At 42.9% G+C, this 72089-nt stretch overlaps 1 protein-coding gene across 2 annotated transcripts; it reads right to left on the reverse strand.

Moving 5' to 3' along the window:
- Positions 1-5042: 5042 nt before the first annotated feature.
- Positions 5043-44574, reverse strand: C6H6orf120 (chromosome 6 C6orf120 homolog). 2 transcript variants are annotated; one of them, XM_085611964.1, is made up of 2 exons: positions 44448-44574; positions 5043-6114 (listed from the first exon to the last, which is right to left on the reverse strand). In XM_085611964.1, exon 2 carries the CDS (start codon positions 6108-6110, stop codon positions 5496-5498), a length of 615 nt encoding a protein of 204 aa, XP_085468090.1. In that variant the 5' UTR covers positions 6111-6114; positions 44448-44574; the 3' UTR covers positions 5043-5495. The 2 variants fall into 2 exon arrangements, with proteins under 2 accessions (XP_085468090.1, XP_085468089.1); XM_085611963.1 differs by lacking the exon at positions 44448-44574 and adding an exon at positions 44264-44402.
- Between the last annotated feature and the right edge of the window lie 27515 nt (positions 44575-72089).

Consider the following 72089-nt stretch of genomic DNA (forward strand, 5'->3'; position numbering starts at 1 on the left):
ACGGCATTGTGTGCTGGTAGAGGCAGACACCAAAGTGTAGTGTCCTAACCAATAAAGACAAAGGCAAAACAAGACTGAAACACCAAATCCCCATAGTGGTGCTCAATTGGCATCGCTATGCCCAAGGCACAATGTAATGGCGCCCCAGGCCTACTCCAGGCCCAAAGGGGCACGGGCGTCTAGGTAGACAGCAACCTCCAATAGTCATTGCACGCCGTGGAGAGCCGTCAAAAAAGAGGCACTCACCACCAACAGGTCAGAACGCTCACAACCCCGAAACCAACAGGGTCAGTTTCAGGGGAAGCTCACGGTCCGCCTGAGAAAGGCCGGCCCCCGTTCCAACAACACACCCCACGTAGTGCCACACAACCAAAACCACACATAGCGTAACGCTACCTTACCCATGAGTGGCTGCCCAAGTGCAATTGATTGACCCAGGCACGTTAATGTGGCAGACAAGGCTGTCACCCCTTGACTAGAGTGGTTTGCTCCCAGGGATAGGTTACAAAATGCCATGGCGGTCTCGGAGACAGGAGGTTGCCCCGACACCATCCAAGTGCAGAGTGCCACAGGTGGGCTATGCGCGCTCGAAAATACTCACAGTTCTGAACTACAGGACCTTCCGTATCCCTACCCCTGCTCTCTACCAGACCAGGTCGCTCCGTATCCATCGGGGCTCTGGTGTTTATATCCTGTCGTAGAGAGCAAAGGGGCGTAGTACTTCCGGAACTCCTGGAAGCTGTTGGTAGTGCGGGCTAGAGCGCTAACCCTGTTAATGGTCTCCATGTTAGGTTTCCCCTGGGAAGATCATGGCGAGGAGTATTGGTTCCCTAGTCCAGTCAAGCCTCTGTCACTACGAGTTGTGTGAGGTAAGGATAAACATGTGTTAATGACCATGAAGGAATTGATCATATAGTTTGTCAGTTCCCTACCGGTGGTGTATTGGTAGTAATGTGCTTGATGTGGGGAGACACTATCTGGTCAAAACTACTGCTGAATGGGCCCATGTCTCCTTATGGTGGCTTATCTGCGGTAGCATGGTTGCAGGAAATAGGCCCAAACGGAGCGTGGGTAATGTTATGGAAGTAAAGATGGTATTTAAAGCCCATGGGTAAGTTACTCATAGGTGTCTGGGGAGCTAGATTAGGCGTGCCACTGGCATGAGATAAACCAACAGACCTGTGTCGATGGACACAAAGTGGGTGGGCTGGGTGTTCGAGTGGTGCGTTATTGCTCTGGTCTTAATGGTAGAGATCTGTGGTCGGGCATAGAGTATCAGATCAGTAAATTGTACTGATTATGTTAGGAGGCTCCAGGGTATATCCTCATTGAGTCCACCCTTATCAGTTGACAATTACAGGACCCATCGTTGCTCTAGGCGTAACAGCGCCTTCTTAGGCATGCCCGGGTGTGCTTCAAGTACACCCCATTTGAATGAGTCGTAGGCATGGTGGTGTTCATGATAGTGTGCAGTCATCCTGGTATTGGTTTTGTGGCATCTGAAATTGCTTTTGTGTTCCCATCATGCGCACCTTAACCTGTCTCGTCGTCATTCCTACGTATAGGAGACCACACGGGCATATCAATATGTAGATGCAGTTGGATGATTTGCAGTTTGTGAGTGTCATGATTTCCCAAGTTACCCCATTTGGGAAGGTCAGTTCTTTTGTGATATTAGTTTGGGGGCATACTGAGCACGAGCCACAGGGGTAGTGGCCCTTGACAGGGGGAAGATCCCAAAGAGTTCTTTGTGCGTTAGTGTTTTGCTTTCTGGGTCTCGTATGTATGAGTAAATCTTTCAGGTTGCTAGTCCTCTTGAAAGCAAACCCTGGAGTAGGTAAGGACAGCGTGCCTGTGTTCAAGATGTCCCAATGTTTTCGGATGATGTACCTAATCCGGTTAGAATCGGGAGTGAAAGTGGTGACACATGTGATTGCGTTGTCTGGCTCTCTGGTCACGTTTTCAAGCAGACTTTCACGATTATTAGGTCTTGCTCATTTCCGAGCCAAAGCAACTACTTGTCTCGGGTACTCACGTTTGATCAGATCTCTCATTAAAGTGCCCGACTCCCTCTGGTAGTCTGCCACTGTGCTGCAATTTCTTCTGATGCAAAGGAATTGCCCAAAGGGCAAATTTTGTCGTAAGGCCATAGGGTGGTGGCTGCTGAATAGTAAAAGGCTATTCTTATCGGTTGGTTTTCGGTACAGAGTGGTTGTGACTTGATCTCCATCCAGTCTGATCAGCAAATCAAGGAATGGGATTTCTGTTGCCGAGATAGTGTGGGTAAATCGCAAGAAAGGATTAAGTGTATTGATCCACGTGCAGAACTCTTCACACTTAGTGCGGTCGTCTTTTCAAAGGATCAGAATGTCGTCTATGAACCTTCGCAAAGAGCAGCACGTTCGCCCGGTAGATCATGCGTGGGTTGCATCTGCCAAGGCATGGTGATGCTTCCGCTGCACACCGACCCCCCCCCCCCGACATCCTTCGTGGGACAGCTCGTATGTGGCTCCTGGTCGTCCTCAACATCGCCTGGTCCCCACAGCTGCAGTCAAGATCACGGACACCCATCCTGAAGCACTAGACATCGGTGGGCATTTGTCTGCTGAGCCCCTGGTCACTGCTAAGTGACCCAGACTCTATCCCCTCTGCTTTCAGGTACTCTTCATCAAGAATTCACGTTTGGATTCCCACAGACACTTTATCCTCTTCCAGCAGCGGCACTTGCCTTTGGGTTCAACAGTGGTTTCTGACACCACTTCACCCTTATGCACCCAGTTTCCCTGGTGTAGGTAACTTGGCTACTAGGGTATCCACGGGTGGGGTGTCTCTCCAACCTTCTGTCTTCCATAGGGTTTCTTCAGGGTCCACTGGGAAGGGTCCTTAATCTTTAAAAATCCAACCGCGACTTACCCGTATCGTTGTACAGAGCCCACGGTCGTGTTCTCATATTGCACGCGTCCTGCTTGGGGTCCTGGTCTACTTACCTTGGTTGGTTCCACAGCGATTCTACAGCCTCTCGACATTGTCCTGACTCAAGTCGAGGTACTTATACCACTTTCTCAGTATATGGTTTGGTCCTCCCCTGGGGCCCACTGTGTATTAGTTCTATTTACTGTGATTTCTTGGCTATAGTATTGTGTGCTTTGTGTATATCTCTGTGTGGGAGATACTGTAACATACTACAAAGTATTCTATAATAAATACATATTTTATATAAATACGTTGTGTGGTTCTCTTTCATTTAAACTATACTATAAAATTGCATTCTGGTAAAACAAGCTGCTTTACACACCTTCAAGACTAAGCCTGCTCTCCACAGCTACTATTAAGAAAGCTTTCTGTGGTTGTTGAAGACCTCTTCAATCACCATAAGGGTTGTCTGGACTGGTGCAAGGTGCCCACTTACATTAGTGGACAGCATATACAAGGCCAGCTCCTCATAGCAGGGTTGCAAACCTTATTTGTGCATTATTAACAATGTGCAGAACATTGACTTACTTTTGAATATACATGTATACACTGACCTGGTGATATTGCATTTGAAACAAACTTGCTATGACTTGTTAATGTGCCTTTTTCTGACTTAAGCTAAATAAGCCTTAGTTACGTCTTAATATCATCTTGTTCAAAATGGATGTCTCCTTCTGCATGTTCACAGTACATTATTTCTGCAGCACAAGGAAAGCAGATTCAGGTTTGTTTATTTCTATTGCTGCTGTTCTTGCTGTTTTCGAAGAAACTTTCTTACATGGGTGAAGTAAAGTTGTAGTTTCCCAAGGCCATTCTGCTAGCTCACTGCACTGCACTAATTCACAACAGTTTGCTGTTTTTGTAACTGGTTTGCCCTGCCATCTCCAGATGGCATTAACAGAGAGTGGGCAGAATCAATATTCATGTAGGGGGATACTGCTTAGATGGTAAGGCACCATACCGTTTAATAGAATCGTGCTCTGATTTGTTAAAAGTATAATTCTTTTGCTCGCACCATCATGACTTAGCACTTTTAAATGTTTTTCCATGAGAATATTTCCTCTCAAATTTGGGGGTGAGCCAGAATACTCCACTGATTCTCGTGGGTGCTATTAGGAATGCTGCCTGGTTTCTTAGTGATGATTTTGCTGCTCATTTGGGGCATGTAATGTTTCTGATTTTGCACCTTATCCTGTATTGCTCTATTTGCTGACAGCCTTTATTCCATTTGCATTTACAATGTCTGTACTGCACCCTTTTTTTTAATGATTCTAATAAATCTTTATAAATTTCTATTCCTGATCTCATACAGCTCTTGGCTCGGGGTGATGCTGCTGGTGCGGAAAAGTCTTTTTTTGCTCCTTTTGGAGATGCCTTCCTCTTGGTTTTCCGGATTTGCTGGTGGTAGGGGCACTGGGCGTATTTGAGTACTTCCTTCCGATCCTTCTTGGCTTGCTTTCCACCTCTGTTCGTTGCTTGCTGTTCAGTTTATCAACTATAGGTGACTTGGCTCAGTGTACTTTTTATATGCAAAGTAGTTCCTCGAGCATCACAATGCAAGAGCTCAAGTGGAATTGGAAAAGTACGCCCTAACATTCAACAGCATTAGGTGAGAGAAAATCTACCTCTGGGATGAGTCAAGACATGGTTGATGAGGTCTCAAGCCAATGGCTGAAAGAGGATAGTCCAGAAAGGCCAACGGCTGAAATGGATGATCTCAAAGTCCACTGTGTGCATATTGTAAGCAAGAGGTCTGTTAGACATTTTAATTGTCAACTCAAACCTAAAAATGTCATTCCAGATAGACTAGACATCAAAAGAAAAATGCACTGTTCATGAAGTCGCAATTGCCAGAGAAGCACTGCATGTGGCAGGATAGGCACTAAAAAAAAAAAAACTGGTGGTGGAGAACGCAGGTGAGAAACAATATTGGACTACCTTATGCAATTACCAACCAGGAAAATGTAAGTGACAACATTAAGCTAGAGCCAAAAGCCAATTCTTTCAGCAAAGGTTAAGGCTGGTGAGGAAATCTATATTGGGATTTTTATGTGTAAACAATAGACACATTTTAAGTAGAATTTAAACTTTAATAGATTTCATGATATAAAATATTGTTTGATATTCATACAGAATCCAGTCTGTATTTGATTCATATCATTAGGTATTGTTCATAAAATATATATTTTGAAATACCAAAGTAGATTTATCTGCTAACCAATTCGAAAAAAATATCCAAAATTCTATTTTTAAGTGTGCATTCCATATTTTGCTACACCAACCTAATTTTGTATAAGCAAATCTTGTGGAAAACTCCTGTGCTCACAGATCAAGTATAATTTGATTAACAGTTTGATAAAAAACTAAATATGGCTTTTCTCTTCCCATTAATACCCCCCACTAGAAAATGGTACTATGAACTCTCCATTAAACATATAAAATATGTACCAATTCTCACAGCAAACTTTTACTGTCCACAGGACTTGGAGGTTTGGTGTAACATTACATGTTCGAGATATTTGTTAAAATAGAATCTCCAATACCAGTTTCAAAATCCCTATTAGTATAGTCCACAGGATAGACTCTTCCTCCTGTGCAGCATCCTGAGGTGCATGCCGTTTCTTTTGATTCGCTTGTGTCTCTTCTGGATCGTATGATTCTTCAGAAAACGGATCCTCCTGAACTGTACGATCATGGTATACTTTTATTTCAAATTCACTCTCTATATGAGATGGATGACCATATATTCCAATCCCCACTGGCCGCTGGAAATAGGATGGCACAACAATGACATCTCGGCCACATGTCGTAGACTGTAATTCATACTCGTCAAAGCTGGGGTGAAGGGTGGCATCTGACACATACAGGTCTGCATCCCCTTTTGGGCTTTCCATTTCAAGAATTATCTTTCCTTCATGATTCAGTCTTAGGTAGCTGTAGTTTCCAGCACCAATCTGGCCGCCAACTACATGCAGTAGCATCCATTCCTCTGGAACTTCATCCGCATCAAAGCAATGCACCACAAATAGGTTACCAGAGACTATAAACAGCAGCAAAGCTTTCCTCCATAGGGGACACATAGCACCTGATGTCACATTCGACAAAATTGTGTTTTTCCACAATAGATTATGGACCATTATCCTGTAGAAATCAAAACAAAAAAAGTCACTAAAAGTTCAAGAAGCACCCTAAATATTTATTCATTATACAACAAGGGATTCAGATCTTACTACCCATGTTGTGCTGGTCACCAAACACTACAAGGTGAAATGTAGATTAACTCAAGGTAGCTTTTCAAGAGGATGCAAGTGCAATTATGATGCCAAATCAGTTTCTGATATCCGTTATCCTATTAACAGCATATTATATACAGTACAACACAATAAAATTCATAAACATGAGTTAAAGCTCTGGGGAAAATTCATCATAACGTGAGTAGGGTGCTCTTAACATAGGAAATTACGAAAAACCAAGGAATTATACTTTTTGTGAAGAGAGATGTGGCAATGCGTTTAAGGGAATAAAATACCCTGTACTGTACCTGAAAACAACATGGCAAGTTAACTCTGACTTCCACGACCTTGCCCTATGGCCTTGTTTCTCTATATGGATAAGGAACTCCTTGACGACTTACAATATCCTTAAAAGGTATGGCAGGTGGTACTTTATCACAATTATTACACAGGCAGGGATAGCACCCGCTTAGCTATGACTAGGACACTTTTACTATTGTAAAGCCCGTTTTTATTTTCTTATTAACATTCATGTGGTCTTCCTATCTAGTTTTGTGCAAGCCTGTCAGGGGTGGGGTAGGGGGTTGATGTTTGAGAAATTAGCCTTGCAGTGGTTTTTTTGTAGGCCTCACACCGAGCCAAGCAGTCAATCAAGTTATAGATTTCTGGTTCGTCAATCAAAGAATCTGGGTATGTGGACCCAAATTTGAAAGCAAATCTCAAATCCTATTGGATGAGGGAGTTTTTTCTCCCATTTTGTGTCCCACAACTGGGTTGCCCGACACAAACTAATTGGCTGGCTGCAAGTGCCATAAGATCCAAGTTATAGCTCAATTGCAAGGCTGAAACTGGTCTGCGGTTGTGCTCCTTTCTGAAGGGGATTTTGCCGGGCATTTTGAGATAGATGGTTTAAATAAGGAACGGGTAATTTCCAATTTGCATAAGGTAGGTCCCTGCCTTGAGTGGTAAAGTGGGTGAAAGTAATGAGCTGGAATGCTAACCAGAGGGCTGCATGTGTTTTTCACGAATATCCAACCTAAAGAAACTGTTTCTAAATGTTTTCAGCAAACCAATGTTAACTTTTTTTTTTAAATCATGAATGGATTTGACCAGGTTGATTAAACCAACCTAGTGAACCCCATTCTTAATGAAAAATCTTATTTTTCCAAGATGTTTTTGTACTTTTTATGGGTATGTTCCCTCTTAACCCTCTGCATTTTTTCTTCTTTTTTAAAAATGAGGCTTCCAGGCTTTCCGATCCACTCACCCTCCTCTCCCTGCCATAGCCTATCCCCATTGGCAGCAGACTCTTTTTGCCACTATTCGCCTACTCTTCTACCATCAGCCTTTCCTTCATGCTTACTCCCTACCTTCTGTTTGTGGATAGAAGGTGATGCTTCCATCTTGTGGGAATATGTTCAATTCTTACAGGCCCAAATTATTTCCTTTAGGCACAGATGACGCACAATCCCATCTTTTAACCCTAGTCTGTTTTTTTTTTTTTCATTACGTTTATTTTCTCCACAAAAACATAATATTTTTATGAAAGGGGTAGTATTGAGATATATTGACCTTTCTATAAATTATGATTTAGTCATCCTGTTTCTGAGCGATTACCACCCTTTAGGGACTGCCAGTGGTTTAGACTATCTTAAAGCATTCGTCCCATCTCCCTCTGTGTTAAAAGTAATCATTGAGATCGTCTATAACGTTGTCCTCTCTGTAGGGGGAGCTGCAAAAAACACTGCCATTTGCTTAGCATGGTCAGCTAAGGTCAGGCATGCCAATTTACGTGCATGGAAAAAAGATAAACAGGGCGGGGGTAGGGAAGAACTTTCCCATTTTATGTTTTGTATGAAATTTCACCAGCGCCTACAGCAAAAGAAAGCTACACTGATTTACGACAAACGTAGCATGAAAGTAGAACTTCACTCATAAAGCACTCTTTCTTGGTTTGGAGTAAATCCGTACACTGGTTCTGGAGACATAAGTGTTCATAAAAGTTGCTTGATGTGTTTAAAGGCTATAGCGCTGCCTGCGTGGACCACGCCATAGCACTTTCTAAAATGTTTCTAACTCATTTTGCATAGCACCCTGCTCTGCTGTGCAACATGTTTAAAAACCATTAACAAAGCGAAATAGTTTGTGCAGAGATTAATCTTATAAACGTTGTTTGCTTTTTTTTGGAGGAGAACAATTTGATTGGATTATTTTCGTTTAAAAAGGCTAAAGCTCACTGATGGGGGGATGGGGGGGGGGGGGTGAATATGGAAGAGAGACCATAGTGCTTAAGTGAATCTCTTGACAAAAAAAAAAAAAGAGCACTGAAATTACTGAATTTGGTGTCTAAAAGCGAGAACTTAACGTCTAGGTACACTTACATTGCTAAAATGTTCTCATTCTGGTGATTTAACATCATACCCGAGAAATTATTTTAAGCTATGTCCAAAAAGCACCTGTGCCGAGGAATTTAAATGTGTGACAAGACACTTTACCCTTAACGGAGGTGTTGTGTGGAATTATTCAGTGAGGGCAATGTTTAACAAATGAGGGTCTGCTACAAAAAACCGAAGAGGGGGAGTGAAGAGGTAGAGAAATGAACTAAGGCGGACTCGTCCTCCTCAAAAATCTCATAAAATGACCAAACAGAATCCACCTCAGATACCTTAAAAAATGTTATCCTTCCTAGAAAAAAAGGCAAAAAAAAGACCTCACAATTTGTGATAAAGATGTGTGCCCTAATTGTGTATAGGGAAAACAGTGTTTTTAAAAATAACCCTCACCCACCAAAAGGACCCTGGGTGGCATGCTTCATTATTGGGTTCTTCCCGCCCGTTGCGGGATGGGGTGTGCTACAATCTACGGAGACACGGGAGCACCTACGAGTGAAATCACTATGTGTAGTGCTAATGTGAGAGTCGAAGAGTCAGGAAAGTGACAAAGTGGTGCAGTTTAAAAGTTACCTGTCTATGTGGAGAAACTACTATTTAATACCTTTCCTAGCTGGTAGCGTTAAAAGAGGGGAGTGGAGGCAATATGCTTCTATGGGCTACCACCTCACTAGTCAACATGTTTCAAAGCCATCTCCTTTGGCTTTTTCTTCAGGATCAAGTTAGATCCCTTAACCACTCTTATGAAAATGGAATCACAATGTGGCCTACTGAACAATGTAAGAAGGAGTCATGTGTAAATATAACATGTAATACTATACCCAATTGGTATTGTTTCTTAATAATTATCTGGAAGGATAAAAAAACATCATTAACTGTCAGCATTTGCGACACAAACTTACATTACCATGAACGTGGGAATCTGTAAAATAAGGTGATATACTTTTTGTGATATATTTTTCTATCTCAAGGTGCACCGCAATTGCCATATATTGGGGGTGCCGTGCTACCCATGAAAGACATACGTTTTACAAAACAGGATGTTACAACACTTAAACAGAAAACACACACTCAAACGATCATTGACTGTATACTTGGTCCGACACTTTGGTGGCTAGAACACGTGATGGTCATTACATACTGTATCGAGTAAGATAAAAAATACTTTTTACGTACATAATTAATGTCATGCTATAGCCCCATGAGCTCTTCCCAGGAGGGGAGGAGCGCCTGTAGTCAAACACTGCAGGGGAATGGAAGGTTGTTATAAAAAGGGGACTAGAAAAGCGACGCGAATGCCCTCTCACTCAGCGTGCCATCTGGTTGTGAGCTAGATAAACTGCGGGGACAGGAGGCGGCTAAGCCGTACTCACGTCTTAAAGGCTGCTCACTCTCCAGGGTCCTACCTCGCCGTGGCTCCGTGAAACACTGAGTCAGTGTTCGGAGCTGCTATTTGTGTGCAGCACTTTAAGGTTTGCGCGCTAAACAGCGTGCAAAGCCTAGAGCGGGGAAAATAACAAAATGGCCGCCTTGGTGGCTCACTTATCAAGTGCAACAAGCATACACTTTCAGTGTATGCTTACATGGCTGTTTAATTGCCGGGACTTGTAAACAAAAGGAAAAGGACAGGTCATGGCTTTACTTGGTTTGGCAGATTGCTGATGTGATTCTTGTCCTTATATGGAGGAAAAGAAAAAGACAAATTAAAAAGGGGGTGCGGTTTTTGACACGTATTGTACGCGTAAGCAGAATGCTCGGGCATACCGGTGCATTCAGGGTTCTGGACCCTGGTGCCCGGTCCAAATTCTCACAAGGTTCTGTCACAGAGTTCTAGTCAGGTGCGTGTCAGAACAGAGCATTATAGAGGGTCACTACCACATACCTGAGTTGTGGTGCTGAAGGGGCGCACCTAAGGATTACAGTTGTCCCCAAGGGATTTCATCATTCAGGCCTGTGGCGTGTGTCCTCAAACGGAACACCCAGTGTTGTTCTTTGTCAAAAAGGAATTGTTCATTCTGTACTCTTTCCACAACTTAAAAAGTGGTTGTCTCTAATAGTATGATTGGCTTCTAAAAAATGTGAGGCCATTTTAGTGGTGCTCTTTTTACACTTAATGTTGCTTTTGTGTTCGCCTATACACGTTTTCACTGGGCGAGTTGTAATACCTATGTATTGCATTTGACATGGGCATGTGATCAAGTACACTGTTTTTACTGTTGCAGTTCGTGAAACTGCGTTGTTCCCACTCCGTGCCATTGGTAAACTAGATTTTTTGACTTTTCTTTGTTAAATGGCATACACTACATTGCCCGCAAGGGTAGTGGCCCTTTACTGGCGGTAATAGGGTGTTTGTTATCTCTGTTGGTGGGGTGTCTCGAGCTTGTGTAGACTACCATGTCCCTTCGATTTTTTCCCCTTTTATGGGAGAACATTGGTTTCAGTAAATCGAGTTGGCCACAGTTTAGTAGACGCCAGTGCTTGTTGATGATTTTCGTGACTTGGTTTGCGCTGGTGTTGAAAGCTGTAATGCATATAGGTCTTTCTTCCTGTTCTTTTGGTAAAGTGGGTTCCAAAAGGGCATCCCTATTATTGTTCCTTGCTCGTTTGAAAGCTTTTACCACTACTTTGGGAGGGTACTGCCGCTTCTCCAATTTCTTCTGTAAGTCACCTGCTTGCTCCTTAAAATCTTTTCTCTCAGTGCAGTTTCTGCGGAGGCGCAGAAATTGGCCATACGGAAGGTTATCACGTAAATGGCGAGGATGAAAGCTGTGATACAGTAGGAGGCAGTTTTTAGGTCTCACCTGAGCCAGCGCATGCGCTGCTCTGGCGAGATTTAGTAAGGGCTTCAGAAAATGCTACTACTGTGGCCTAGAGCTTGCGTGCATGTGCGTGGGCACGCGCTTACGAACAGAGGCGCCATATGGCTTTCCTCTCTCATCATGGGTTACAGGCCCTGGCTGTTCTCTCCTCCCTCTGCATTCCATTCTCCTTATCTCCAAAGTTGAAAACGACCCAGCACGGACCTTCTCCAGCCTGCTCTTTCCACTCACGACCCCTCCCTTTGGACAGGGAGGAGGGAAACTGCTCCTGTTTGCAAGCCTCACCACTATTCATGCCATGGAAGTTTGTCAATAGGGCATGAACAGTGCATTTCATTTCTTGAAAACAAGTGTCCCTGTCTCCCTTTCTACTCTGGGCTGCTCGCTCCTCTGGACCCCACCTCTAGGCTTCAAGGTCAGAATCTGCCAGCAGCTTTGCTCTGCAGCTCTTCCCTCCTTCCCCACCCCCCTTTTTTAGAGGGGAGGGGAAGGGGGGCGGGGTCCCAGCACAGACCTTCTCCAGCCTGCTCTTCCCCTCTCTACCCCTCCCTTTGGACAGGGAGGAGGGAAACTGCTCCTGTTTGCAAGCCTCACCACTATTCATGCCATGGAAGTTTGTCAATAGGGCATGAACAGTGCATTTCATTTCTTGAAAACAAGTGTCCCTGTCTCCCTTTCTACTCTGGGCTGCTCGCTCCTCTGGACCCCACCTCTAGGCTTCAAGGTCCGAGTCTGCCAGCAGCTTCACTCTGCAGCTCTTCTCTCCTCCTATCCCCCTTTTTCAGAGGGGAGGGGAAGGGAGGCTGGGTCCATTGCAAGCTTCTCAACCAGCAGCTTTAGGTAGGTCATAGAAGCGGCCACTTTACCCTTAATATGCATTTCATTTCTTTCTTGCTCTTTTTTTTCATGCACCAGATTTGTGTCTGTTTCAACACACAGCATGCTCAAGACAGAAAGGAGCCTTAACCTCTCCTGCTCCAACAAATGCTCACATTCTTTTTAATTTCTTTACCGTCTCTATTCACATTGCAACCTCCTTCAACCATATTTTAAAAAGAAATTCTAACAGACTGTCTCCCTTGCAAAACTCGGGGAGGGGAAAGGAAAACATACCGGTCTCTCAAAGACTGACCATATTTTAATTCTTATCTCTAAACTGTAAACAAAACGCTGTCAATTCATGAGTCTGTATTTCATTTCGTCCTAGTGCACTTTTAAATGCATGTCTATTCAGTACAGACTTACGCTGTCCTGAACAGTCACAAAACTGCTTTCAATTTAAATGAACACTTCTTTCCTAACATTTCTTATGCTGCACGAACTTCCTATGCTAAAATAAATGTACATTCTAATACTTCTGATCAGACCCATATTTTTACATTTGTTACATTCTACAAATTAAGAGTGTCATCAAAAAGGGGGAGGGTTTTTGCTAGCTAGGCTCCTTTCAATTAATTTTTACAAAGCAATGATTACAGCAAGAGGCCAGATTAAACTCATTCCAGGCATGTTCAAAAAGAGGTCAATTCATTACTCTGCCTGGCAAAGCAATTTCAGAATGCTTTTACTTTTTTCATACAGTCTGAAGACTGAACCACAACAGAACAGTCTAGAGACTGTATCAAGTCAGAGGCAACCCCAAAAGTTACCTCGCCAATTTAAGACATGCCTCAGAGTGTCACACAAGTGCGATGCACTCCAGAGACTGCGACTCGTGCACAAGGCATACTTTAGACTGCCGTGCACGTGTCCTGCATTCCCAGACCAACACTCAAATATAGGACCCTTGGTGGACTGTCATTCAAATTCACAACAGTCCAAAATCCCACACAATGTGCCCATAAGAGGCCACCGTGAATCGGCATTGGCCCTCACATATTTTATGCCACATGATGCTAAACATAACAGGGCCAATACCGTATTTAACATAAATATCACATTTTTAGGGTACCCTCTGGAGGCACTAGGTGCCTCTTTTCCAATTTAAGATCACATAGAAGAACATACAAGGCATCTTAATATAAGATACTTACGTTGTCCCCCACGGACAAACGCAATACCAGTCAAACTTACTGGTCCAAAACCCACATAAAAAGATGGTCCAAAGACCAATGCAGGCAGAACTCGCCGGTATGTGTCGTGCTGTGCAGCTCAAACAGCTCACTACAAAACACAGTCAGAAAGCTCTACCTTATACAGCGCAGCTCGACCCTGTCATGAAGCACAATCCCAGAGCCTCTCATATACAATGTAGCTCAGAGAGCCACCTCGCGACACGACCCTGCGGTCTGTCCTAGTAGCTCCAGAACCACTACGAGACTCCGCCCAAAGACCTGCTTCATACAATGCAGTCCAACACCGCTACAGAGCACAGCCCAGAAGGCTGTCCCATATGGTGCAGCTATGTCCAAGACAAAAGGAACCAAGTCACTTACCTGGTACACAACTACTACGGGACACAACTCAGAGGTCTGCCTCTTCCAAATGTGGTTCGACACTATAAGCGCAGCCTTTTAAGTTCTGCCTTCATAGCTCGACCACTATAGAGCGCAGCCTTAAGGTCCGCCTCTTCCAAACAAGGACAGCTCAAATCTGTCGTCAAGGCTCACAACTGTCTGCAGACTTCCGTACAAGTGAACCTGCGTGTTGCAAGTAGCCCCGCAAGCACAACAGGAATCGGGACAGGACAGATGACCTTTCTATCACCGACGCTTGCGTAGCACCCCTCTCTGACACTCTTCCTCCTCGAGATTCTTCCGCGATCTTCTTCTAAATTAATTTGCTCAAGATAATTGGTTCAGCAATTCGATTCTTCTCAGCATCTCCGTCTGGGACTTCGCCGTGCTCTCGGACAGCATCCTGGTCTCTCGCTCTAGCTAACTAATGCTACCTCAATCATACCTTTCTGTATGCTTGTACCACAATATCCTTGGGGCAACAAAATAAACTGTTGCATGGGTAAACACTTATAAGGTCCCAAAAGCGAGACCTATTGGCTATGCCAATGCTTGTTGGATGTTGTTTTGAAGTGTGTTGTAACAAGAAATTGGTTCCCTACGTCCCTACGTTGCTCTTCTTTGCTGCCTCTTAAGTCGTTCGGGCAGCAGATGCATCACTTTCGGTCAAGGCTAAGGAGCAACGGCCAAGCACAGTCTCCTTTCGCCTACTTTCTTCATATGTTATTTTTCAGAGCTTTTTTTAAAATGTTGCTTTAAGCCCGTTGCTGCTTCTGCCCTCCGACCAACCTCTGACCGAAATGCAGCATTTCCCAGCGTTTGCAATATAAACGCCACGCTGCTGGACACCGGATTATTTTTAAAACTCAGAGAGCAACCTAGGCAAGTCCATTTTCTATGTTGCCAGCTAAGGCCGGATGAGCAGTGTTGTGTTTCCAATGCTCTCCGTCCGGGGTCACTTCTCTGTGTGGCTCCACTCCCCACCCGTCGCACCAGGGGCAGCCCTGCTCACCATGAGCTGAGTTTTCAGCTCAATGAGGTGGAGAAAGTGATCCATGGAAAGTACTACTGTCTTATTTTTACATTTACTGAAGATTGGTTTCAAGAGGTGGAAATGTGCTTCTAAACCTGTGTGGTGACAGCAAATTGTGCTTTTTAAGTTTAATTCAGTGACGTAAGGAGTGTCATGCCACCTTTCCTTAAAGTGCTCTAATAGTATTCAGTAGCAGATATACTTCTTCTGTTTCACATATGCTAACGTCTTCTCAATTTCCTTGATTAATATACGGTGGTTGTTAATTGGACGGAAGTTAGCCATGACTTCGGGCTCAAGATGAGGTATCTTCCGAAAACGTATTACCAGCCCATTCTTATAGGGAGTGAAATCATTGCTGTGCACACATGGGTTGTTTATGTCTACATATGGATGGCTATTCTCAGTTTCTGAATGTCTTTTTTTCCTCTCTCTCCGCACTTGTATGGCTGATCTCTGGATGCGGATACCTGGTTCCAGTTTACATAGGAAAAAGCCTGATCGTGATCTGCCTGTGGGTGGCCAGTGTCTGCTTGTTCGCAGTTGGCTTGGGCTGTGAATGGATGAATTGTCTATTTTGATATGTAGATATCTGTTCTCCGGTTTATGTGACTAGTTATTATCTCTGTAAAAAGAGGACTGATTTTTGTGAATGGTATTTATTTGTAGGCAGATGGCTCATATCTCTGTGTAACTGATATGTTATTCTGATTTAAATGAAACACAGGTGTAATCTCAAAGAACATACAAAGACACTGTTGTTACTAGTAAACCTCACTGATTTCTTTTTTCTGATTTCTAAAATAGACATATCTTCTGGTTCGGAGAATTGAGTTTCCATATTAGATTTTGGGATGCACTTTGTCCGTGAAGCCATTACCAGTTATTTGTACAGCTTGGTGTGGGACAAAGTTCAGGTATGACAAACACACTTTCTTATTGAATCAATTCTGCCAGCCCCGAATGTGGGACAGTGCAGTGCTTGTTATATTGCCAACATGGCACTGAAGTGACATCTAGAGGCTCCGAGAGGCCTGAATTTATAGTGGGAGAGAAACTAGTCTCTCCAGAAAATATTTACATTAAGAGCTAATTTATGAACAGACAGATTTTAAGTGTCTATGCTGAAAAACGTTCTCTGGTATGGGGATCTGTGAGGGTGTGTTGCTTATCAAGTACAATCAATCCATGGGACAATAAAACAAGCATTTGCAATGCTATAGGTCTCGCATTTGCGAGAGTTTGAGCTATTAGCGTTGTAAATGACAATGACTTTTACTCATGTCTTTTGAAAACCTGCTAGGGGTGCGTAAAAACGCACTTTGTACTTATAGGCGTTGCTTACGAGAAGTAAGGCTGGCAGTAACTGCTTCTTTTACTGGCAAGCTTGCTTCTCTGTAAGCAAGGACTAGAAGTACAAAGTGTGTATACGTACTGCTAGCAGGTTTCCAAAAGATATCAATAAAAGGCATTGCCATTTACAATGCCAATAGCTCAAACTCTCGCAGATGCAAGGCCTATTGCATTGCAAATGCTTGTTTTAGTTACAAGAGATTTCACAAGAGAAACCTAAAAAGGAGATGGAAAATAAATCAGCATCTAACTGGGCAACCAACGTGCAGGCAAAATAAACAGCTGGTATTTAAAGTTAATATAAAAATAAAAAAATAATTCTATTTCACCCAGATTTGTAACAGAAGATAAGAAAACTATTTCTAGGTGAATATGAACAATGTGCATGGGCTTTGTGCAGCTATTCCAAGTGAAGGGAGTCACAGATAAAGATGGCTGACCCACTAACCCATGCTTTATGCTGTGGTGGGCTGAAGCACAATGTGAATGAAAATTTAACAGGCCACTTGGATGAAGCACGCTGCCCAAAGCCCCTATATGCCTGCATATTGCATAGGAATTTGGGGATTTGTTTTTTTTTGGGGGGGGGTCTGGCATTACAGATAAAGCCATCTTACAGTCCAGATCTGAAATAAAAATTCACAGTTAAAAACTAGGGTTCTGGCTCAAATGTGAAAAACCACTGACCCCCATAACTCCTGTCACCCGGCCATGTTTTTCTCCTGCTAGAGAGTCTTTCTCTGCCATTTGTAAATGTCTTTTGAGCATGCCAGGTGGTGTAGTTTTGGCATTCACTGTGTGTGATGAATACAGTAACTGGCGAATTTCAGTGTTGAAGAGCATCTGTGCCATAACCATAACTTAGTTTTTAATTGAGTTTTTTTGACTGATAATATATACATTTCATTGAAAAAGCAAAGGTTAAAATGACATAGGTAGGTCACAAAATCACAAAACGTAACTTTAAACAAACAAAATTCACTGAAATGCGGCAGTTATAATTCCGTGAGATACCTAGAACTTCCGCCCCTACCATAGACTATTTGTGACCCCACATTATACACTACTCATGACATTAAATGACAGTTGAAGACATCACTTATGACATCTCAAAAGACATCATTGATAACATTACTGATGACATCATTCAATAAATCTGAGTTTGCTATATGCTTTTCAAATTGGAAGGTATTAGGCAAGTTACACCTAGAACCAATTTTTATCACCCCTGTATTGCTAAAGGGCATAACCTTTAGCAACATACAGGATATGAAGCATATCTGTGAAATCAAATTTAGAAGATATTATGCCCTTTTTGTTTACTGGTATTTGGGCGCATAAGAAACGTAATGGCTCTGTAGACGTTAATACGATCACCACCTATAAAATTTTGATAGACTAAAAAAGTGTTTGGTTATTATTAATGAGATGTGCTTGTTAAATCCCTCATCTGACAGACTTATTTTAGTCCACAACTTCGCATCTATGAATTGGCCACAGACAAGGCATGTACAATCAGACATCATGGACATCCCTCTATTGTGTGCATAAATACACTAAATATTCCTGAAATGATCAGAATGGCCTACAGCATTAAAACACGCTTACAAACATACTGAGACAAATAATCTGTATGTGAGTCACCCATGCATTACATATTCTTCAATAATGTATATCTCAACATTTGCAATGAACTTCTCGAAATAAATATGCACACCTATAAATCTCCTGTTTAAAAACAAACAAAAAAGAAATTATCTATCACAGTAATGACAACTCTTTAAAGTCAGCATGTGCACAGAAATCCGCAGGTGAACAATGTATTGTGAGAAGCTTCAGTTTTTCCACATACTTTTGGCAACATGCTTTTGATTTAAGCCATAGCCTATTTAAAAAGTATGTCTGCAACTTAGCAACTTGTTGCACTCAGTCTCTACCTTGTTTAAAGGAAGTACTGCTTGCACCTGAAGCTTTACTTGTAGCTAAATTGTGCACTACAGAACTCTTACCATACTGAATCAGACTTGTTTACAGGAGTACACATTATATTGAATATAAGCACACATGTATACATAGTCAATATATGCTGTATATGACTTTAGGATCTGTACTAGCAACTTTGTTATTTAAAATTATCTAGCGGTTCTAGGAGCAGTAGCTTAGATGTTGTCAGCAATGATGTAATTTAACATGCCAAGAGTGATGTAATTAGGTGAGGTCATAAGCAGTGCATGGCAGGGCGCATGTTAATTTACTGAACTATGACTGGCACATTTCAGCAAAGGTTAGGATTTGTGTGACTTCGTCACCTGAACATAACGTCACTTAAATCTTGTTTTTTTCAGTGAATTTCCATTTTTTCATATTCACCAAACTTCCTGATGCATACACTTTTTGGTCATGCACAGTAGGGGGTAAGCTGCAGGGCCAGGCATTGACCCAGGTCATGTGCCCAATCCCCCTGCGGGCAGCCAATCCCTTGCTGCAAACAGCATTGTAATGCAACCTGACCTCATATACCACCCCCGGTGACAATCTTTCCTTCATTGAGCATTTCATGGAAATCATCTCCTCCAACGACGACCCTCTAGTGTCCCAAATCTTCCTGGGAGACTACAACCTCCACTGGTCCAACCCAAACAATCAGGTAGTGAACTCTCTTAAATACTTCCTTTTGGATCAGGAGCGGACACATTGCTGTGATAGTCCAACTCACAACAAGGGAGAAATTCTGGATCTCATCATATCCAAAGGTAACATCACATTGGATTCCATTATTCCTTGCGACTGGTCCGACCACTATTGCATCTTCTTCTACATTAACAGCGAGGTGTCGGCGGAGGGAGATCAACCCAAGAAAATGAAGCACTGGAAAAGGAACCTTAGAAGTATCAACACTAAAGAGCTATCAACCTGGTGTACAATGGCTTGGACTCCTCATTCAGGAATGAAAGATGTTCATTTCCTCACAGATTTCTATAATGCCTCTATCTCTGGTATCATGGACGATAAAGCCCCTTTACAACTGAAAAACATCTCCTCCAAAAACTCCAAACAGTGGTTCAATGACTTCCTAAACTCAGAACACCATAACCTAAAGTCAGCGGAAAGATCCTGGAGATCTATACCATCTACCGAACACCTAAACCTCCTTAGAACTGTCAGGAGCTCTTACAACAAAAAAAAAATCAAAAGTGCAAAAGCCGTCTTCTTCAGATTCGAACTTAATCTAGCCAAAAATCGCCCAAGAAACTCTTTGAAATTGTTAATCAACAATTATGCAAAGGCCCCATCCACCCTGACCATGGCGAAGGCACTCTTACTTGCGACGAACTGGCCACCTTCTTTGTCAAAAAAAGGTCAATTAATATCGACCTAGAATTGAAAAGAGCCCTTCTTCCAACTTCTGGGTGCACTGCTCCACCTGATCACCAGGAGCTGCTCGTCCCCCCCCAGCACTAGACCCAAGAACAATGCCTCTTGGCACACCTTTACACCCCTCAGTGAAAACGACATCTACAACATTCTGATTGCGATCAAACCATCCAATCACTTCAAAGACCCTCTACCAACTCTCATATTCAAAAAATTATGGCTGCCATCCTCCCCATTTGGGCAAAGATTGTTAACGCTTCTCTATTGTAAGGCATGATACATGGCTGCTTAAAAGTAGCATAAGTTTCCCCCATTCTAAAAAAAAAAACGCAGACAGTTCTGATCTGAATAACTTCTGTCCCATTTCCAACATCCCCACACTGCCGAATCTTCTAGAAAAGTGTGTGCAATCTCAACTCTGTGCTCACATAGAGAGATTCCAACTGTTGGATCAACACCAATCGAGCTTTTGTAGAGGACACAGCACAGAATCTGCACTCACTCACATCCTGGATGAAATTTTGAAGTTGCTAGACCAAAATGAATCCTGCCTCCTGATTCTCCTCGACCTATCTTCTGCTTTCGACACTTAACCACAGCAAATTACTATCCACGCTAGAACACAGGATGGGTCTATCAAGCGTGGTTTTGCAATGGTTCCCTTCCTTCCTACACAACAGATCTCAAAGAGTCAAAGTGAATCAATCTCTATTTCAGCCGTCTACACTCTATTTGGGTTCCACAAGGGTCCAACCTTTCACCCAAACTCTTCAACTTATTCTTGGAACCATTAGCTAAGGCCCTGAGCTCCGCGCACATTTATTTTCATATGTATGCAGATGAACCCCAACGTTATTTGAAGGTTTCCTCCCCGGAAGACCTCATTTCACTCAATTCCATCCTGATGAACACTCAAAACTGGCTCACTGAAAACTCTCTCATGCTCAACACCTCCAAAACAGAATTCCTTCTCATTGCCCCCCCCCCCAACCATGCCCCCAAAATTGACCTCTAGATGCATCATCTGTCAGATTTCAACTGCTCTCCCCACATTATCAAGTCTGCTAAATCTCTAGGAATCACTCTAGACAGGCACCTGAACATGCAGAATCATATCAGCAATGCAACCAAGGGTGCTAAACACCAGATGAGCTTTCCAAGGAATCTTAAACCATTTCTTCCACAAGAAGACTTCAAATGGGCGGTGCAAGCTCTAGTATTGCCAAGGCTAGACTACAGTAGTTTCACGCTCTGTGGTCTCCCCAAACAAAGGTTGTCCCCACTTTCGGCTTTCATTAATGCCAGAGCCAGATTGATTACTGGTACAAAAAGAAATTACCACATATCCCCAGCCTTAAAATCCCTAAACTGGCTACCTTACGAGGCTAGAATACAACTAAAGATCGCTTGCATGACCCACAAAGCCCTGCATTTCAGGACCCCCACCTATCTGGCTCACAAATTAAAATCATCAGGGGGTGGTCGTCCGTCTCGAAGTGCAAATTTACTATTCCTGACACCACAGTTCTTCCACAAAAAGAGAACGAGTAACAGCTTTCTCTTGCATGGCCCCGAAGATTTGGAAATCCCTTCCACCACTTCTTTAAAAAAAAAGTGAAAAAAATCTTAACGCTGAAGTTCCTGCCTTAAAGTCATTGGCACAGCTGCTTCATTACTGCCCTCCTCTCTGCTGCTATGACTGTCTATTACAAGATTGCACTCCTGGGATTAACAATGTTAGCAGGCCATTACACATATTTGTATAGCATTTATAGAATGTTTCTCTCCTTTACCTGATCATTATTCTTTACATGTGTGTAATCTGGGGATTAATAGTGTTGGCAGGCTATGATCGTACTGTTACTGTTTACTTTGCCTTTTCTTCTCAATTAATGGTTCCGGCCAGACTCATTCTAAAGTAATATGAATCACGCCGTTATATTGCTCATGTCTTGAACCTGTGTGTATTGATTGCTCTTGTCCCACATTTTGTACCCAACCTACCTCAACTGTGAAGCGCTCCGATACCCTCCTGGGTCAGGTTCGCGCTATACAAAACTTTATAAATAAACAAATAAATAAATCTACATAAACCTCTAGTTGTGTGTAGAAGAGATTCGGTGCAATCTTTTATTTTTGTTTGTGTGTTTTAGGGTTGCTTTTCACATTTTAGGTTTTTTTTTGCAGTATAGAATTCGATTTGTTTTTTATAGCCTTTTAAATGCCCTAGAGGGTTTTGAGTGCCATTTGCAGAGGGAAGACTGTCAGGAGCTGGAGGGGAGGATAACCAAGGTGGAAGTATTAAACACAATAGAGTGCTTACCAGGTCAGAAAGAGCAGGCTCTGATGGCTTCCAGGTATCTTCCTACAAGACCTACACAGGTAATTTGGCGGCACCATGGCCAGTCTTTAATCATATTATTCAAACTGTACCCTCACACAGTCAATTTAGAATCTAGGCTAATGCTTATTGTGAAACCAGATAAGGATTCCTTGCTCTGATCCCCATACAAGCCAATCGCCTTATTGAATACTGATATCAAAATATTTCCAACAATACAAGAGCTGTGGCCCAAGATTCTTTCACAGCAAAGTGGGTTCATAAGGGCGCAACATGTTAGGGACAACACCAGACTAGCAGCCCTCCTGATAGAGGTAGTGGAGCGACAAAAGCAATCAACGGTTGTTCTCTAGCTGGATGCAGAGAAGGCCTTTGATAGCGTTAATTGAGCCTTTTTGTTATAACCCTACAAAAAACTCCGCTGGGCCCAAAAATGTCTCAATGGATTTCGGCCTACTATAAAATGCCTGCAGACCCCCCCCCCCCCCCCCTTCCCCCCCAACCAGTGCCCTTTTAGAATACTGGCAACAGGTGGTACGGGGAAAAGGTTCTACCACCTTTTCCTCCCCAAAGTCCCCATCAGTCCCCTATCATGCGCATTCCAGATTTCCCTTAGAACCCAAGATTCACAGCTTGGGAAACTACGCACCTTCATTCTTTGGGTGAGGTTTATGTGGATGGGAGAATGGTCACAAGTGAGGAACTGGGAGAGATGGGACCACTACTGAATCACACAACTTACATTGGGCAGGTTCCCAGGAGGTGGTCCCTTTGGCAGGGAGGGGAAAAACACCTCTTGAAAGATGCAAATAAAATTCTACATAAGGTATCACATGGCTCCAATGCTCCTTGTTGGACTTGTATATTTGTGCTTATGGAGCAGATATAACACAATGAGAGCGAGATTTGCGGAAAGATTTCAGGGTAGACTTGGGTCAACATCTGGAGCAGGGCCACAAAAGTGTCAATTAGCGTATTTAATAAGGAGAATGCATTCAAATTGGTATCACGTTGATACCTCTCTCTCCCTCACCCAGCTACACGCCATCAAAGGCGGTTCGGAGCTTTGCTGGATAGATGGGCACTTTTTTTGTTTGCATGTGGTGGACCTGCATGCATATTCAGAGGTACTGGAGGAGATCCTGCATCATACTTCCCAGATCACCGGCACTCAGCTTCCTCTCGATCCCCTAGTAATAATGTTAGGCGACGGCTCCATTTTCCCCAATAATGACTCCAATGGGTACGCAGATTTCACAGCTTGTAATAGCAGTTAGATTGCCATTATCGCAGGTATGGAAACAACCCGCTACACTGCTGATGCATTTGTGGTGGAATAAGCTTTGGTCAATTTATGCCGTGTAGAAGCTCTCGTCCATCATACAGGTCACACAGGCGAAATTTCACAAAGTCTGGAAGGCATTCAAGACTTACATGACCAGGGATCGAGGGTTGGATTATTTGACAACTCGCCCACTCGAACTCAGGGCCGTACTCTATGCGGTTATGCCACAGGCCCCAGATTCACTCCCACAGGGCCGACCCATAGTAAGCCACATGGGATGAGGGAAGACAATATTGTAAAGCAATGTTTGGGACGAGACAATGATGGCAGTAAAAAGATTTATGTATAGCTGTTGCGATGAGTTTTGTTTTTCCTTCTTTGTTGACAGCATAATGTAGCTCTCTTCTGCTGAACAAAGTTAATAATTAAAGCATTTTTAAAAAATTTTTTTATTAAAAGTGTGGTTCCTCACACTGAGATCAGACCAGAGCCATGCTCCGGTTATAAAGGAAGATAGCCTTAATAAATGATTATGAAAGATGAACAAGTTTCACTCACTCAGGCATGGGGACCTTCACTTCGAACAAATGTATTGGACTGTAGACCACACCCAACCTTTCAAGTAAACAGGTTTCAGCGAATGGTATAGAGATTGTGCGGGTGCAGACTCGAATATTCATCTTAGACACAAGGAAACTGCTATTTTCTGCAGCGCACACACACAGTGGTCCAATGAACACACAACTCAACAGTTCAGTCACTACTCATTCCAAATATACAGACATTGTGCATACATGTCCCAAATGAAGGCAAATGATTTCAGTTACAGGGAATGAGCAGACCCTTTGCAGGGGTGAGTTGATAGGGAGTCTCACATAGGGGACGCATATAAAAGACTGTCTAACTAGAATCTAGCTGCAAACACAGCCAGTCACCAGAAAGCCTCTCTGAGAATGGAGACAATCTAATGTATCCCCCTTATAGCCGAACAGCTCTGCTGTCAACACGTTAATACACAGGGAGCACCTACAGTGAGATTGCAAGACTCCTGTTAACTGGAAAGAAAATACTGGGCTGTCTGGAAAACTTCAAGGGAGGGCAGCACAGTTTCACACTGTGACAGACAGGACTTTTGTCTAATACTCTTATTTCCTTTACTAAATGTGTTACTGCAGTACAATTTTGCTGTGATATGATCGAGCATCACTCTGGACACAATAGCTAGAAACACAAGGGAAGAACATGCGGAAAAGATGACCACAACACATTGCGAGGAAATATCTAAACGGAGAATACAAAGTTGATGGAAAAGGTGTTCATGACAACAAAATAACAAAACATAATTTTAACACAGATTCAGCAACAGAACATCACTCCCGTAACAAATTAAGTGCACATACAAGAATCCAGCATCACTAAGGCCAGTTCAAACCAGGAAAGAACAACGCACAACCAATTTCCAGTGGCACAATTTATACTCTCTCCCACCAAGATATATCTAAAAAAGGACAATATCACTAAAACATTAGCGCAGACCTACTCCTAAACCGACAAAGTACTATGCACCCCAAATCTATTCCTGGAAAAGTCTGCAGACGACTTCACCACTCAGTTACACATGTCTAAGAAAATGTATTGAATGTGTGAAAAATACTGAACTGGGACCCAAAAAGAAACTAATGACCCAGAGCCAAGAGGTGGCAAAGGTCAGCACAGATTTTAACAAACCCTGCCTAAAGGAAATACCCAAGATGGAGGTGGAGCCCCAGCGAGCAAGAACTAGCCTACTAGACTCCAATGAGGAAAAGAGCAAGCAGAAATAGCCATACAAGCAACAGCAACCTGCAACGAGAACAGGACCGAGAGGCCCACCATAGAGGAACCTCTCACAAGAAGCCTGGAAAAGAACAAGGCCAGAACTGCAAATAAAAGCACAGAATCATCCGAGTACTGAAACAAGACCTGATGAGCTTCAATTGTAAGGAGATTAAGGAGAAGTCATTTGACTATAACAAAATAAAAACCAAAATAATCAACATAAATGTAAGCAGAGAAGGGAAACAAGCACATGTGCCAAGAGTATGAGGACATGATCAGATTGGTTAACAAGCATTGGCATAGCCAATAGGTCTCGCTTTTGTGGCCCTATAAGTATTTAGCTAGAGCTATTGGCTTTCCTAATGTTTTTATTACTGTAGGGCAGAATGGGTGCTGTGCAGCATGTTGTTCGCAACAGTCCACTGGTATATTGTTGCCCTACCAATGTACCACTACTAGTGGTAGAATTAGAGCCCTAGTCAAAGAGCGGATGATTGTGAGCGCCCGGTGGAAATGGGTCTTCAATTCCTAACTGCAACATAAGAAATGCATAAGAACATAAGAAATAAATAAGGCCACTACATCAAGCATTCAGTACTGTATATGCCAGATGTATAAGTGTCAATAGGCGCAAACCATTTTTTCATACCCACGTTAAAAATATGCAGCTAGATTTAAACGTAAAAGGCTGATAAAAAGCTGCTAGTCCATTACTCACCGGGTCACAAAAAGACAAGTGAACAATACTGATGTCAACACCTGTGTAAAAGACACTCACAAGCTGACAACCCAATTCGCTTGTGCCATAAAATGTATACTGATCCTTAACTGGGATCAAGTTTATTATAGTTTTTAGTTACCATACTTAGAAAATACATTATGTATAAGCAAAGATGCTTTATCAACAAGAAATTACATTCAGCTCTGCATCTGCACTGTTGCGGTCTAGTGCCCACCCATCCAGTGACACCCGTCCTATTTCCACATGCACAAAAACGCACGCAAAGTAGATGTGAATATTAAGTACAAACCCGGAAGTAGAGTTGCTTCTGTGCAGTTTACGAGACAAATACTAGTAGTTCGCCCTACATATAAAAACAAACAACGTTTAATCACCCCTCGTATGAAACATCCTGTGGACAAAACGTGATCCAGTTTCTACACTCTGGAACACACTCCCCATTTCTTTGCGCTTTGAAACTTGCTACCTGAAATTCAGGAAGGGCCTAAAAACCTGGCTTTTCTCTGCTTAATGTCCACTTCCATCTTGTCTCCCTGCTTCTTTTTCCTCTGTTAGCGCCGGAAACCCCCGGGTATCTGTGCGCTTTACAAACCCAAATATAATAATAATAATAATAATAATAATACTGTGCAATTATGTGATGCGGAAGTTCTGGGATCTGCTCTCAATAGGAAATGTCTCGTCTTGCTTTCCCACGATTATAATAATCTAAAAGTATTGAGGAACCAATGAGGATTTAGTAAATACGCAAGCAGAGGGGTCATGTTTGCACTTACAACTTTACAAATAAATAATTAAATACTACATTGGTATGGGGTCTACCATAGCACACAGGAGGAATATTCAATGGCAGCAAATCATATACATGCCTATTAGAAAATTGTGTGCTAGATACAAACCAGTGGATGCACAACAAGCATATGTTTGTGGCACAGACGCTGCACTACCTATATGATACCGTATGACTTGCTGGAAAAAATATGCAGGGGAAATCGTATAACAGAAGAAAGGTCATCGGTTTTAAAAGCGGTGCCAGGAGCTACTGCTCGCCCCCTTCCCTATTCCAATTAACTTCACATCAACATTCCTGGGCCACTAAATAAAATGCCATCAAAATGATACCACTGGGTACTTAAGAGTATGCCAGAAAGTTAGAAAAAAGTGTGCAATCACACAGTCAATACTGGCTGCGTAATAGTGCTTTTGGAAACTATTTTTTTACCTTTAAGCGTAGTGAAAGAGAGGGACTGCAGAGACCTCAAAGAGTGCATGTAGAAAAGAAAAGGAAAGAAGAGGAGTGTCTGCACTGCAGGAGCCTGCAGTTGAAGGACACTAGACAACCGAAGCAGTATGTGATTCAGGGTCCACAGCAGGACGAAGTCTCAAAAGCCCAGGAAAAAGACTGAGGCGAGGAGGAGGTGCTGACTAATAGTAAGCAAGGGAACGAGAGCCACATGGGAGTCATATGGGGAGCCAGCCAATGTTAAATAAAGGTAGTAATGGGGGAGCTCAAAGACCCTTTTAAGATTTCTTTTTAAATACAAGATTGCAGGTGCGGTGCAGGCGAAATCTAAAAATGCCTGCACAGAATAATAATACTGTCTAAAGGCTAGATCTTTACCCAGAAAGCGTGCTTTTTTGTAATTAGGTGTAAATCGGTCAACTATTTTTGAGAAATTAAGGTTCAAAGTTTATAATATATCTTGCCACAGGATTCCTATGGGAGTCCCACAGGAAAAGAGAAAAGAAAACAGAAATCAGATCGGCGGGTCCTGCAGGACCCACGACTTGATTGGCAGTCGCCTCATCTATCTAATATGGTATCTTTCTAACTTCTTAAAATGACAGTATGTAATCCTTCGAGAAATTAAAAAATTAGTATGACCTTAGTCACACATAAAAAACATTTATCAATTCAAAGCAACTTCAGTTTTTCAACAATGCAATATTTGGGGTGCATTTATAACGAGCATTGAGAAAGTCAAGTTACTTTTGCATTACCCACAGACGGGGCATGCAATAGACAACTGCAGTGCAAAGTTTTTCTTACATAACAGGTACTATGCAACACTAGATTCCCTAAGGCAGAACTGGTACAACATCGAAGGCAGCAGTAGTACACGTCCTTGTATGTGTATGTACACACACACACACAGTACAACATTTGGAGCTGGTATACAAACATCCGTACAAACAACAGCTACAGTACAGGTAGCGTTAGCATGGTTTCCACAATCTACTCCAGAACTTAAAAAATATCTTCGACTTTGAAAATTTGTGCAAGTACTACTAATGCCAACGTCTGCAGGGCGCCACTTTTTGGTGTGAACGTGTAACGTATTTCTCTACCTCTGTGGTTAGGGTTGCACCACATAATGGCTTACAAGCAAACGAGCCATCCAGACAGAAACTTGCTAGCAACCAATAAAGAGGGTATGGAAAGTGATGGCAACCACTGTGCATTAGTCAACAGACAACAGTGAACTTTGAATGCACCTACACTACACATGTTTCTAACCATCACAATAGTAAAGGCCATCCATATATGTCAGCGTGTCGTCTTAGAACACAGCCCACACAGTCCACCTACTCAATAGTACGCCTTTAGATGAACGTTGCATTCTCATGCATTTTCTTAAGCGCAGAAGGTCATGCAGGTGGTAGTGTGACGGTCAGCAATATGCAAACTGCGCATTCCTGCAATAGGGACCAGGCAGGCTGCGTCTCATTGATCCAGGGACAGCAAATCTCTTACAAACGGATATTTAGGTGCATAAACACGTCATCAGACCCCACAAATAAAACGAGAATAAACACCAATGGCAGAAGTGCGTCATATGAGGCAACATGAAATATTTTATTTCAGTATTGCTATGGCGCATGCAGAATAAGTAGAGTCCTGCAGCAGGCGAGCTCTGTTAGGCGCACACACAACACGAGGCACACAAGCTACTGTGCTACCTCCCCTCATGCTTACAGAAATCGCATGGTTCGCATGGAACGTGATGGTGACCGCTTTGTTCATGCATACGGAACTGGTACAGCAAGGACCATGTAGTGTAGGCTTCTTCCCCCGTTCTTCTACACTCAGGAAACTAGTCTAGTATGGACAGCATCAGCGCAGGCTACACCCCCAGCGCCAGGAGATGCAGCAGCAAGAAGTCTCGTATCCACGAAACACAGGCATCACGGTGCAAGAGCCCCTCACGCATAGCACTGGCAGGAGTTGTGTAGCACACACTTCGCTCTTTGTCACTGCAACACAGGAAGCAGTAGTGGACATTTTCCAAACATGCACACACTAACACAGAAGTACAGCACAGGCAGCAAAATTACAAACAACCCTCGTGCTCGCGAACAGGCTTAGGTAGACAAGCCTTTGGAATGCCCATTACGCAACATACTGCAAGCACTAGGGATGCTGCACGGCAGCACTTCATAACCCAAGATGCCTCGGCTCCTGTAGGCTTCGTAATAAATCCCGCTTGATCCATTCATGGTACCTTCATAAAATGTGCTACAGCCGAACATGTGACTGCAGGTAGACAGTGAATCACTAGCAAACATTGGGGATGGGGTGGGGGTATGTCTGCAGGATTGATCCTGCGAGGATAGTCAAATTTTAAAGAAAATAAACAGTCAAATACAGGAATTTTAGGAATGCTGTCCTAAACATCGGCTTCGTACGGAACAAAACGCACACAAAACAGACATTAACGAGTAAAATGGAAACGCTGCGATTTTCTAAGAACTGAAACTGAACACCTGTATGAAGAATGTTCGCTCACCATGATGATCCATGACGTACCGCCGAGGGGTCATTCTCCTCACAATTTGAGTGCGCAAATGTGGCTTTGAGCCTCGATTGAAATCCTATGGTATAGGCCACGGAAATACTCACGAAGCAAAGGCACAGAAACTACGTAAACGAGCATTGGCCGCGCGGCCGTGACGCGGCCGCAAAAGTGAAAGTGATCGTGATGCACTTAATGACCCGTGACGGAGGAAAGACAGATGGCGGCTGCGCGCGTGTGTAACCGCAAGCTTGAGGCCAGAAAAAGCGTGTGGTAGCACTTTCAAAACCCACTTACTAAATGTCTCGCAGAGCAGCACATGCGCTGGCTCAGGTGAGACCTAAAAAGGGAAACTACAATAAAAACGAATAAAAAGGCACTCAAAATGATGCTACCATAAGCAACATGCTTATGAATAAGCTTTAGGTGGAATGACACTATGCAGATGGCAAGGAAACATTAATCACACTGGGCAGCATATTAAACAGGTTTCAGGAAAAAATAAAATGTCATGCATAGTGTTTTGGTGACTGGCTTATTATGCCATAAATATGTTAAAGTCAAGAGATACTTTATTTCGGCCTCACAAGGCCATAAAAGCACAAGTAAAACATTTAAAAATTCTGTACAATTGATACCGATTTTTCAATATAAAAGTTTTTCATACACATTGAAATATGGGAACAATAGAATATTAAAAAATGTATTAAATATCCTGATAGGCGCGAAGTATCTCAAGCATATAACACAAAATCATGTAATTAAAAAAAGGTTAAAATACGGAGTCCCGAGTCATATTAAAGGCATAGAGAGGATGGTTTAGACTTGATCTTTCTTTAAAACTGCAAGGCGTGCACACCACATTGAGAACAGATAACGTGAAACTGAATATACAATTGGCATACCGGTATCATATTTTAGGATCCTATAAGCCTGTGAGCAATGGGAAGTCCCAAGGTTCCTACAAAGCTGTCGTAACCAACTATTGCTTATTGCCTTGTAGGTAGGACAAAAAAACAGCACATGTAGGTCAGTCTCCATACAGTTTTTACAAGACGGACAGTCTTTTGAGGAACTACCCCCCCCCCCCCCCACTTATAAGTAACAGCACATAAAGGAAGTACACCATACCTAAACTTCAGATAACGTTTTTTAGTGAGAGAGGGCTGTATATCATCTATGCTAGATTCGAAGGTGTATTGCAGTTTGACTTCTAAAAAGGATGATGCAAGTGTGCCTGTCCTGGGGCCCCTCAATCAATTGAAATTGTGATCCTTAAAATTTTTTATCAAGGCCTTCCTTGGTGTTAACAGATCTTTTTTCCCGGCTATCCCATAGATCTCCCATTCCAATGGATAAGAAGGAATTCTTGATATAGGTGAGCCAAGGTATTTTACTTGCTCCACTGAGGTTTGCCACCTCCCTTAATTCCTCCTTATACAAAGATAATTCTGGGGTGCTCCGTAAGCTGCGCCAGTAGAGCAGGGGTCTAAGCGCAACCTCCAGTGCCATTGGGCTGACTCCAAGATCAATTCAGAGCGGGGTTAATGGGGTACTTTTGGGAAGTCCCAACAGTTGTCTATGAAATGAATTTTGAATCTTGGCAAGTTGTTCAGATGGCCTATGTCCCCATAATTCAGCTCCATATAGGGCAGCCCCTCTGGCTTGCGCCTTATATATTTCCAGCACCGGCCCCAGCATCTTGTGTACACACTTCCTCTGCTGTTTCGCTAGACCCCCTGATGTTTGCGCCAGCTTAAGACAAGCCTTCTTAATTTGGTCACCCCACTCCATTTTCTCATTGAGGGATATTCCCAGATATTCACATGCAAGGACTTTCACTAGAAATTCCCCAGCCAATTGTGGATTGGGTAGTTTTGAGTGCTCTGTGTTGAACACCATATACTTAGTTTTCTGGGTATTGATTTCCAAACCCCTGTTCTTACAAAATAAATAAAAAATATCCAAAACCCGTTGGATACCCATCGGTGACCTTGACAGCACGAGGGTATCATCTGCGAACATCAAGGCAGGTACCTTGCGTCCCGCTAGCTTTGGAGCATCAATGTTCCCTTCCTGCTGTCAGGGCTCCCACTAGGCCATTGATGAAAATACAAAAGAGGGTTTGAGCCAAAACGCACCCCTGTCTTATACCTCTCTCTATAGGTATACGGTCAGTGAGGTCTCCGTTCTTCCCATATCTAATTTGAGCATAATTATGGTTGTGAAATCTTTTCAAGAGCTCACATAAGTATGGGGGCACTCCCAGATCTGATAAAATAGCCCATAGTTTCTCCCTAGAAACTAAATCGAAGGCCGATTTCAAGTCCACAAAGATCATGTAGAGGCTGCCACCATCCAAGTTACTGTTTTCCAGTGCCGTAATTGCAACCTGAAAACTTGATCAATTGTGGACATTTTTGTTCTAAAACCGGCCTGATAAGGGCGGAGAATGGAAAACTCCTCCATCCAGTTCTGTAATTGGTCCAGAAGCACTCGAGCAAAGATTTTTTGTGCAACATCGATAAGGCTAATGGGCCGATAATTCGCAGGATGGAGGGGTGAACCCTTCTTGAAAATCAGGATGATTTCCGCCCCTAGCCATGTTGTGGGGATTTCTATTCCCTGAAGAACAGCGTTGAATACGCTCCAAAGATACGGGCCCAAACGCTAAGTTCAGTGCGATAAAGATCTCCAGGGATCTTATTTAAGCCCGGAGCCTTTACAGGTATTACTCAAACAATTGCAGCAGTTACCTCTTTGAGGGAGAATGCAGGAGTTCCAGACAGACTGGGTGTGGCTGGGGACAATCAATTGCAACTTGCCGAAGAACGCCCTCCACCTTCAAATAAATTGATTGAAAGTTTATCCTCTTCTGAATTTGTACTTATTAATTTCCAGAAGGTCCTCATGTCCCTACTTTAAAGAATGTCTCAGGTTCTCCCACTTTTCTGCTTCCCAGTCTTTTTTAGCTTGCTTAATTGCATGTTTATGAAGTAGCCTATGATCCTTTATTGCCAGCTTATCATTAGATTTTACAGCTGAAAGCAAGGATTTCTTAGCCTTTCGGCATTTGCCATTATACCAGGGATGTCTGAGTGCACTACCTTCCTTTGTTCTTACTACATAGGAAAAACTATCCGCCAAGGCTGTCACTAGGCCTTGGTGGTTTTCTGCAATTTCACAGAGTGAACAAATAGAATCTCCAGACTCACTCAATTGGTTTGCAACATCCAGATATGGCGTAATTATTTGATAAAGCGAAGATAATCTGTCTTGGGATTCGCATAGGGTACCCCATCTAACTCTCCTCCTACAACTAGTTAGGGTAGGTCCTGATATTTTTGGAGATTGGCCCTTAGGGACATCCCCAGTATATGGAGAGTCCAATTCTAAAATCAGGGCAATATGATCACTGTCATATCTGGGGGCAATCATAAAATCAACCATCCTGTGCCAGGATTTGGTATTCACCATAATGTAGTCTATGATCGACAGGGGCAGTCCGGCCTGTTATAGGTAAAATTAGCCAGACTATCACATTTAGAGCGCCCACTGCACGCCCTGAGCGAATGGTTCAGGGCAAGGGTGTTCATCTGTACGACTAATGGTGTCCATGCCCGGATTGGCGGAGCATTGACCATTGGAATAGCCCAGTGTAGGTCCTCTTCATTTGGGTCACCTGCCTCCAGGTCCTTCAGTGGTTCGTACTGACAATTAAAATCACCATCCAGGATCACTAAGTCATTATCAATGACTGTAGATAAAAATTATAATAGTTTGTAACGGGTGACAGACTCTTGACCATACCCTATGGACCGTGAGTAAACCTTGATAAGCACTAACCTGGTCATGAAGGGAGAACTCAAAATAACACAGAGGATGTCTCTGGACGTCTCTACCTGCTTCGCTGTACAGCACAAATGTGTAACAATCCTGATACTAAGTCCCCCAGATGGTCTGCCCTTCCTCCCTGACGTACCTGGTAGGTTGAAATTTGCATAACCAGATCTAACAATATCCTCCCTGGCCCAGGTTTCCTGGAACATGCATATATCATTGTTTTGAATAAAAGCACCCCACTTCAGGTTATCTGTTTTAGAGCGGAGACCTGCAACGTTCCAGGATATTTGGAGCTTCGATGGAGGACTGCTAAAATTTGTAATCTCCTTATCCAAACGCAAGTGGTCATGCCTAACTATGGGCTGGTTTACTTCTGTCATTGCTAATAGTGGATTCGCCAACTGTTGGGCATTATGAATCTCCGGCAATAGCTCTACATTATTGTAGAGAGAAGGTTCTCCCATTATCTCATTCCTTTCATCTCTTCTGGCTCCCCCAGCCTCTGCTAGTCCTTGCACTTTGGGCATTGGGATGCCAGCGGTAGGAAATTACCTGGTCCATAATCAAAGGCTTGGTTATACCAGATCTGTTGGCCTTATGGCTAAGCTCAGTAGAACTCAGAGGGGACAGCCTCAGAATTGGCAGATGTGGGGTCTTTAAAAGTCCAGACTCTTGTTCAGCCATACCCAGCCTAAGTAATTCAGGTTGCGGTAGGCCTCTTATAACGACCCTTCTTTCGAGTGACTCATCATTAGGTATCTCCAGTCAATCATTGTCCTCCAAAGAACTAAGGGCCGCCCGCATAGTGGTTGTTCACTGGAATATTATATCTGGATTGATTCCACCCCCCACCACTATCCATCCCTTGTAGCGACTGCTTATAGCTAGATGGCTTATAAAAGAACCCTAATGGTAAAATATGAATCCCTGTTTGCTCAACTGTCCAATATACCACCCTATTGAGTAATGTTTGAACAAGGTTGGGTGACCCAAAAGATAGCACTATACAATCACCCCCTAACAGCTTTCTAGATCTGCCTATCCAACCCACCCGTCTAACCATTTTAAATTCTGTGTAGAGTAGGGAGGATAGTCCGGACCTCAAGCTTAGCAAGGACAGTGCTTTATTTTTGAGAGGTTACCAGTGTTCCCTAGTGCCATTGGGCAACATGGGAACGTTGGCCAACACAATTGTGTAGGGGGTTGCTTCTGGTGGGAGGTGTAAGATGTTTTTATCAGATAAACCTCCTACTGACTGATGCTTTATATTGGGCAGTTTTCATTGGTGCTTCCCTTCTGCTTTCATATCTTGATCTGCTAGATAAGGGATCATTTTGGATATTTATTAATCGTTCTTGAATAGTACATGGGACCTGTGACTTGTGATGTACATTGGGCATGCCTGCCTTGTTCTGGCTCGTGGGCGGGGGAACCAATTGTTCCATTTGAGGTGCTGTCGCAGGGCCAAGACCTAAGGGTCCTATTTGTGTAGACAAGGGTCTATCACCCCCATTTGTTTGGATATTCCTTGTGATACAATGGCAAGGGTTAGTCAATTGGGGATGGCTATCATGCAGACCTGACGGGCTCAACAGTGCATCCGTTCCAGTTTTTCAATACTCGTTTCTATTCAGTTTAGTTTTTGAAGTAGGGGTTCTAATAAGGTTGTGACCAGCCCACCCAGTTTTGCCCAGAACTCTGTGCTTTCAGTGCCCTGTATGGGAATTGGGGGACTTCTAGGAGGCGCTATATTGACGGGACTAGTTGCGAAGGAATGCCCCTCAACCACCTCCTCCATCATGGTTTTACTTTTGCGTCCTCTCTTTGATGCTGGATGTATAAGCTTGTTAGGGCCCTGCCCCTTTCTTTTTCTAGATTGGGTTGGAGAACTTTTCCCCTGATCGATCTTACTTTTCTGGCCCCTGGTATTTACTTTAGGTTTGACATTTACAACCCTTGGCGTAATACTATCATTTACTACAGTGATGTGACTACTCGCTATCCTGGTTGGAGAAATACTCTTGGCAATCAATGCTGTTTGAGGGCTCTATCAGGTCAAGCTGCCCTTGGGGGGGGTTTTGGTTCCAAGGACAGTCTTCACTCTGTTAAAGCGCTTTCATGGATGAGAGCCGACTCAGCACGTAACAAAGGCATCCAGAGTCCCCACCACTCCCTGTCCTGTAAGAGACTTTCTTTTGTTCATTGTGTTGATACACCTAGGTGGAACAATCTATAGTAATCTATGGCAGATGATCAACAGAATTACTCAACTGATACCGATGAGGACTCTTGGCCCACATACACGAGCCACCCTAACACAATCAATAATCATTTATCTTTAAGGCACAAAATGTTAATAGGTTGGCCCTGCCCGGCCTCTTACGGTCTCAGACAGGCACGGACGGGTCCGCCCTTGGTCCGGGCTTCGCCCGGGCGCGTCCCGCACTGCGGGAGCAATAGTGTGGTTTGTGCGCCTCCTTGGCACTTGCAGCGTCATAGTCCAGTGCGCATGCCTCAAAGAATGCCGGGAAATGTAGTTCGGCACTACACACGGCCCCCCTCCACACGGGAGCCGATACCTCGTCTAGATGGCGGAAGTGGCGATAGCAGTTCAAGCAACCCAGCAACAGTGAGTATTCCCTGGCAGTATTATGAGAAAAGACCCCCCAAAACAAAAGGCCAAAGGCAAGTAAGGGAATACCAAATTGTTTATTGGCCCCAATCACTGTGAAAAATGTAGAAAAACTGGTCAAAGGTGGCCATGGGCACTGAACACGACCTTTATGAAAGAATACCAACCAAAAATGGCTTATTACATGGTTATGTACTAGCTCCACAACTGTTCCTAATTCATTTATAAAATCTGACGGGAGCACTTAATGGCTGTTGTCCATTTCTCCAGTAACCAGGATTTACAAATTGGCGCCTACTAATGTAATGTTCGCTGATTATTGCCTTAACTCCAGTTGGGCTCCAAAGAAGTTGGAATTTTCTTCTGCTCCACTACTCATACTCGAATTGCATGACAAGGAATTGTGTAGTAAATCTAAAATTATGGTTTTAGCTGGCCATCAGAAACTCTATCCCTAAACTTTGTATTTGGGTACAACACACGTTAGCTGAATGCGCCTTTTCCGAGTGGCTGAATTTACTTACCTTAGAGAGGTTCTAACCCAAACTTTAAATTGAATCACCAAATAAATATAAAAGATCTTGGGTAAGAGCGTGAGGAAATGGCGGGAGTACAGGGAGGAGACTGGTGCAACTGTTAAAACAAGCCAATGAAGTCTGAAGTTCTAGACTACACACACATATCCAAACGAATGAGATCATGAAAAGGCGTGCTTTAACAAAAACGTCTTTCTATCAGAAACAGTGCACCAGCACTATTGATTAGATCAGGACTAGGCTTAGTAGGGAATGAGATGAAAGTAAAATCTGTCTGTAATAAGATGGTGGTATAGATTATCCAGAGCACCCTAATCAGCCACCGAATCTAGACTATTCACATCCCTCAACTAGCACAGTTCCATTACCTGCAAATAATTCAATGCCATGTATACCATTGCATCAAAAGCAATATCCACGAATGATTATGCATTATTAAATATTCCAAGCACGAGTGCTCTAAAAGAAGTTTTTAAAAAAGAATCAAAAAAGTTGTTTTAGAAATTACATTGCATGTTGTAATAAATAAAAAAGTATTCGATGCAGCAAACAACTTATCATAATTGAAAATACAGTTTTATCTAAAGAAACTTAGCAATACCCTTTTCCTGATTCGAACATATGGGGGATTCCACTACATGAGATAGACCACTGGACGAAACTACCAAAGATAAATTGGAAATGCAGTCTATGTGGCGATGAGATCAAGGATATCAAGTATGTGATTTTAATTTGCATTAACATCCTGACGGAGATGCTGCTACAAATAAAGTGCATTTGAACTCCAACTGTAAAATAGCCACAGCGGTATTAAGTTTAATATATCTTCCAAATAAACGAAGCCAATATCTTACTATTTATAGTTTTTTTTTTTATGTTTGTTTGTTTTAAGAATTTCTTGGGACTAGTCATTGCATTTAAGCTTATATTATAGTTAATAAATTGTACGTTTTGTCTGGTTTATTTAAAGCTAATGTCAAAATTGATAGAAACAGAACTGAAGTGAATTGACAGCACATAATGCAAGCCACTGAAAAAATGTATAAGATTCATTTGTGCGATTCCTTTGTTAAATACTAACAAAGTCCAATGATTTATTAAATTAATGTTGATACGTGTAAACAAAGTTCCTCCTATATTATGCAGACTACACAAAGGCCTTACTCCAAGTCCTTTTTAATTTAATTACTATACCTTCACAATTTTACTCACATTTCGGCTGCAAAAACCTGACAAAATATGCCTCTGAGAAATTGTCAGATAGAGGCAAAAGGTGACAATCTGGTATGCAAACTTTACACCACATCTTATGCCTCATTCTGAGATATGGAGCTCAGAACAATTCATTAATATTGAACCCTGTAAGTATTACACCCCTTTGGATTTACCAGTGTAGTTATCATCACCCAGACAACTTGAGACTTGTAATGAGCCAAAGAGCAATATTATGGCCAAACAGCAGGGTTATAAAATCTGATAATATGTGGATAATTATATATGTTATCTATATGTTGTGGGAAGTGTCTTCTATCTTTCTTCTGCTTTCATTTACTCCACCAAGATTTTAGGCTCTTCCTCCAATTCTTCTAATTTACACTGTTAAATCCCTATGGCATACACACCTTTGCTATTAACTTATATTCATAATGGTATAAAATAAAATGTCAGACATTGATACCATATTTATCAAACTAAATGAAAATGTGTCCATCATATAATTCCACACAGATAATAAATATGATAAAAATGAAATGAAGAATAAAAAAAGATAAAAAATATACCTCTAATTGCATGAAAATGGGGCTTGACCAGCCGCCAGGACTACAGCACGTGGGAATGAGACAGAAAAAGGGCACCTGCTGCTCTGCAAAGAACCGCAGAACCACAGACCGGCAAACAATGCCTGCGGAGCAGCATCAGGGAGCATATACTAGTCCTTGGCATGTTCTAAAGGCTACATACACACTTTTGAAAAAGAAACAAATCCCTCGACTACCACAAATACAGTGTTGGTGCCCATAGTCTGAAGCTAGAAAGAGCAAAAATTGTACAGACTGCAAAGGCAGAATAGGACTGGATCTTTCAAAAATACATTACAGTCATTAAAGAGAAATGAGGATTTTCTTTATGGAATGGGGGAGGGGGGGGTCGTACGGAACCGTTGCAGCAACTATCTGATGCCGTTACATAACATCACAAATTGTTTTTTAAAGTTCAAATTGTGAAAAACGATCTAGAGGTAGTGCTTGTTAGACTACAGTATGCACTGTACGACAATCATATTTAAGTGCTAATCTTAATTTAAACACCGTTTAAATCTTAATTTAACACGGTGCAGCATAAAAAAAGTTTAGTAGGAAATATCAGTCTGTATCGGTATAACAGATTAGAACATTACACGAAGTATACTATAGTGCACCTACACACAAGTTATAAAAACAAATCAAGCAGGTGATATTTTATTGTAACCACAATAGGTTGAAGGAAGAAGAGACAGTGAGGGAGTGGTGAATATCCGCACTTAATTTATGCATGGTCAGAAAGTTCGATTCTATTTACTGAGAAATGTCTCTGGGTGATACTATACAAAGTTGAGATAACTGCCATTGGAAAAAAATTATTATATGAACATGAGATGAATTATGATTCATAATATAGCTATACATGCCTGCAGGAGCAGCCTATACCAGCCATGAAATATCTGCCTACTGTTCCGAAACTATAAAAATAAAATGTGGCTAATAGCTGTAGAGCCCGTTGAAGCAGGTTACAATGCAATTAGAACCTTTCACCCAATGAGGTAAGAATGTAATCATAAAATAAATACAAAACTTGTCTAGTTATGTATAGAGGGGATGCAGGAAGGAGGTCATATCGCTGCAGCCCCTCTCTTACTCTATTCTGCCAAACTGCCCCGGTCCTGCACCTTGGCAGGGACATGGAAAAGGCAGGTCATGCAGCATCTTCCCCCTCCTTCCTCCTCTGTATGAAGCTTTTCAGCATGACTGACATGAGCAGAAAAGGGAAGCCTACTCTCCCTTCCTAAGAACAGGGTCTCTCCCGATGCCCTACAAACTTCTGAAACTTTACGTAGCACCAGAGGAGAAGAATAAAGTGTAGATTGTAATGTTGATGGCTTATATTAGTGTTTATTGATACCAGTGTTCTAGTGTTAAAAAAAAAACTGCACATTTCTCAATCAGAGCACAATGAGCTGCGGGTAAAATTTCTAAATAGTCAGAAGCCGACCAATAGAGAAAATAGTTTTGACTACGTTGTTAGAGATTGATTAGATTACGAATGTTCTTGGCAATATATGTCTAATTAACAAATCACTGTGGTGACAAATTAGTAGGTGAGGCTGAAGAGCTGAAGTCTGGATCAACTACAGAAGTGGCAGTAAGAATTAATGAGACTGGATCGTCAGCCTTCGGTCCACAGTGAAGTCAGTTGAATTTACAAGTATAATGTGTTCAAGCAGATTACAGATAGTGTTCTAGCATCATGCAATAAAAAAGATGAAGGAGTGATGGTGTGAATATAACAATATTATGTGGTAAAAATGCAAAAGATCATTGAAATTGGATGTCGAGAAAAAGGGGCGAGAGGTTTAATTTTCTTTAAACGTATTTGAAGAGGGTGACAGGCACATGTGGCAAATCAACAAAAGCATTTATGATTATGGGAAGTAGTACTCTTTTACATGCATTTGTGAATTAACCCAAAACATCGCCCTTTCTATTTGTGCTAATTGTATAGGCTCATTCCCATTCGGAGCCAATTTTAGATGTTTTGGGGAAAATTCAAATGGCACAGAACAGTATGTAAAATGGTCCTACTTTACATACTCCAAAACGTCTTTACGAAGAGGACCAAGTGTGTCTGCACCTTAAAGAACGGCAATGGCCCCAAACCCATGTGCTAAGCCCAGGTTTGAATTGGATGTAAACAAGGGCTTTCATTTGCTTTTAGCCCATGAGAGGACTGAGTATCTAAGCTGGGTATTAGGAAGTTTTAATGCTAAGCATTCCAAGTTTCAAACTGTATCTGCAGAGCTCAATTACATTCAGTCTACCAATTACTGGAACTAGAGTTGCCATCTTAGTTAGCTGTCTAACTCAGCAACTCCACCCCTATAAAACCATTCTGGGGTGCGGAAACGCAGCGGCCGCACTGCCAGGGCCAGAACCACTACCAGTTTTAATCACCATACAACTGATTTCTGCGAGTGAGCTAGTTACTTAATAAAATCACAACAATCAACTACCTGCACTCCATGGCACCACTGACACTCCCCGCCACATGCAAACTCTGTAGGGCCATCATAGGAACTTGCGACCTAGATGGAGGGAGCAAGGAATCAATGCTATCTACTCCTGAACTTATCTGGACTAACAGGTTACTGCTAAATTGCATGTCACTCCCAAAACACTGCATTGAGATCTTCACCCTTCTTGAAGACAAATCTCCAGATGCCTTGTTTCTCACCGAGACTTGGCTGAATTAAAATTCGGCTGCAACTTTGTCATGTTTCTTCCCCAGGGCTACTCTATTATCAGGCTTGATAGGAAAGACAAAAGAGGTGGAGGAGTAGCCATCATCTTTAAAGATCAATATAAATGAACCAGCACACCTGTCAATATTAAAGATAGGGAATGCCTTCTTTTCCCCCAGGAATTATCACAAACCTTCACATTCTTAGGGATTCTCATCTACAGGCCCCCAGGACCAGCAATGCAATTCACCCTAGCTCTGCCTGAAATTGAGGCACAAAGCGGTTTAAGTAAGGCAAACGTCACTGTTAGGCAATCTTAATCTGCATTTTGAAGACGGCAAGGACATTATGGCAACTAGACTAATACAAGACCTCACAGCATTACAGCTAAACCTAATCGCTAGATCTGCGACACATAGCCAGGGCCACTTACTGGACTCAATCATCTCTAAAATCATTCAATTAGACATGAAAGATGCACTTTATGTCATATGGTCAGACCACTTTAATGTCCCTTTCCGGTTTAGCCCTCCCATAGCAGGTCTGAAGGAAATGGCTCCTGCCAAAATTAGAAGGCCATAGAAAAAACTTAAGAGCAAATGACATAATGCACTGAAGAAATCTGTTCTGACCGAGGATGACGTTGCCAAAATGTACACCAAATTTGAGAAATGGCTAACAGAGTGACTTGACTCTCCATGCCTTATAAACCCCTGACTTCAAAGCACAGCGATGGCCAGGCTCCGTGGTATACTCCAGAACTGGCAGAACTCAAGAAAGATCAAGAAAATGGAAAGAATATGGAGAAAAGGATACGACCCAGGCAATGAAATAATCTACTAACAATAAAAAATAAACTATCAGCAGGTCATAATACAGACCAAAGTCTTACTTTAGCACTAAAAGTGAGTGTGTCACCAAGTGAGATATACAAAGTAGGCAATACCATCATGACACCACCCACTTGTATAGCAGCCCCACCGCCTTCCACTGAGTGCTGTGACATTCGCCACAGCTTTTACAAATAAAGTCAATCTTATCTTTGGGATGTTCTCTCCCAAAGAGTACATCACCTGGTCCAGCTACCCCTGAAGAATTAATAACAAAAGCTCAACTGTCTTCATTTCCGCCCTAAATATAGATGACATTGGCACCATCTTAAAGTCTATAAAATCTGGTGTACCACTTGAATCAGCCTCACCTAATGACCTACTAACAGCTGGCGACAGTATTCTACCTACTCTAATGAAAATCCTAAACAGGTCCCTAGCACTCCGTAGTGTTCCCCCTGCATGGAAGCATGCTATAATCAAACCTCTGCTTGAGGAGCCACATGCAGACCCCCTGATGGGCGACAATTACAGACCAATCTCTCTGCTTCCAATTGATAGTAAAATCTTTAAAAAGCATGTTAATACACATCTCTCTAATTTTGTAGAAGCTCATTCTATCCTTCTTCCCACACATATGGGTTTTAGACCTGGAAATAGCACTGAGACCGCATTTTTAGTGGCCACTGAAGATCACCAGGCTATGCTCGACTGGGGTGGCTCAGCAGCCATCATCATGCCGCTTTTGACACCTTTTCCCACTGCAGCTGGCATTACAGCCTCCGCTCCGAAATAGATCAATGCTTTTCTAACAAAGAAGTTTTCAGGTTCGGGATGAACCATTTTTTCCAGCTACATATCCCATTGAATGCGGAGTCCTACAGGGCTCCTCCTTAAGCCCAATCATCTTTAATGTATATGCCCTCCCACTGGGAAGAATGTGCAGGCACACAGCTTTGAGATAGTCTCGTTCGCGGAAGATACTAAGCTGATTCTTGCATTACCCCGGAATCTCAACTGGCATCCAGTGACCTAAAAGGTTGCCTCAAGGAAGTAATCGAATGGATGTCAACTAGGAGACTCAAAATCAACGGTTGGAAGACAGAAGTGCTGGTTGTTGGGAACACCTGCTAGGGCCTTAATGCCTCAGAGAGCGACCAGTGCCTTATATGACAGTAAAAAGCCTTGGCTTTTGGTTGGAAAGCAAACTCGCTATAGATAAACAAGAAAGGTGTCGGCAAATTGCTTTGGACTACTACGCACACTTCAGAAAGTCATGCAGTGGCTACCTCCCTCATTCATTAGGGTAGTCATTCAAGGACTGATCAACTCCCGTCATGACTACGGTAACTCCTTGTTTCTTGGAAGCCCTCAATACGTCCGAAGCACCTACAGATGAATCATTCAAAATGCTGAAGCACAATCACTCTTCAAGATCCCAAAACACCATTCCGCGGCCCCAGCGTTCGCGGCGCTTCACTGGCTCACAATACAATAAAAAAATTATGTTGTATCCTATGACAGGTAGCCAGGTAGAGTTTAGTAGTTTTCTTTAAATGAGGATATAACAAATTCATTTCAAGGTCCTATGAAAGGCTCACCTAACTATTCAAGGAAAAGGTTCCCCTCTGATCCAAAAACTGTTTTGCCCATACATGCCAGAGATCACTAGCTCCGAAGCGCTTCTCTGATGACGAACCCCAAAGTAAAGAGAGTCAGATGTGATGGCCGCTCTTTCGCCTTTAAGCTGTGGAACGCCCTCCCTACCAAACTAAGACAGACGCAGCCAGAAATTTCCTTTAGGAAACTAATAAAGACCCGCCTATTCTAAACCTCAGTTTGATTCACCTAGGTCTTGCAGGTGTGACTGTCTCAGGGCCAGGAGGGCCTTTTGGGGCAGCTGCGTGCTATATAAAACACCACGAATAGAATAGATTACCCGATTAAGAGCGGATACCCAAAGAACGATTCTTGATTAGATGTACGTTTATGAGTCAAACAATTAAATCCCCCCCACCCCCTCGCATAAAACTAACATAGAAAATGCAAACAGCGAACACAAGGGGACAACTATTCAACACTGAGGTGAGGGGGCTACCCTCTAAATTATTTGGGAATAATCTCCTTCTCAAGGGCAGCCCAAATTCCACTGTCCTATGCAGGAGCTATGTTGAATCGTGCTTTTGTAGGGATCTATTTAGCCATGGCAGGAGATTTAGCGTTGACAGGTCTCATTTCATGACCGATAGTGTCACTAATATGTGAAATTAAACTAGTATTAGCATCTTATTGGGCTCATATGACTGTCCCCTCACCAGTAAGAAGAAAAGTACTCTTTCCATAGCTCGATGTCCTTGGGTAAGACCTCTCATTTCCCTTTCACTGATTGGCTGGCACAAAGCTGCGTCTGTTTAAGGAAATTCAGTGCCAGGCCTTTATTTTTATGAGAATAGCAAGCTGGTAGACCCGAGTTGAGGTGACCACCTGCCCGCTACTTACACGGACCGTCCGTGAATTCAGCCTTAGATCTGGCGTCCGTTGTTGATCTTTTAAAGGATGTAGTTTTACCACTTCCGGGTCGCGGAACAACCAGTACCAAGGCTGAACAAAATGTGAGCATCGTCTGTAAATGGGAGGTACTGCTATCTGTAAGGAGGTCTAGGACTGGAGCATTGAGGAGCTCCAGCCAATCCTAGTGCGCTGCACATCATTTGCTGATTGGTGTATCAGAGCCGCCCTTCGGAGGGGGTAGCGCACGGTTTAGGACTAGCGGTGTTCCCGTATTGAAATGACACGGACAAGTGTAGGAATAACCCTTGGTGGTAAATGTGGTGTGGTCGTTGGACCCGGTCACTGTCTTTTCGCAACTGAAAGCCGAGTAGCTCCTTCTGTTGCTGCGGGCATATTTGGGCTCAGGCTTGGCGTAACAATCATATGGGTCGAGATCTGCCTGTCAGAGTACTGACAGTGGATATTTCTTTTGTAATGCGAATTCTAATTGCTCTGTGCTACTCAATTGTTTGCTTCCTGACATGTCATAACAGATCATGCTATTGTGGACTGACTGACAAGACATTTCTCATTTAATATGAAACCCATGCTCGTCACTTTCTGCATGCCACCCATAGGCAGTTCGCATTTTGCAAAGCACCGACATTTACGAGGGGATTCGATGTTGCAGATGCGTACGTGTGCACTGATAAAAGACCTGTTATTCACCGCTTTTGTCTTTTCAATTTCTGTAACAAAAGGCATTTTTCTTTGCATTATAGATCGTATTTACAGAGCCCTGTTGAAGTAATAAGGTACGGGAACACTTTGTAGCTTGTAAGTGTTGCTTTATTAATAGTAGTAAAAACCCACAACCAGACGCTCCCGCCGCATACCAGGATCTCCGACAACTCAATAACGTTGTCAGAATCCTGGCATGCAACGTTCAGCACCAGATCATGGAACATTGCTTAAATGAAAGCATACCACATAACAAAGGCCCTCGAGCCAAGCTTCCGACACGAGGATGCCGGTCAGCGTACATATTACAACTTCTCCTTCCCCACAAGGAACTAAACACAAAGAACAACTTAACCAAATGCACTAAATCCATTATAGTACAAAAAGGCATGAATTAAATATAAACAAAAGCTTATAAGAAGCGATAAATCACAGCATCATGACAAAACATAGTCATTTAATTTTGTGGGCAATCTCCTACAACGAACTCCCAAAACTGATGAAGAAGAACATGTATCCGAGTTGGTAACAGTGCGAGTACCTGCACAATGTTCCAGACTAGGATGGGTAATGGGAGACTGGAAGAATTTCCAACATCAGAAGGTAAATCATGTAATATATGAACCCAATCAGAATCCTCTAATTCTTGACTGGATAATTTAAGTAAGGAATCAGCCTGAGAATTAGAAAGATGAACCAGCGATCTTTTATTCCACCATCCTTTATGACCAAGCAAGGCTGATGCCTTACTGACACCAGTGACCTGCACAGGAGGAGAAAATCTTGAAGTCCCCTTTGGTACTTTTTTGGGATTCTTAATGAGAACCCAACTACCAACTTCCACGTGTGAGGAATTGAAAACTTTACCATCATCATGAATTCTTTTCATGAGACTCTGTCTTTGAGCAACTCTAGAAGCTACCTCACTGTTGCAAGGGAAGTTTTTGTCATGTCTGTTAACCAACCACTTTGGAAACAAATTAGTGTGAGCAGCCCTACCTCTTAGGAGCGAAAATGGTGAAACCCCGGTGGTACAATGAGGAGAGATGTTGTAAGCCCATAATTTTGCTTCAAGAAAGTCTTGAGCATCCTGTTGAGAGGACAGAGCTGTTTGAATGGCATCTTTAACTAATCTATTTGCTCTTTCAACCAAACCGTTGGACGTTGGTGCGTAAAGAGCAACTTTAAAGTGTATAACATCACAATCAGTAAGAAAAGAACTAATTTTCTGAGAAATGAAATGAGTGCCATTATCTGAAACTAAAACAGAAGGTGAACCCTCAAGAGAAAATACCTTCTTCAAAATTTTTATGGCATTATGAGAACTGGGTGAGTCACAAAACATGTGATAAATCCACTTAGAGTGGTAATCAATCAACAAAATGATATACTTTAGATCATGTTGCAAAAGATCGTAAGGGCCAGAAAAGTCTAAACCAACTTTGTCCCAAGGTTTTGTAGGATAAGGAACAGGATGCAGTGGTGTATTCATAACTTTCCATTTCTTGTCCGATAATAAACACTCCGGGCATGAGTCAATAAAAAATGTGACTTGTAATTCTAAGGATGGCCACCAATAGTATAACTTAATGAGCTGAGAAGTCTTTGAAATTCCTAAATTGCCTTTGTGAGCAAACTTAATGTCATTCCTAAGACTGGCCGGAGGAACAAACCAATCATGTCTCATGACTATGTTGTTGACTAAAGATAATTCAGATGCAACCATGGCAAAAGCTTTCAACTCATTTGAAAGTTTCCTATCTTCTGGCCAATCCTTAACAATATACTCAGATACAAGTTTAAGATTGTCATCTTTATGCTGTGCTTCTAACCAAGATTCTTCAGTAATATTTGGACAAGAATATACAGCATCAAGAGTAGCAATGACACATTCCGTATCCTCTGAATTCTCAACCTCTGAGGGATCATGAAAAGCCATGCGAGAAATGCAATTAGCCCTAAAATTCCTCCCTCCAGAAATAGGTTTAATGGAGAAATGAAATTCTTGCAACTTAGACAGCAGTCTAACTAACCTAGCCGATGCTTTGCCAAGACCATTACCAGTTAATAACTGCGTCAGAGGCTTGTGATCAGTGAAAAGATCAAACTGACGTCCCCAAATGTAATTCCTGATCTTTTCAATGGCCCAAACACAGGCAAGAGCCTCGCGTTCTATAGTACTATAATGAGTTTCAGATGGTTTTAACATTCTAGAGGAGAAAGCTATGGTGTGCTCTTTACCTGAAACCCATTGACCAAGAACAGCACCTAACCCAGTGAGGCTAGCGTCAACCATAATGAAACATTTTGAGGAGTCGTGGAAAGGGTGCAAGGCAGGTGCATCCATAATAAGTTTCTTAACTTGAAAAAAAGAAGAAACATCTTTAGACCACTCAAATTTTTAACCTTTACAGAGGAGAGAACGCAAAGGCTCCACCGTTTGTGCATACCCTTTAACTAAACGGGCGTAATACTCTGCTAAACCTAAGAAAGACCGAAGTGCGTCTTTGGGAGGAGTAGCATGACTAATGGCATTGATGAGACATTTTGGGCTTGATACCCTCCGGAGAAAGTGTATGACCCAAATATTCCAACTGCTGTGTAGCGAATCTACATTTTTCTGCCCGGATTGTCATGCCTGCCGTGTCTAATTTGCTTAAGACAGAGGATAAATTGTTCAAATGAGTCTCCCAGTCATTAGCATAGACCAGAATATCATCTTGATAGGCTTGTACACCTGTAACGTTTTTAAACAGATTGTCCATGATTTTTTGAAATACACTGGCTGCAGAGGCTAAGCCGAAAGGTAATTTAAGGTATTTAAACACACCAAATGGTGTGACAAAAGTTGTGAACTCCTGAGAACCAGCTGTTAAGGGAACCTGATAAGCTGAACGCTCAATGAGTGAGAAAAACTTGGCCCCTTCCAAATTGGCCAGAAGTTCATGAATCTTGGGAAGGGGATGACAGTCAATAAGAATGTTATTATTCAAAGTGCGTAAGTCCGCACATAATCTGACCTCACCGGATTTTTTGCGGACAATAACGATGGGAGAAACCCACTCAGAGGAGTCACAAGGAGCAATGACGCCATCATCACATAGTTTTTTAAGAACAGCTTTAAGTTCGTCCTTTGCACTAAGAGGCAACGGACGTACTTTATGGACAAAAGGTTGGGCATCAGATTTCAACCTAATTTGGTGTTGAAAACCTTTAAGAGTTCCTAACTTTTCAGAAAATAAATTTGGAAATTTATGCAAGAGCTTTTTAATGTCAGAATTATGGTCTGTAAGACATAAACAATCAGTAATGGGATGCAAATCATTCCTAGAGCCAGCAGGGCTGTAGCCCTGAGGGGGATCACCAAGAGCAATTGGATTATCAGAACCTGGAATAAGACGTAAACCCATTTTCGCCAAATCCTGCCAGCCAATGATATTACGTCCTCTAACTGCAACATAAACCGTAGTAAAAATGGATCTTCCTAAGCATTCCAGTCTGTAATTAAAATATCCCAACATGTCTATGTCAAATTTCCCGTGTGCCTTTGGGTTGATGTCAGTTTGACATAGAGTGATTGAACCTTTCCATTTATCATGAAATAGAACATCTGATAAAATGGTTATAGGAGAACCAGAGTCTGCCATTATGGGAATTTCCCCGTTACCAAAGTATGCAGTTCCTAAAGGGCCTTTCACACAGTGAGGAGTAAAAATGGAATTGCATTCAATAGAAACTACCATATCTTGAAACTGATCTGAACAATCATTAATGGCTCCAGAGTAATCTACACTATTGATGCTGGTGGGTCTTTTTGAGGATCTGCATGAACCTTGAAAATGACCAATCTTTTTACAAAGAACACATCTTTTCCCGATAGCCGGGCACATAGGATAATTGCTTAGGTGCGATTTAGAACCACATCTATAGCAGAACGTATTTCCTTTCTTGAAAAATTGTTTAGTAGGTTTATGCGTAGAAATAGCATTCACAGACTTGACAATGTCCTGTGTAGGAATCTTAAATGAGTTGGGAGATTGATCTTGAAGGACCTTGGAGGTAATAATGGATCTCTCAATACTCTTGGCGATATCAATTGTCTCTTGGAGAGATGGTTTTCTACAACTAAGAAGGCGTTGCTGAATTTTTCTTGAGAAACAAGCAAAAACAAATTGATCGCGAATGTAAATTTCAGGGTCAGCTTCAAACTCGCATGTTGACGCTAAAACTCACAATTGTGCATTATACTCTTCCACAGATTCATCTTCACCTTGTTTTCTTCTAATGAAATTATGTCTCTCAAGCATAATGTTTGACTCCTGATCGTAGTAATTTGCAAGTCGTGATAACGCCTCTTTATACACGTTCCAATGATCATCATCATCAGCAGGAGTTGGGAATTTAGGTAAATACTCAAAAACGTGTTGTGCAGCAAGACCAAGACAACCATAAAGAATTGCTACCTTACGCTGTGGAGAAAATTTAACGGCATCACTAGCTACTATGTGGTTTTCAAAAGCTTTTAACCATTGACGCCATGGAATGCTGGGTTTCCCAGGTTGCTGCAAGAAAGGAGGCGGTTGTGCAAATTGCTGAGAAGAAGCCATTGTTGTGAGTACAATTGACAATGAAAAATGTAGAGGTGTTGATGTGAAGACAAAATAATTTACATGATGAAATAAATGCAATTGCTGAAGTAAAATGATATTTAAAATCAACACTATAGGTAAGCAAAAGTATATAAAATCATGTAAATTATTGTTGTAAGGTGAGCCTATCACCGAATCTGAAGGCTCAAGCGTGTCAATGAATCATAACTTTGAAATAGATAAGGTGTGCCTGTCACCGTAGAAGCGTGCAGGCTGGATCCTACCTGGAAACGAAGCAAGGATGAGAACAGTTGAAAGTCACGAAAGAATCAGCGGCTTCTCCGCGGTGTAGCGTTGTCTCTCTGAGGTCACCAAGGTAACAAGGAAACAAACCACAATATGGCTGCCAGCGTCGTTGCGCGTACGCGTCATGCGTTAGTGCGCATGCGCGAAGACGCGAGTGAAGATTACCAAGCGTTGAAAATAAGCGACGCTGACAACGCAACGATTTTCAAATCGCTAGTGTGCCAAAAGCCAGCAAAATAGTCGTATGCACCAGGAGTGGCCTCTGAGCAGGAACGGACGATGGCCTCCTCTTGGGACAGACGCTGGGAATCAAGAGGTGAACACCAAGTAAATCCGCTTCTGATTGACGAAAAGTCTTGGCTGGTGGGTGCTGGACGCGCAGCTTTGTCCGCTCGTCGCCAAATGAAGTAATAAGGTACGGGAACACTTTGTAGCTTGTAAGTCGCCAAATGAAGTAATAAGGTACGGGAACACTTTGTAGCTTGTAAGTGTTGCTTTAATTAATAGTAGTAAACACCCACAACCAGACGCTCCTGCCGCATACCAGGATCTCCGACAACTCAATAACGTTGTCAGAATCCTGGCATGCAACATTCAGCACCAGATCATGGAACATTGCTTAAATGAAAACATACCACATAACAAAGGCCCTCGAGCCAAGCTTCTGACACGAGGATGCCGGTCAGCGTACATATTACACCTGTTTCTATTCTCGTCTCTCTTTGCCATTACATTCAATTGTAGAATTAAAAAAAATAACGCGATGATCACGGCTGGTGCGGTAGGTCACAAATATGGAACCCACGCTTCTACCGTGGGCCTGATGACTTATCGTAGGCAACTTTTTGCATTGTGTGGCACAGGCGGTCCGTGTTTTTTCCGGACTCCAGTGACAGCAGACACATCGATGTGCGAATGCTCACTTCTCACTAGTGGAGAAGTTAGGACATGAGGTCATGCCAGGTGAGCGTTGTAGTGGAAGGGAAATCCTTTAAAGAGTCATTTTCTCTCTGGATTTCCCTTCTCTTTTTGAAACTCAGGAGCAGCAACATTGTCGTGGTGTCACCAGGGCTTTAAGTGGAAGCTTTTTCAATATTATATACAAGCCGTAGTTGCTGCTTATTTATCTTCAGCAACTAACAATCATTGACAAAGCCAATAGTCCTGACAAGGTATGATGTTACTTGCTGTATCATATCTGGATGCAAAGACAGAAACAGCAAAATACAAGTTGGGCGGCACACTAAGCTAAGCACAGATTTTTAGTTTAAGTATATTTAAGCCACACCCTTAATTACATTGGCCATGCCCCTTTGAGAGACCCTCCCCCAGTTTTTTATCCCACTTAAAGCCCTGTGCACAGTCACCTGCTAATAAACACTCCTAAATGTGTTCATGAATACCACGCTGGGAGCTAGTCCTGGAAAAATGTGCTTGGGCTTTACTTCTTGTATTAAGCCTGTAAGTGTTAAGGTATTGTCAGGTCAGCGGATAGAGGCATAGACAAAGTGATTTGCCCAAGTTCAAACAGTTTATTAAATTAGTAGAGCTAAGACTGCAGCACACTGCTCTTTGCTGTAAAAGCTATATATATGTAAAACTTTATTGCATTTAGGTGAATATACCAGGTGACTGGCCACTCATCCCCTCTCACAGGTTATGTATAGTCCATTTGTTTTAACCACACTCACCAGCAGATTTTACATATAATGTAAATACTACCAATTTTGCTAAAATGGGAGTGAACAAAGGTCAAGAAAGGTAATTGCCCTAGAGCAAACAATTTGATCAAATGAGAGGCAGGGATTAAAAACGGTGTCTTCTGGTTCCACATTTCCAACTAGTTGTATCTCGCATGCGCAATCTTGTAATAGGAGTACCCATGTTTGATGGATCGGGGGGGTGAGATGTGACTCCCCCGAGGACGTCGTTATGCTTGGTTTTGCCCGCGCACCGCAGGCGCGTTGAATAAAGTACACTGCACGTGCGTGCGGTGACGAGCAGACACGTGGTGATAAACTAAGACCCCTCTGTGTAAGTGTCCCGTTATTGCGGCCAGTGATCCTGCTATCCACAGCGCTGCAACTCGACACTGCATGCTGGACATCATGTGCACGTCACTCTGGCTCCGACATAACATTTGGTGATGAGCGTGGGACAAAGCCCACATGCCACCAGGCGGCCACGCACAACTCTCCACGTGAGTGGTGCTTGTGCCGCAAGACCAACAACGCCTACGTGAAGTCCACGAGAGGTAAAAGACTAAGAATAACACTGCCTAGAGTCACTGGGTTGAGTGAGTGGAGCCAAAACCTTAAGTCCAGTGAAAGGAATAAGAGTTGGCCCAAGTGAGGACACACAGTTAACTGTGAGGAGCAGCAATACCCTGCCAAAGCGGCAATACCACCACATTGCAACCTGACCACACACAGCACAGACCAGAGTGGCAAGTAAGACACTGGCTGACAGAACATGGCTCATTTCCCGGCGATAGAGCCATTTGTGGTGAAAGGGGCCCCATCTGCTCAGACCCCAAGGTGGAGAAAATGGGTTGAGCGCGTGCAACTCTTCTTTGAGGCCACTCAAGTTGAGGATGAACAGAAGCTTCCGATGATAAAACATCTTGGTGGGAAGGAGGTGTACAAAAAAGCAAAATCATTGGTGGAGGCAACACCGAAGACGCACCTCACGCTTATTGTTGCCCTCAACAGCTACTACAAGCCTACGGCAAACCAAGATTACGAACGATTCGTATTTAGACAAGCAAGACAGCAGCCTGAGGTATCTTTAGACGTATTCCATGCGTTCTTAAAGGAACTAGCAAGCACTTGTGGGTTCAGAGATGAGACAGAGGAGATCTGGGGACAGATCGTTCAGGGATGTGCGTCAGCGAAGTTGAGGGAGAGGATTCTAGAAGAGTCAGGGAAATCACCAGCAGACATACTTACCTTGGGAAGAACCAAAGAACTCTCAAAGGTAAGGGCTGCCCACATGGTGGCCGTTTTCCAAGCTCCCATCAAGACCGAATGGGTGAATGCCATCACTCCGAAGACCACGGCGTCACCAAATAGAACGAGAGGCACGAGAATACGATCATGCGGATACAGTGGAGGGCCGTTGCATAGGCCATCGGCATGCCCAGCGAGACGCAAAAGATGCACGGCCTGCGGGAAGATAAATCACTTCATGAAAGTGTGCAGATCAAGCAAAGGACGGGTGACAAAATCACAAGTGGACATGATCCCAGAGGCTTAAGAACAAAACAGCGATATGGACGATGATAAAGAAGAACACACGGTACACTCTGTGTTCACCGTAGGTTCAGCCTACAATACACACTCGCCTGCCACAATGCCAAATCATGGTTTCAGGGCAACCATAAATCTCATGTCACTGGAAATTTATCAGGAGATGAAACCTCCTCCAATCCTAATTCCTGCACAGATAAAAGTATTTGCGTATGGCCAAACAAAACCCTTGGCCATCAGAGGGAAATTCAAGACAACCATTGCCTATGACACCCAGAAAGTGGGCGCCATGGTATATGTGACGAAGGAAGGGCATGGAATATTGCTAGGATGCAAGTCAGCTGAAAAACTTAGCATTGACACGTTTGCTTTCGGCATCAACCGAGAAGGAGTTAGTTAAATCCTTGAGGAATTCCCTAAAGTGTTCAATGGCATCGGGTGTCTGCAGGGCAAACAGATACATCTTCACATTGATCCATCGGTGCAGCCAGTGGCTCTTCATCATAGGAGAGTTGCGTTTCACCTAAGACCTCTGGTTTGAAAAAGAACTGTGTAAACTCGAGGAAGCAGGAATCATCGAAAAAGTAAAAGGTCCAAGCCCGTGGGTGTCACATATAGTGGTTGCGAGAAAGCCCAAACAGTCGGGAGAAGTCAGAATTTGTGTGGACATGAGAATTCCCAACGCTGCGATCAAGCGAGAAAGGCATCTGACTCCCACCATTGATGACCTGAAGGGGAAGTAAGCGGAGACAGTTGGTTCTCAAAACTTGACCTTCGAGCAGGATACCATCAACTGGTCCTAGACAAACAGTCCCGGTATATCACAACATTTTCCACGCATGTCGGATTAAGACGCTACAAGAGGTTGAGCTTTGGGATATCGAGTGCAGCGGAGGTATTCCAGAATACCCGCAAAGAGCTCCTTGATGGCCTTCCAGGAGTAGTCAATGTCAGTGATGACATTCTTGTTCATGCCAAATCCATACAGGAACACAACAGTCGGCTGAGACAGGTGCTTTAGAGGATACAAAATTCCGGATTAACCCTCCATCGAGAGAAATGAGAGTTCCTTCATCAAAAACTGAAATTCTTTGGATACATGTTTTCGGCAGATGGAGTTGCTCTCGATCCTGACAAAGTGTGAGAAATCAAAGCAGCCTTATCTCCCACCAATGTTTCAGAAATGTGCAGTTTTCAGGGGATGGTGAACTACTGCGGTAGGTTCATCAAAGATTTATCCTCCCTGACCATTCCACTGAGGGATCTAACCAAGGCATCTGTTTCGTGGGTATGGGGTCCCAAGCAAGAACATGCTTTTCAGGTGACCAACGATGCCCTTTCGAGCACAACGACACTGATATTTTGATCCCCGTCAGCAGACTCAGGTTGTTGTGGACACTGGTCCGAAAGGTTTAGGAGCCGTCCTTCTGCAACGCCCTGACGAGGAAAGTGAATGGGCTCCTGTGGCGTTTGCCAGTAGATCCTTGACAGATACCAAACAGCGGTACTCCCAGATAGAGAAAGAGGCAATTGCTGGGCATTTGGGGTGCCGGCATTTTCATTTGTATGTGTACGGAAAACCGTTCGTGGTTACGACTGACCACAAGCCTCTCATCCCTCTGTTCACAGGAACTGCATCCAAGCCTCCTCCCCGTATCGAAAAGTGAATGTTGCAGCTACAAGAATATAATTGTAAAATTGAGTATCACCCTGGAACCGGCAATCCAGCGTACTATCTATCTTGCCATCCCAGAGAAGCACTCCCAGTGAAATAGAAGAGGCAGAGGAAACAGAGGAGTACGTTCCGAATGTTACTGAAAGATCCTTTCCGCTGCCCCTATCTTTAAGTGAACTGTGTCAAGCAACACTCCTGGATGAGTGCCTACAGGAAGCTTTGGGAGCTGTTAAGACCAACAAATGGCACAGTCTTAGAAGCCAAGGAGCCACCTTCACTCCTGAGGCCCGGAAGGTGATTGACAGCCTGTATCATGTGAGGCACGAACTGTATGCTGATTCGAACAGGTGTTTACTCCGAGGTCACCGTTTGGTCATTCCGCTAACTCTTGTGGATCGAGTGGTGAGGCTCGCTCAAGCCGGTCACTAAGGGATGGTGAAAATCAATAATAGACTCAGAACAGAAGTATGGTTCCCTAACATGGATGAGAAAGTTGAAGATGCAGTAAGGTCCTGCGTGTGGTGTCAAGCTGCCGGTGTCCAGAGTCCCCCGGCGCCCATTTCCATCGAAAAGCAGCCGGAGGGTCCATGGATAAGTGCCAGCATGGATTTTGGAAGTCTTCCTGATGGGAAACAACCATGGTGGTGATTGATGACTATTCGAAGTATCCTGAGGTTGAAGTACTGTCGTCCCTGAGTGCAGGAGAAGTTATAAAGAAATTGGAAAAGGTGATGGCTACCCATGGACTCCTCAAGGAGTTAAAGACTGATAATGGTCCTCCTGTCCAGGGACAAGCATTTGCGTCATACCTAAAATCTCTCTGAATTTTGCACCAAAAGATAACGCCAAAGTGGCCTCAGGCAAATGGAGAAGCTGAGCGTTTTATGAGTGAATGAATATGCTGTTGATGACAGGAGAAAAAAGGCTCATGCACAAGTCAGTATGCGGAGAAGAGCAATGGTGTCACCTATCCAAGTGGGAGATTTAGTCCTTATTCAGGATAGACATCCTGGAAGCAAGTTCCGACTCCCGTAAGAAAGAAACCCCTGGTACATCATGAGCATGAAAGGCACTCAAGTTACAGCCACCAGAGGCAGGGAGCTGGTTACTTGCAACGTATCACCTCTCAAGAAATATCATGGAGACCCCTGTGGAGACAGGTCAGATGGACAGAGAATCTCGGTGTCAAGACAGTGCTGACTGGTCAGATTCCGAGGGTGAAACACCTATGGCCAGAAGTGATGAAGTGCTGGTGCAATCGCCAGATGGGAGTAGAGGGTCATCTGAGACCTCGTGACTGCTGAACAGAATGGTGAATGCAGGGAGACCCGCAGGTGATATCACCTGAGGAACAACCCTGAACCATCCAGAAAACTCAGGGATTTTCATTGCTGAGACACCACCCTGTGTGACTTAAGTTTTTCAAATGTTGTGTAATCCCAGTTGCAGTTATGCAGAGACGATGACTTCTGTGAGAGTAAGGTTTTCTATTATGCTTTAATGTTTGCTTTTTGGGGAGGAGTGTTGTATCACGCATGGGCGATCTTGTAATGGAAGTGTCCATGTTTGACGGATCGCGGGGGTGAGATGTGACTCCCCCGAGGACGTGGTTATGCTTGGTTTCACCTGCGTACCGTGGGCACGTTGAATAAAGTACACTGCGCATGCATGTGGTGACATAGCCGACATACACGGTGATAAACTAATACCCTCTGTGTAAGTGTCCCGTTATTGCGGCCAGTGATCCCGCTATCCACAGCCTGCAACTCTGCACCGCATGCTGCACATCACGTGCACGTCACCCTGGCTCCGACATAACACTCGTCTACTAGACCGCAACTGGGGTGGCACTGATTCACATGGCAAGGTCAAAGGGCTTTCTTTCCCATGGAAATGTCACTCTTTTGGACCATTCCCAGCCTTAAAATACAATGGTAATTTCCATCATATCTAGGTGACGTCATAAAGCTGAGGTTAGATGTCGATTATCCTAGTTCCAGGGCTAAAACTTACCCACTAGACCAGGTCTTGTGGCAGTGACGAGCTACTGGGCAATCTGCTTGATTACTACTGGTAATTCAAAGCTTAAGACTATTTCATTCCATTTGGATACCACGGATGTTCATTTTCTTAACTTATCTCAAAATTTACAATAGGAAGCAGTCAAGGCTTACTCCAGGAGGTTGGAGTGATTAGAAATCAAGTATAGTAGGCATAGTAACCACTCTATAAATTTGATCTCTAGCCAGGTAATCTTTTAAAATGGCCAGCTTTACTGGAGGAGGAATTAGAATGAAACCCCCCAAAAGTGCTATGCATATCATAGTCCCCCTGCTTGCCTACAAACCTGATCACTCAGCATGCAAACTATTTCTCCTCAGGCACAAAGTGCCCTGTGAAGTGATTATGAACAGTTGGACACCCTTCTTGGGTCTCGCAGCACTAGACCATTGGTACATAAGGGTCCTTGTCACTATTGCTATTCTACAAGCTTGCCTTCACTGGACCTTATAGCCATGTTCCAGTACTTAATGTCCCAGGAGAGGCCCTCTCTTACCAGGGCCTTGCAGCCATGGTTGGGCGCTCAGAGGACGAGCCCCTGCCTATGAGCTTTGCAGCACTGGATCATGGTGGTGGGGCCCATTGAATGTGGGTGTAGATCTCAGTGGGTGCCACAACGGTACCAGGGCTCAGGTATGTTAGTGACCCAATCAATCCAAGTTATGGCTGTCTTTCACTATTCAGCATTATTTGCTTGAATCAGGGCCAATTGTGCTGTTGCTCTGCAGCTGGCCCTTTCTCCCATGCACTTTGCAGCTATGATCCAGGGCTGCAAGGCCCAGGAAAAGCTGATCCTCTCCTGTGCCTTACAGCCTTGGTCCAGTGCTGAGAATCCTAAGGGGGCCTTCTCCCCAGGCCTCAAAGCAGTGTAAAATGGCTGTGAGGCCCGGTGGGGGAATAACCTCTGAGGGGCATAGCTATCAATTGTGCAGGGGCACCATGGCCCTCTAGGCTTATGGGCCCAATGCATCCAAATTATGGCAATTTTGTACTGTCCAGTCAATGGCCTGAAGACAGTCATTTACTTTGCTTGCATCAGGGCCCATAGAACCATTGGTACTCCACTAGCTCTCCTCTCCATGGCCTCTTAGACATGGTCCTATGCTTCAAGGCCTAAGCGGAGGCCTCATTCCTCAGCCTTGAAATACAGAACGATGGCTGCAAGGTTCAGGGGATGAGGCCCCTCTCAGTTGCATAGCTATTGTTAGTGCAGCAGTTGAAATGGCACCAGAACCCAGATGTGTTACAAGCTCAGTTTACCCAGGTTATGGATGTATTTTACATCCATCATGTGGATGGGGGGGGGGGGAGTGGCCCAATTACCTTGCTTTCATCAAGGCCCAGCCAAAAACCAACACTGGAGGTGGGCCGGGGACAGTAAAGCTGGGCCTCTAATCAACTATAACAAAAAAAACGCTGATACTGTGACAAGTCTTGAGTCTCAACTTCTTGACATATCATTCATTCCCATACATTCATTGTATCCATACATTCACAAGCACACGTATCCTGAATATCTGGTTAGAAAATAAACGTATTGTCTTTAAACCCACAGGTCTTGATGAGAGCCCCTGGAAAGAAGGGGTCTCGAAACGCGTAGACCTTGTGAAGAGACCACAAGAATTTTCAAAAACCTTGAAAAAAGAAACTAATATAGAGATTATCTTGTTCAAAATCTCTCTCTGTGGTCCTAATATAAAGACTTTTACGTTTATTTTCTAACCAGATATTCAGGATACGTGTGCTTGTGAATGTATGGATACAATGAATGTATGGGAATGAATGATATGTCAGAATAGTATGTATGAAGAAAATCAATGAATAGTGTGGGACAATTTTTCTAAAAATTATCATTAATTGATTGTTCACTTTTCTAAAAATGTTTTGTTAAACGGAAGGTTAAAAAATCCAAAATAAAGAAACTTTTTGATTAATTCAAAAAACAAAGGTCTTTGACACTTGTTTCAGTTCAAGATGTGTCCTCATAAAAGAAGTTGAGTCTCAAGACTTGTCACAGTATCAGCGTTTTTTTTGTTATAGTTCATCAAGGCCCAGGGCACTGTGGCTGCGCCACTGGCCCCTCACTGCTGGGCCTTGTAGTCCTGATCCAACTGCTTTGAGTCCCAGACAGGAACAGTACAGCCATGTCTTGTTATGCCCCTGCACAACAGATACACAAGTAACCACAGACTAGCCTCAGCCTCGTTAGGCATCCTGATTGCAGTGCAGATTGCGTTCTATGGCCCAGTGAGCTACAGAGCCCAAATCTGGACATTCCCATTGTACTTAATGATTTTCCCTAAAAAGTAGAAAATTTCCTGGGTAGTCAAGTTTGCAGGGAGGGGCATTTTGCCCACTCAGTCTTGCATGACTTTATGGTTTGAGTCCATTTAAAGACCCATCTCCAAATAGGTACTGCTATGGTATCTATACAAAAGGTGAGGAATCTGCAGTTAGAAGTTTCTATCCTGAGAACAAGTAACTTACCTTTTGTTAATGCTCTTTTTAGTGAATACTCTTTCTAGCTGCAGATTCCTCACCGACATTCCCATCTTCCCTGTTCTGTGAATGGACTCTATCCATTAATTAGATCCCAAGTCTAGGAACCTGCACACTGGTCATAACCAATTCACACTTGTAGGTGTGCGTTTGAGGTCATTGACAGCCTCAAAAGCAACTGATATCAGCACACAGGAGTAGATCCTAAAGAGGCTCTGCATGTCATTTCTGGAGCTGAACAGCTTCATTGCGGAGGTGCACAGCGCCACCTGACGGCGCACTGATATACTTTTGAAACGTTTCTGTATCCAGTCTGACCCCTGGAGAGTATTAAAATGATGAGGAATCTGTGGCCAGATAGGGTCTCTACAAAAAAGAGCATTACCGAATATAAGTAAATTGTTATGAGCACAATTTTTACATCATACATACAATTAAAGTCTTATTTAAACATTCATTGCTACAAACAAATAATCGGTCAAACAAATATGCACTCAAACAATCTTTCCTTACCTACGTAAGACACCTACTGAAAAAATGAAATCACTCTTTACCATTTATACACATTTACTTTATCAAGTAAAGAAATTAAACAATCGGAGAACAATAGATCAGCACACACATGTTATAAAGGTAAGACCCATTGACTTTACCAATGATTTTTAGTACAGCACACTTATCACATTGATCTAAGTATGTTTGTGCCATAATTAAAAATCTGCATGGTCTGGATAGAGTTCTTATTTGTGTTAATAAGAGAGCATTCAGTTACGCTCTTTATGCATGGGCATAAAGTTTCCTCTCCAACCTCCCTATAGGAATCTAACCATTACCCAAATTTATGGTATGGCGTGAACCCCTGCAAGTGAGGGAATTAGGTGCCTTTGTGCCTGTGCTGCACTAAAGTTGGAATTGCAGGGGCAAACGATTGCCAGGAGGTGCTCCACATAAAGATAGCACACAGTCAGCTTACCCTGCGAGTGCTCCCCTTGGACTAGGGAAAGGGTGTGCCAGTGAGCCCCCAGCAGGTTAGTGCAGTCATTCTCTTCATTCGCCAGAAGAGTATCTCTGCCACCCTTCCAAACTCAGGCGAAGCTGCTGCCAGCACTGAAACGCAGACCTGCAGGTTCAAACTGGCAGTCCGTCTTTCACTAATGTGCTCTTCCCAGTGCAAGAGCAAGTTCATTGCAATAGAGTCCACTGTTCCAGCTACACTCTGTTAAAGGTGCTCCATTTCTCAGATTGGGCAGTGCGCCGGATAATATGATAATGTAGTACGAAACGTATTGGTCAAAAACTGTGAATAATATCTCTTTTTAAAGTCCATTGTTTCCTCAATGAGTGAGGTAGGACCTACTGAGGAGAAAGGTCAGCAGAGGAAAGCATTCCTGAAATAAATTGCTTAGTGCAATGTAAACACACTAGGAGCAGCAGGAAATATGTTTAAGTCGCTCTGGTGTACAAGCAGCTTAAGCAGGCTTGTTGGTCAATGAGTGAAGAGCTTCACTACTCATTCCACTAGTGCTTCTGTTCATCAATTCTTACCTTTCCTAACTAGCAGGGGCAGACTTACCAGAGGGCGATGTCAGCGTAGGTAAGTAGAACTGAAATAAAAATGCTTGGTACAATGTAAACAAATTAATAGAAGCTGGAATTCAGTTTGCGCCTCTGGTGTGTACAAGCAGCTTTAGTAAAGTTGGTGACAAATGAGAGTGGGGCTTTGACTGCAGACTCCTCCCACATATTCTCTCTATCATCCATTACCATTCCTAACTAGTGGAGGCAAACGTACCGGGGTAAAAAGTCAGTAGAGGCAAGTATTACAATGTTAACAAATAATGGGCATTAGTGTGCTACAGAAAAACGCAACCACAGTACAAGGACATGGTAATGTTTTTTCAAATATTCAATACCAAAAACAAAAAAGTTAGATAAAATAACAAGTGTATCTACCATTCCATTGTTCTCTCATGCAGTCATTATTTGGAAGCTGATGAATAGATACAATTAGCAGATACTATCAAAGCCCTCGATGTGTCTGTAAAACCAAGCTTAGTGTAGTGGCCCAAGGCCCTTCTATCACTGGTTCCCAAAATCAAAACATCCTTAATAATGTCCTTCTCAAAGATACGATCCCCGACTGTATGATACTGGCAGTCATCACTGGCAAACGCCAGTATACTAGTTTAACTACAGTTCAAACCTCCTCTTCCTGAGTTCATACTTGAAGAAAGAAGTAACATGACAAATTCAGGATTATGGCTAACAAAACACTACACTCTGACAGTCAATTCCTCTTGAGGCCCCTTAAAGATATGAAGACCACAGCAGCAAATGCAAAAGCAGACCTCTTTACGCCCTCCAAATGAAGAATATCAGGCAGCTTTTATTTGTGAATTGTGCAATCCACGCAATGGCCCAGTCCATTCGTATTTAATTGGATGTCCCTCTTCTTTCCTTTATTTCTTTTATGTCCACCACATTACCACGAGGAGTCAGCTAGGAAGCAGCATTAAACACTTAACAGACCCCATAAGCAACGCAAATATTTCGCTCATAGTCTCGGAGAGTGATGACACAGACAACTGAATGAGTGGATCGGAATTTCAGGGAATGCTTTGTGTGGATCTCATTGTTCACTCTTACCTGCAAATGACTTGCAAAGATCAAAGCTGCCAAGTTCTCCACATGTAGTGTTGCCCACTGGGTTGCCTACTGATCATCTTGATTGCCCATCTCAGTTCCAATACCTTTTCACATCAATATGTGCCCACTGGCTCAACTCATCAAACACCATCAGTTTCAAATGAAATGAAAAAAGGAGTCTTGAGTGGGTTGATTCAACTCGCATCTGCGAATGGTTCATCCTGTTCGCAGTTGAGAAAGTAATGTAGACATTACGTCCCGAGAAAAATCTATGTTGATAGCGCAAGTTAGGGGTCCTTTAACAAAGGATGAATAGAAACATCGGCGATAGGCTGGATTGTCTTAGTTGAGATTCTGGACGTATGGTCCGTGCCTGCCCTGAATGTCCTAAAAAATATTCAAGTAAAAGCCAGATCTCTTGGAAAGAGAAAAGAGAGTGTTTGCAAAGGCTCCTTTATATTAGATCATTTATGATGTTTTCATGCAGTCAATTATTTCTCATGCACATTGTCTTCAGAACTAGGGAAGAAAGAACGATTACTGTTCTGGCGCTGCTGGATAGTGGAGCACGTTGAATGGCCATGATTGGGCCTTTAAAACCAATATCCCTTAGAGAGCTAAACAGATACCTGAAGTTGTCCTGACAGTTAAGTTTATGCCATTGACCTCAAGGCCAGTTGGGGAGGCTTGATCAACATTACAGGTCTCCTTTGGAGTACTAACTTTTAATAGCCTCTTAAAATGATGCTCTATTTGGAAAGGAAGTTCAATCCGCATGCCAGTTGGGCTACCAGAATAACAGTTTTATCATGATCATTGCTACCCTTCAGTAAGTTATTGGTCATCTATTAAAGAAATGAAAGACTCCACAACTAGTATAGATTTCGTTGTGGCTAATCTTTTTCACTGCCACCACAGTTTATGAATATGCAATGATTTTTGCTAAACCTGATGACTGCTTGCTTCCTCCTAACCTGGAATACAAATGTGCCATACCAAGTGAACCTGATGCAGTCGCACCATTTGGGTGCATCCTTCCTTTGATGAACAACAACAGTGATACTAAATGCCTATTTATAAGAGAACATACTAAATTAATTGATTGTATGTTCTTGATCTCCATCTGAGGCCACTGTCTTTTGTTCTGAAGAAAGATCTCAGACCCTGTATTATTTTTTGAGGTTTACATCCACTCATGTTAAAGGATCAGTATCCTGTATTCCGTATTAAAGGTTATTAAGAATGTGTACAAGGATTAGGTGCTTACCACCTTATGCATATAAAAGAAGGGAGCAAGTGGAAAATAGTTTTCTGTACCTCATTTGGCAAATTTGTTTATTGTGTAATGCCATTTGGATTGTGCAATTCATGAATTGTCTTTTGGGATTTCTTTGTTAATTTTGTACTGATCTATTTGAACAAAGTATTTTTTCCTCAAATCAATGTTCACTCAAGCTCCTGTCTTGTTCCATACGGATACCTCTAAAACGTTTAAAACAGGATATAGTACTCCCCGTCATTAATTATAAGGATATTAGAAGTCACCAAAGAGTTCTGTAACCATAAAGAGAAATGAAGCTGAAGGCTGAGTTCCTTTATAAGTTCATGTAACTCCTAGGTGACTTGCAATACCCTTCTAATATTTGCCATGAGGTATTTTATTATAATACATGGTCATTCCTCACCCTTCCCACCAGCCACTTAAATCCTTAATGTCATGCTCTTTCATATGAAAGATATAGTATGGTTGCACTGACGAAGTATAAAAGTAGAATCTGAAGTGTGAAATTAAACACAACAAAAACAGTAATTTGTAGCAAAAAAGCGTTAGAATCAATTTATTGTAAGGCAGATTAAAAAATAATGTCGCTCACAATGCGTAGAAACATGTATAGAAATGATAACTTTCCAGTAATAACCTATAGCGAGAAAATCTTAACATGTTGCAATAAACATTTCCTTTCTCTGATTACTGTTCCCTTTAGAAAAACAATACAGAAGAATGAAAAGCCAGTTTTATTGTCTAAACTGTAGCTACAACGATGTTCCATGACCTGCCTTTCACATTGGCCACTGGCAGCAGGCATTATGACATCACAACGCAACTGTAATAATTTATTACAGTTGAGCAGCTATGTCTTTATTATTACAGGTGACTAGAGTCGTCAAAAGTTTATTGTAATAAGGAAATTAGAGAAAGACTTGTATATGTATTGAAGGCTCACATGTATTATAGTATAGATGGATGTTTCTTGTAAGGAAATGGCTCTTTACAGGGCCACCCTCACCTTTTGCTTCACTTTACAGTAACTGTGAAATGATGCTGCTGGTTTTCCTACTATGTAAGTTCACAGAGTCCTGCCAAATAGGCCTCAGTGCCAGTGTTCTCACACTTTAAAGATGTGTAAGTCTCTCACTAACGAGACGGCCCTTTGGCGCAATGGCCTCCTACCGCAATTGCTTAAACTCCCGGGGTTTGTATGCTGGGACACTATTGGAATCTCAACGGTTGGTGATGTCCTTCATGGTCAGACCCTTAAGTCCTTCCAACAACTACAATCTGACTTTCAAATGCCCTGTTCGCAATTTTATAATTATCTTCAATTTCGTCACGCATTCTACCCTTACCTTGCGCTGCAAGACACTATTCCTGACTTTAACCCCATTGAGGCTAAGGTGTTTTTAGGTGAGATGGGCGCGCACAAAATCACAGCATTATACTGCACCTTAGTCACTAATAGTCACAACACACTCCACAAGACCAGGGAGGCCTGGCAAGAAGACTTTGGTCCACTTGACGAGGACGACTGGGTTAAGGCTCTTGAATCCCCGTGTGGTGCGGCCATTGCGGCGCTCCTTCGAATTATACAATTCAAACACCTCCACCGGGTATACTTTACTCGCTACAGGCTTTGGCGGGCTGGGATAATTGTGTCCCCCTTATTCCTGCGCTGCGGCTTGGCTGAAGGCACCTTCCTCCACACGACATGGGACTGTACTGCTTTATCGCGGTTTTGGCGTGGGGTGCTGACCTGCCTCTCCGAGGTTTTGAGGTCGGATGTTCCACGGTCTCGGTGCTTATCTATGCTTCACATTACCGACGAGATCGGAGGTATTAGATACAAAAAAAGAAACTTGCTATTTCTGGGGCTTACCTTGGATAAGTGCGACATTGCAAAGGCTTTGAAGGCAACTTCCCTGCCCTCTGTTGGGGCATGGAAGCAGGACCTTGATTTCTTTATGGGGCTGGAAATGCTGTTTAAGGCACGTGGCTGTCCCCAGAAACACCCGAAAATATAGAAGAGGTGGGCCGATTATCGAGGTCTATATCTTGAACCTATTCCCCTGGCAATATGTACTGATTTGCCATGAAGATCCAACGTTGGGTATGCGCTCTGTGACCAATTGTATCTATACTAATTTATCACGATTTGAGGTAATATCTGATAATGTTTACATGGACATTGCGACACTGCTGTTCTTTGTTTATAATGTCTACTTTCGTTTGATTCAGTCCTGTGTATCCTCATTTTCTCGACAAATCTATTGTAAAAGTTGCCATTACTAATTCCATGTTATGCATACGATGTATTGCCCTGGATCCTCCTGGGATCATTTTGCCTGTCAACAATAAAATCTGTTGTGAAAAAAAACAATTTGTGTAAGTTTAACTGGCTTAGCCACAATTGGTATAAGTTAAATTACTTCTAGGTCCCCAAAATATGGTTCAAGGGGTACCTAGGGCCTGTAGCTTAAGTGTCCCTTGTAGACTGCAGCACTGGTTGTGCCACGATGCGTGTAATAAGGTAAAGCATGACACCTGGACTGCTATTACAGGCAGAAAAGTTTCTACACTGCTTACTCGACTGACATTTAAAGTAAAGGCAAAGCCCAAACCTTGCTTTTTAATAAATGTAAGTCACCGCCAAGGCAGTCCTAACGAGCCCTAAGGCAGGGTGCTCTAGATCAAAAAGTAGGACCTGTGTTTCTATATGGGCAAGCAGTAAAAACCCTACATTGTTCTTTTTACTGTGGAAAGACTAGTATCGCCATTGGGGAGTACAGAGTTACAGGCTGACTACCCAGCAGTGCTACTTCTCAATGGGATTACTAAAGGTGATACTTCAAGGTATTAAAGGAATTGTTGCATTAAACCTGACTTGATGCTCAATTCGAATTTAATGTAATATTTGCACAAATGGCAACTTTAGAAAGTTGCCACTTTGTTTCCGAAGTTTCCAGTTACAGTTTATGGTTGAACACATTGTTGACCTTGAGACATCCTTCTGCCCTCTTAGGGAGTGGTGTTATAAACTCTCAGGAAGGAACACAAAGGGCCTGCCGATGGAAGAGGTGTGACCTACTCCTGGCAGGAAGGCCAAACAGGTGGGAGCCCGAAAGGCAAGCTTCAAAGGGGAAGATGCATTTGAAGGGAAATGGTAGACCCACACAAGAGGGGCTGCTCTTTTGTTCTAGCAGACGAGTTGGCATCACAGACCGAGGGAGAAGCCATTCTCAAACCATTTTTTTGTGGGCGTGTAGCCCCCAGGTAGCCACATCTCTGGGATGGGCTAGGGAGATTTACACACCAAGAGAAGGATTCAGCCATTTTGGGAGTGGGCAGAATGATGCATTCTGGGTTAGCTAGATGACATCACTTCACAGGAAGCTGTCACTGGGTGGGAGGGGCCTGGTAGTGCATTGGCTTGTAGTCGCCCCCTCCCCTGAGGGCAGGAACTGGGCATAAAAGTAACACTCCTGGCACCCATACCTCAAATTATGTTTATGCTGGACAGCGGATCAAGAACGACTGCTTTGCTGTTTGCTCAATCTAGCAACGAGAGTCTGCATCAAAGACTGGACTGCACCTGATGCTCCTTGGGCTAGCAAAGAGGACTGTGCCTGAGTTGCCCGGTCAAAGAAAAGTTGTCCCCCGAAGCCCAGACAGAGAAGGTGACGCCAAAGGTTAATTGGGATAATCTCAATTACAGCCACAGTAGTTGGTAGCCAAGAAAAGACTGATCGCCGCTGTCTGCTAAAGTGCAGTCTGGGAGACTAAGTTCCAATCCTCAAAAGCTGCTCCTGAGTCTGCTGGACCCATGAGAGTCGTTGGAGTGCAGTTCGGTCACCCAACATGGAAGTTACTACAAGCTAAAGGGAACTACTAGTTTTGCTTTATCCATAGACCAGTGGAGACAATTTTTTGGCTGGACTTCAGCGACGTATTCTAACCTCAAGCACACGCTCAATTAACTGTTAAGTACAGACATGCGTAAATAGCAACAGAAATTAAATTTTAACAATCTTTTTATTTTTCGGCCTGTTGGCATTTTATTCTTTTCTAGTCAACACATGTTTCATCGCTATGGGGCGTACCCCTCGACCTCCTCAAAGGAAACAGCTATCACACCGCATGCGTTACAACGCATGCAATTACAACACGGTCATCACAACGACTGCATTGTTACATCGCAGTACCATTACAACGCAAGTAGTTACAACAACTTGCTCTAGGGGCGCTCTAAACTAAGGAATAGTATAATTTACTATTCCATCACCTTCCCTACTGTTGCACACATTGGCCAAAAACATAAAACGCGTTGTAATCGCATGCGTTGTAAACGCATGCGATGTAACCAGCTATATTCCTTCCTCAACCTGTCCGGCCACTTGGATGCAAAATCGTATTCCCTGTTCTACTTCCGTTCTAGATAAAATCAATCACACATCTAAAAAACGATTTCCCTTTCTGCTAGTTAACTTAGGCCTTGTAATCCGTAATCATATAATCAACTTACGTATTCTTTTATATTAGTCAAAGCAGGTATCCGTTATATTTGGCGAGTTCTCCCTGCACGAGAAAGTGTAAATCACCAAAAATCAATCTGCCATGGGTGAGTGCGATTTACTGCAGCCATAGTAAAGGACCCCGCTCCTACGGATTCACATCAGAACAGCAAGGAAGGTGAGCAGATGCTGCAATTGATTGAAAGCTCTGCTGAATCTGCGGGGAAGAGGTTTGTACTAAAGCGGTTATCAATTGGGTAAGAGACTACATCTGCTCCTTATTTCCAGCATTTTGCGTATGGCAAACTAGAAAGAAGCACAAAACGTTAACCTGAGCGTCCCACCACTGACAGAAATTGCCTACTATGTGTCTGAACTGAGTAGTCACAAGGCAGCCTCGGAGGTGATCCCTGGAGGTCACCCTTTTTCGATAGCCTGCATGCTAGGAAATGTGAAGGTTGTTAGTCACTTGGATTGCTGGGCGTGATACAGATGGTGCGCTTGTCCCCTGGGTGTGATACAGGGGCGAAACCTCACTGATTGGACCGCAGGGCGTGATACAGATGATATGATTAGTCCCTGGGTGGTATATAGGGTCAGCACCTTGTTCTTATTTTTTTAGTCTAAAAGGGTTTTCTCAGTGCTACTGGTTTCTAACACTGGTGGTATCTGAAAGAAGTGAGAGGTGTTATGCGCTTGGACCGCTGGGTGTGATACAGATAGTATGCATTACCCCTGGGTGTGATATAGGGTGGTATTTGGACATTGGGGAAACTTTCGACCTTCGAGATTAGGTATAGCTTGTGCTTGGCAACGGAAGGCCTGTGGATGTCGAGTTGTTCCTCGTTTCGCATAAATTATTATCTCTGTCCTGGAGCCGATATTGACAGACTATCAGGCTCACTTAGTCCCGTGTACAGCACAAAACCTCCCGTCTTCATCGGCTAACATGCACTTAGGAGCAGGCTAAGGAATGATTTGACAAAGTCCAAATTTATTCTCTGTCATTTTTTTCCCTCTAGCTTTCTCTTCATTATGGTTACTAATTGATGCATTCTTAATGTTGTGGCATAGGTAAATTGTTGGAATTGGACGTCTTGTCTTTAGTGTTGTGTTTCATAATTGACTCTACGTGCTTATGAAGGCACTGCAAATTCCTACAATTGTTTTTCCATATCTGATGTTTGTTGAATTCCCACCTTTTTAACTAACATTTACACTTTCTTTCAAGTTGTGACCCTTCATATGCATTTTTTGTTTGTGAAAAGTCTATTCTGATGTATCTATGTACATAGTATTGAGCTTGTAAAAGTAGCTGTAACCGGTAATCCCCATGTATTGATTTCCACAACGATCAGGGTAGAATCTAATATTGTTTGCTCCCATGAAGCTAGCGCATGTCAGTCTCTTAAAAAAGTTCCTAGCCATCATGGAGTCGCCCTTGCAAGCTAGGTTCCCCACATTGATTAAAAAACTTAACAAGTATTGCTACGAATGGCACGCACACACTAAGGCGCAAGTGTTTCCCTGGCCAGAGGGGTAAACCTTCGACACTAAAATAATCAAACACACAAAAACACACATTCGGACCGAATACGTATGGCAGACGAAGACAAGAAGAGAAGCACTGTTAGAACTGTAGGCCATCTTTGAGGAGGCCCAGACCGACAACCCTATCCTAGAGCCCGCACAAAAGGCATCCGCGCCCCACCCACTGTATGTAGGAATGGAAGTGCTCTCTCCAATGCCTGTCATCTCCACATTAAGTTATACCAATCATCCGTCGAAGGAGCCACCGAACAACAAGCTACTAGATCCAGACGCGGTAGACTATCGGGCCACCAGGTCTAGGCAATCCTAACATCCCCAGTCCAGTGCTAGAGCTCCCTGAAGCGCAACCCCCCCCATCCGTCGGGTTTCTCAACGGCACGACGTGTGTGCACTCCCACTTGTCCGAGTGAACACACTTGGGTGACCGAGAGATTCATTGCAGTACTAGACAGCAATACAACTAGTGGGTGTGAAGAAAAGGGCCCCAGCCCTTTGGGAACTGGTGACAAGGGGGCATGCCGCCAGGATCACAGGTAGGGTGGCACGTAAGCAGCAGGACAAACGCAAACAGAAAAAACACAGGTAATTCCCACAGATAGTCAGCGACACCACGATGGTCCAAGGAGATTGGGCCCAATAAAAAGCCCATAGCTGGAGGGGATCGCTTTCCCAAAAAACTGAAAGTTAGATTCCACATGAAGTTACGGACGCTCAGCCAATCAGGACACAGCTCTCCCCATGCAGGACATCTGGACACGTTACCCATTGGCCCTCATTGTGTCCACACAAGGTCGAGACCCACTGGCATTTTTTATAGCAGTAATATACTTTACTCGGTTATACTAAACCATCAAAGTTTACACAAACAAAAATACAATACCATTGAAACATGTACTTTAAAAATACAATGTCAATTCATTTATACTTCATCGAACTTCAAAGAGAAAATATATAAAATCGTAATAGTCATCTCATAATCTTTAATAGAATCAAGTAGAAATACTTAATCAATCCCCTAGGAGATAAAATAGGTCCAAGCAGAATCATATCAATACATAAAACATTTCCACAGGGACAATATAGAAAAACAACGCAATACATCCAGAAAGTGAGCGTGCATAATGTGACCAACAGTCATGTGCAATAAATCAAAAAGGTTTGCAGTTACTGTATCCCAGTAAAAGTTCTCACTATAAGTATGTTATATAAAAGAGATCCTTAATGGCTTAAAAAATGAAAAGGATATTTGTAAATACTTGTACAATTGGCACAACGTTAAGTTGCGGACTTTAGAATTTAGTTTCTCTTAAACCAAATTGCCTGTAGGAACTTGCTCACTGCAAATACTACTCTTGCAGTTGTATCGCTTCTTAAAATTCTAAAGGCTACCAAGTGTCTGGAAGTTTCCATGTCACAGCAGATTGGCACAATCCATTTGAGACGGGGATTATAGTACTCAGGACAAAAAAACATTATGTGTAACTCATCTTCCTCATTCAACCCACATGCTGGGTAAGTAATAAAATCTTGTTTCATATAACATTTGCAGGTAAAAGATTTTAAAGGGAGGGTCCCGTGGAGAAAACGTATATACAAGCTTCTGGCTAGAGGCGAGGATATTAGATCTAAGAATTGCTCAAAGACGAGAAAGAACTTAAAATCTAAAAACAAATTAGTCAGAGGGCCATTTGAACTATTTGTTATATATCCCTCATTTACGTAAGCCCAATAACCAGCTTTCACAATCTTAAGGTCATATTTGCCAATTACAGTTGGATCGTCCCAGTAGCCATGTAACCCCATTTTACCCAACCAAGCTGAAACAAGTTTAACCCACGGAAGAGTCCTAGCTTTTGGAAACTTTGATAAGTCTATAAGTGAATCTTTATAAACTCCTAACTCGAGTATAGTTCAGAGACGGACCCAGGAAACTAAAATTTTAAAACAGCCAGGTCAGCGATTCTTTTCAAAAGCACATCAAAATATAATGGGGTAAGGGGTGAGCTAGATGGAACAGAAAGCAAACTCCTGATAAAATTGTTTTCCGCTATTGTCAGCAGGTGAGCATCAGCACAGTGCCAAATCTCAGCGCCATATAGAGCCGCACCCTGAGCTTTAGCACGATAGATTTCCAGGGCAGGTGAGGCTACACGCGATGTTTGCTTATAAAATCTATCTGATAATAGCGTTAAATCTGTGCTCTATCACTAGGGTGCTCCTATTCAGTTGACTTGTCCACCTATAATTGTCCATAAGTCTGACACCTAGATAATCAAAATTGTGTACTCTTTCTAAAATCTCACTACCTACCTGAGCAATGGAATTCTTCCTCTTATCTTTTCCAAATGCCATAAATTTGATTTTAATCACATTTAGCTCCAAAACTCTAGAATTGCAAAAGCTTAAAAATGTGTTAATTAAAATTTGGAGCTCCATAGGTGTCTTTGAAATAAGGGATTCGTCAGCAAAGAGAAGAATTTGTATCATTCTATTGTTCAAAACAGGGGAATCATTTCTGCATTTCTCCATGGCCTCTGCAACGTCATTA

Source organism: Triturus cristatus, chromosome 6, assembly GCF_964204655.1.
Source record: "Triturus cristatus chromosome 6, aTriCri1.1, whole genome shotgun sequence".
NCBI classification, from domain to species: domain Eukaryota; kingdom Metazoa; phylum Chordata; class Amphibia; order Caudata; family Salamandridae; genus Triturus; species Triturus cristatus.

Coding starts and splice junctions, on each gene's coding strand:
- C6H6orf120 (XM_085611964.1), bottom strand. CDS start 6,110: ATGGTCCATAATCTATTGTGGAAAAACACAATTTTGTCGAATGTGACA.